The sequence below is a fragment of the Hordeum vulgare genome, chromosome 1H (genome assembly GCF_904849725.1).
Source record: "Hordeum vulgare subsp. vulgare chromosome 1H, MorexV3_pseudomolecules_assembly, whole genome shotgun sequence".
Taxonomy (NCBI): domain Eukaryota; kingdom Viridiplantae; phylum Streptophyta; class Magnoliopsida; order Poales; family Poaceae; genus Hordeum; species Hordeum vulgare.
The window spans coordinates 309,023,607-309,095,695 of NC_058518.1; the positions used below are offsets into that span (position 1 = coordinate 309,023,607).

The 72,089-nt window shown below is 43.6% G+C and overlaps 1 pseudogene; it reads right to left on the minus strand.

Annotated features, from left to right (window-relative positions):
- Positions 1-7,099: 7,099 nt before the first annotated feature.
- LOC123398785 lies at positions 7,100-26,799 on the minus strand (annotated as a pseudogene).
- Positions 26,800-72,089: the final 45,290 nt, after the last annotated feature.

Below are 72,089 nucleotides of genomic sequence, written 5' to 3' on the forward strand. Positions count from 1 at the left end.
CATCAAGTGCTACCACAACTCCAAGGATCCACATCAAGTTGATGTGGGTCCCCAAGAATAAGGACTAGATAAGTTCTTGAGGGGTGACTCTACCAATGAAATTCACTCTTATTCATTTTGGCAAGAACTATATGGAATCAACTCCAACCATATGCATTAGTTCAAGGAGTCACACATTCCCTCAAATGTAAGCAAGGGACAAGGTAATCAATGTATCTTTGGGCATTATCTAACATGCATTTAATTTCATTTACATAGATATCCTCGTGTATGTTCCTTGTGCTTTGGGACTAACCCATGTAGGTGAGAAGAGTAAGAAACAACAAGGATTGCTCCCAACTCAAGATGATCTTCATCAACAATGAGCATCCACCACTACTGCACCTACATGAAGTCTTCTACGACAAAACCCAAGGTTAGTTTATCCCTCTTAGGGGGGATGTCACATCAAGGGGGAGCTTTACTCTAAGACTTGAGTATAAGCATCTCTTAAAGGTGTGAACACATTGAAAGATTATGTAAAGGTGGTAACCCATCTTGTGCTTAGACGATGAGTATGACCTATGATCAAGTATTCTTGCTTGGCTCCTAAGTCAATATACTCATATATAGATGACTTCGTCATTGCCAAAGTGCTTGGTAGGTACTAGAGTGTTTGTGCATGTTTCACCATGTTTTATTTGACATCTTATTATGTGGGCATGTTTGTATGCGTATTTTGCTCATTCGAGGATATCCAATTGTTGTTATTTGGCTTTCTATTTTATTTGGCCAATTGGATAGACAAGAATGTCTAAGTACCCCTCTCTAGCTCTCTACGCTTTCTGATCTCAATTTCTATTCATGCTACATCACAAAAAATTGAGCAAGCACTTTAGGGACACTCCGTGTGAGGAGCACTCAGAGATCCATCTCGACAAGCGGTGACTTCCAAAACCTCCCAAAGTGCATCTCAATGTGACCAACCTCAAAAACTCGATCCCACCAAAGCCTAGGGTCGATCTAGTTTTCCACTCTCGGTACCACTTATTCGTTCTTTTCGGCCTCACTTAGTTTCACTGTCTACTGACAGTTATGAAACTCAGTGGCACCAAAAATTCCAACTCGGTATCACCGACAGCCAGGGGGTATATAGTCTATGGACCAGATGTTTGAAATAACTTCTTCAAATGCATCTCGTCGCACCTCCTCGCAGTCGTGCCCTAGTCCTCAAGACATCTACATTGTCCTCTGTGTGCCCTCGCCATCGGTGTCCTCGCTGTCAGCGGGAATCATCACCGCAGTTGTCGCTGTAGCAGAACCTTCACCGAATTAGGGTAGTTTCCATCTTCACTCCACGGTTGAAACCTCCCATCCAGATGAAAAGTCAACTATATTAGAGAACAAAGATGGATTTATGGTTAACAGTCCACAAAACCGAATCTCGGTGTCACCGAGTTATAAAAATCGGTCCTACCAATTTTGGTTTCTGGGCTAGTGAGAACAATCTCGGTGAAACTGAGTTTCCCTTTTTGGTGAAACTAAATGGGGTTGTCAGGTTTCTGTTAGTGAGAACGTTAGTCTCGCTGGCTCCAAAATTTGTGTCTCGGTGGAAACGATATCCCTTGTAGAATGTTAGACTTCAATTTTCCAGAGTTCAAAATTTGCAAAAACTTCTGAATTTTTGTGATGCTCATCCACTCCAGCTCTTCTAATTCTTTTCACAGAGTCAGCTTGTTTGCTTGGCTGTCTGTCAATATGTCAGGATCAGAGGACAGTCAGAATGACTTTAGAGAGCCCAGTGCTGAGATGGATACATGCACTAGTCCTGAGAGGACAGCTTCTGACCCGGGTACACCTAGTTCACATGATTTGCCAATGGCATCTATCGGTTCTAGGAAGAAGCTTAATTCTGATGAGGAAGATGGTGATTTTATCCCAGAGAAGATTATTCCCGAGAAGTAGAAGGAGAAGACCACAGTCAATAAGACTGTGAGAAAAGAGTATGCGAGACGTGATGATGTGAGAGCCCCAGAGGCTGCTCAGAGAGAGATGAAGCTCACCCCCGAAGGCCCTTCTTCCACGCAAGCTAAGAAGCCACAGATGAAGAGATCCAGGAAGAGGATAGTGCATGTTGTTGGAAGGCCAACTTACATGTATGAAGATCCAAAAGAAGCGGCTGAAAAAGAGGAAAAAGAGGTTGCTGCTAATGCACCTCCACCTAAGAAGAAGAAGCTCACGGTTGATGATATACCAAAGTATTCTGCACCCAAGCCTTCTGCACCTAAGCCTAAGAAGCCAGTATCTCCCAAGAGGACTACTAAGGATATACCTACAACAGAGAAGAACAAAAGCTCTGCATCCAGAGAGTTTGTTGCAGAGAAGGAAGAAGATGCATCTCTGCTGAGGAAATTGAGACCTCACTTGTCATTGCACAATGATGCCCATCCTATTTTTGAAGACATGAAGAAGAGAAGGGATCAAGGTTTGAGGCAGTGGAGGACTGCAGATCCATATGCTATCACGAGGAGAACTATTGTTGATCCTCGCTTTCACACTAAGGAGCAACAAGATTTCTGAGAGGGTGTTGCTTGACAAGAGTCCTGCAGTCAGTGACATGAGATATGTTGACTGGGATTACATCAAGGACAATGAGGACTACTTTCCTCATGTGAGAGAAAATTTCAGGTTGGTTGACATTGAAGATTTAGTTGGGAGAGAGATGAGAGCTTGGAACGATGAGATGATCATGCAATTCTATTCAACTGCTCATTTCTATCCAGATGAAAGGATAGTATGGATGACGGAAGGTCACAAGTATGAGTCTACCGTTGAGGAGTGGGCCACTATCATTGGTGCCCCAAAGGCACAAGAGGGAGATTTGGATGTGTATTCAGAATCCAAGATGAATCACAACTCCATGGCAAACATGTACAATTGAGTGCCTCATGAGTATGTGAAGACACACAAGCTTGGCTCTATCTATTTTCTACAAGCAGGGATACCAACTACCAGCACCATTATGAGATACACCCTAATGCCTAAATCTGGAGATGACAAGACAATCAGAGGGTATTCCATCAACATGCGGCACCACATAGACACCCACACCCGGTTCAGAGTGATGCATTTGATAGTAGAGACTGTCAGGAGGACTGTTGTAGATCAGGAGAAATCTTGTGGGTATGCACCATACATTTAGATGCTCATCAATGCCAAGATTGGCAAGCATGCATATCAACTTGATCATCCACACCTACCACTAGAGCCAGAGTTCAAAGAAAATGAAGTTGTGATGCACCCCAACCATCTGAGCTCAGCTACAGTGCGTCAGGCAGCAGTAGTAGAGGGAGCCAGGGCAGCTCCAGCTCCATATCTTAGAACTAGAGAGGAGCAGATGTCTTTTCTTGTCAGCACCATCCAAGGGATGGATTTTTTTTTTCTTAAATCTTGATGAATTAGAAGAGTCTTGAGAGGATTGTGGAAACAAAGTTCCGTGACCTAGATGTCAAGGTAACTGAGTTGGCTACATCTTTTGAGCAGCTCCAGCATGAAGTTTATGCAGTGCACACACACCTCGCTCTAGCAGTGATGATGATGATGATTCGCCTCTTCCCACAACTACTGAGTTCAGGACCAAGTCTAGGTTAGCAGCTATGCGAGTGACGGAAGCAAGACCATCTTCATCAACCCAAGCTTCAACTCCTTCAGCTTCAACTCTGGCTCCAACACCTCTAGTGTCCACACCTCCACCTCAGAGGACATCCGCACAAGCCTTCGCCGACGCCCTCCTATCCACTCCATCGATAACCAGCGGAGGAGAACGAGCCCAGAGAGACGATTAGTTCTAGACCTTTGAACTTTTTGGTAACTTGTTGCTAAAGGGGAGAAGTGTATAGATCAATTAGGGCTTCAAGTGAGTGAGAGATTTGCATTTTATTTGCTCTCTTTTGGTTTTACAAAACATTTGGTCTTTTGGATGACTTAATCTTTCGTGTTTGATCATACACTTTGATTGTTGATGCTACTACGTTGTACCTTTGAGCTATCTACATGATGATCATTCACTCATTTGTTTGGTGTTATGTGCATTACTATTCATTCATATCATTTATGCGCACCACCAAGATTTATGTTACATGGAAGAGTGACCCATGATCCTAATCGATTGTGCATTTCCATTCAAACGCAAATTTAAAATAATGCACAAATTTAGGGGGAGCTCTTGCTTTTCATGTACTTCTCAAAGCAAGGATTCTAACATTAATTATATCTTTTGTCGAAGCTTTGATATATATGTTATCATCAGTTACCAAAAAGGGGGAGATTGAAAGCACAATTGCTCCCTAAGGTGGTTTTGGTAATTAATAACAACATATGTATCAATTAACTAATGATCTTATCTAAGTATATTTCAGAAAAGTTCAAAGATGAATTGGCTAAAGGACTATGAGGAGAAACCCCTTGATGCAAGGAAAGGAATAAGATTGGCTCAAGCTTCAAGCAAGAGGACTCTACATTTTACATTTGTGAGAAATCACTTTTGAGTCCATAGGAAAGCCAATACTATTAAAAGGGGTTGGGGTATTATGATGAATTGGTTGCTCAAGTGCATAGAGATAGCCGCCAAAAATACTTAACATTTCTCCCATAAATATCTCTGTCCCAAGACAACTCGGCAAAATCGGTGTCACCAAGTTTTTCCATTTGGCCTCGCCGTTTTTTCCTGTGAAAAGTCCTTTGCCAAACCCTAATCTCTCGATACCACCAACTTTCATATTGGTGCCTCCGAAAGCATGTGACCAACTTTCTGTTGGGCAAATTTCAAGAATCGGAATTTTCGAGTTTGGAATCGGTCTCGCCGAGATTTGGAAACTGCCCTAGGTCATTGTGTCGGTACGACCGAGATTTATATATCAGTCTCACCGAGAATTCAAAAGTTGCCACATTTAGTGCAACTCGATACCACCGAGATTCTTTTCGGTGTCACCGAGTTGGGAAATAATGTTGTAACGGTTGGAGTTTGGGAGATGCCTATATATACCCCTCCACCTCCTCTCATTCACAAAGGAAGCACTCAAAACACACATACACTTGCCAAATCCATTTTTCTAAGAGAGAGCCACCTACTCATGTGTTGAGATCAAGATATGCTAATCCATCCATTTGAAACTTGATCTCTACCCTCCCCAAGTTGCTTTCCACAAAATCAATCTTTCCTACCCATGCGAAATCTGTGAGAGGGTGATTGAGTGTTGAGGAGACCATCTTTTGAAGTACAAGATCAATGAGTTCATCATTCTAACACATCTGTTACCTTTTGGAGGGTGGTGCCTCCTAGATTGGTTAGGTGTCGGTTGGGAGCCTCCTACTTCGTGTTGTGGAGTTGAACTAAGAAGTTTGTACGGGCAAGGAGATCACCTACTTTTTGAAGATCTACCCTGAGTGAGGCTAGTCATGTGTGGACGTAAGCCATGGTGGAATAGACAAGGACGCTTCTTCGTGGACCCCTTGTGGGTGGTGCCTTTCGTGGACTCTCGCAGCCATTACCCTCCGTGGGTTAAAGTCTCCACTAATGTGGACGCATGATAGCACCACCTATCGGAACGACGCCAAAAATTGTCGTGTAAACCTTTGCGTTTGATCTTCCTTCCCTACCCTCTACATTACATTTGCATGTCTTTACTTTCCGCTCCTATACTCTTAGATGTGCATGTGTAGGGTGAACTTGACTAGTCATAATTTCTAAAACTGGCCCATAACTAAAATTGAGAAAAGGTTAAGTTTGTATTTGATCAAGTAGTCTAATCACCTCCACCTCTGGACATACTTCGGATCCTACAGTCGCCAAAGGGCATTAGTGAGCAAAGCTCGTACGGCGTCAAGGGATTTCACCGAGGTTTGGGCGGTATGGGGTGCTCGCTCGACACAACCGAGGCATGGTCCACATAAAAAGGAGGACCAACTACTGCTCCGGCTATGGGTGGCGGCGGCAAGGTGGCTCGACTCTCTGGGTATGGAGGCTTCCATTCCCCGAGGCAAGATCACGACAACTCTGCGGGTCGACTGGCTTTCCGGCGTCGACTTGTTTGTAGGCAGCCCGTTTCGACCTTCGATCCCTCTCCTCGTCGCCCGGACACTATCTTCGTTGAAGGGTTGACCCTCTCCCAGCTGCGTTCCATCGCTCGTCTTGTGCCCGGTGCCGCAGCACCGAGCTTGTCTTGCTCACGGCGACAGGCCTGAGCTCGTCTCGCATTTGTCGGCTGGACCGAGCTCGTCTCGCGCCCGGTGCCACAGGACGGGTCGATGGAGGCAAGTTTTTACCGGCCTACTGTGTCTCGGCACTAGGGGACGCCCACGGGTGCGAAAGGCAGGTCATTTCCACTCGTATCTTTGGTTAGGATAGCAGCAGGTCTCGGGTGAGGTGGTGTCAAGGTCTTGGATGTAGCGCGGTGCTTATGGGCAGAGCTCGTGGCTCGGTGTTGCCCGGCGACCATGACCGTGTGGGCGGCGTGGTCGCCGGGGTGCGGCGTTCGGTGGCGGTGAGTGTTGGTCAGGGTGAAAACCTATCCTATCTTTGAATGGACAGGCGGAGGCGAAGCTTGCTCCGGCTCTCGTTGTCCGTTGTGTTTCCCCATGGAAAGTCTGATCCTCGGATTGGGCGGTGGTGGTGCTCAGGTGTCATATCCTTCCTTAAGGCTTCGCTTTGGAGCCCACGGATCGTCATATGTGCCTTCATCTCTTTGCGGTGGCGTGCTCATGGTTAAGGACTTTGGTTGCTCGCATAGTGCTAAGGATGGTGTTGCTGCGCTCAACGTCTGTGTATCCTATCTTGAGTGTGCATGTGTTGTGATGGCATGCATTTGTACTGGGTTGTAGATGATGCTTTATTTTTATATATAAAAAGCGTAACAAGTGTTCTCAACCAAAGGTCCGGTAGATCCACTGAAGTGAAGTTCACTCTCGACGTACGTCGTGCCATATTTGAAAACTAAAACTTTGTAGAGGCATCTATCAAATTTACCCAGACGCTAGCCACACGAATGTGTGGGGGGAGAAGACACAAAACTCTGAAAGACGCATTCTCCAGGTACCATCGGGGCAAAACGCAGGTGTTACATACCATAATACCATTTGTTAAAAAGTTTACGCTTGCATAGTATTACCATGAGCTAGTCCGTCAACCATGCACCATCATGTCAACTGGAAACAACTTTGCACACATGGGAAAAGACACCTACAAATTGTAGAGCTCGCAAAGTAACAAAACAGGCAAAGCAACTTAGTTGGGAGTCGCCACCTCAACGATTGATATTCCGCTACTTGTTTAACCAGAAATACAATCATCATCTCGTGCAGTGTGATCATGTTCCTCCTCTAATTTTTTCCCTCAACCATCTGCTAAAGCTATTTTTCTGGGTGATCATGGCCGCCGTCTTCTTTTTCTCCTCAAACATCCTGGGCTTCTCTCTGCTGAACTCTACTGTTGGTGTGTTGGCGGAGGAGATCAGGCATACTTGCTGTTTGATGGCAGCCTCTGCATACACCACCTCTGGAGCGTTAGTATCTTCACATGCGAGGGTCGCATGGATTCTGTTGAGACTAGAGAGATGCTCAATGCCAAACTCAAAATCTCCATAAAGGTACAGCGTCTCTAGAGTGTTGAAGTGAAGCCGCAGCCCGTGCAGCTGTGGCATGGCTCCTGGATCAAACTGCACCTCATTCCCACCAGCCTTGCATGTGAACCAGAACACCTTAAGACACAGAAAGGCTCCACTCCGAATTATCGCTCTTCTTCTCTGTTTCCGTAAGGATGTGTCCATGACCATCGTGCCAGCAGCAGGTCCTGAAGATGCTAACTTGAGAAGGACAAGCTGGGGCATGGACGCCATCACACTGAGACCTTCCTCTCCCAACTGAGTCACTTCAATATTCAAGTGGGTGATACAGCAAGGAATAACAGATACGGTACTTTCCAAGACTGGACCAGGTATAGACACCTCAAATCTTCGCAGCTGGTATAGTCTCGAGTCCGGTAGGCCAATCCAGTCACCATGAAGACAATGCAGAGATAGGGACCGAAGTTTAGAGTGTCCAACCACCCTCAATAAATCGGTGAATGCACGTGCACTATCCAGAGATGGGCTTAGTCTGTCAAAGCTCATGCCAAGGATGCTCAGCCTCTCCGACCGAGCCAGCAGCTCCACCACCTCATGGAGTGACTTGATGTTGTCGACCCCGATCGTTGATACTTCTTGTAGTCCTTGCATTATAAGCATATCGCTCAGCATCTCCACAGCATCCTCAATCAGTAGGCATACCAACCTTTCCAATCCAACTATAGATGCAGGCAGATTTCTCAGGTTAGTGTGCCTGACATCTAGTGTCTCCAAGTGCTCCAACTTTCCTATTTCGTCTGGTAATTCATGGATAGCAGACCCTCTAAGCCCCAGGTATCTTAGCAGAACCAACCCTCCAATGCCTTTCAGATGGTGGCTTGTCAAATTATCATTATCTTCCAGATCGAGTACCCGTAAAAACTTGAAGGTTGACAAAAGAGGGATTAACAGAAGAGGGATCCCCCCAGTATCCCCCGGAACAGCCTTCCTTTTCATAAACTTAGAATCTGGAGTCTTCCATCGAACAGGCCCAAAGACTTGAAGGGTTCGCATGCTAGAAAGGTGCAGGGTTCTTAAGTCCAATGTGTTCGCTTCATCTTGCATACTGCAGTAATCGACAGAGAAATGGCGAATCGGGAACCATGGACATACTCCAGACCTCAAGTCTGCACCCGTTGTAGCAAACTTGTATTTCCTAGACAAAGATTTGATGAATTCAAGGATCACACCATGCACCGTACACGCCACAGCTCGGTCATCTTCGTAGCCAAACACTGGGTGAATCAGCCCCCTACCGATGAGCTCGTTGAAATAGCTGTCTCCAGTCCTCCACAAGCTTTCTTCACATCTTCCTAGGATAAATCCCTCAGCAATCCACAGCCGTATCAAACGCTCTTTCTTGATGGTATAATATTCTGGAAAAAGACAAAGGTATAGAAGACAAGACTTCAAGGGGGCAGGCAGTTCATCATAACTCATTTGCAATATCATTCTCATCCCATCTGATGTGGAATATTGGTCCGATGTTGAAAGGATACATCGCTCACCGATCTCTGACTCAGCTAGTCCTGCAGGTTTCCTGCCGGCTGCAACAATTATTGCCAATGGCATGCCACCACACATTTTCAACAACTCATTTGCAGCGGGCCTTTTTGCCCCCTCGTGAAATAATGTCTCCGAGTCTTCCTCGCTAAGAGGCTCCATCTGGTGGATGGCATCAACGGGACCCATAGAACAACATTTGGCTACATCGCTGATGCAAGTTGTGATCAATACTCTACTTCCAAGATCATTCTCACGCAAAACACAATTAATAATATCCCATGCCGAGATGCTCCAAATATCATCAATTAAGATGAAATAGCTGACATATAGAAAAGGAAAAAGTTAGCATTATCAGCTAAAAGAAGATCAATTTAAGCAGATGACATTACAGCAAGCTGGTTCTATTTCGTTACTTATCTACTCAATAATTCCAAGTCAGTAGATCCTACCAATGGATCTATTGGTTACCGATACATTAAATGTGTGTCTGTTATGCTGATACTATTAAACAGAAAAGCTGCAAAAAAAAAATGATTGCTTGGTCTGTATGGATAAAAGGGTTGACAAATACAGAGATAAAAACTGCTAAAAGAATAATCTTTTTATCATGACTATCTTGTGAAGCATCAAATAACATTAACCGTCCTTAATTCGATGTGATTTCAGTTTAAAATTAGTAGAAAGAACACAGTGAATACATCTACTCAACAGCCTCAGTCTACATTCCGTGATGCTCTTTTGCATTGTCTTCCTACATGAAAGCCCAATAATATGTCTATCTACAGTATGAAAATGTAAACGAGAAATACCTCTTTGTGACCAGGTATTCCCTGAGCTCGGTTACGACTTGGTTAATTTCAGGAGCTCCCGGGCCATTGCGAGGAACAGTACCCTGTGGCTTTACTTGACGAAGTATATCCAATAGAGTGGTCGTCAGATACGCGTTTTTGCCAACAGTAACAGAAGCTCGGGACTCGAACTTGCTTTGAAGATTTGCATATACCTCCTTCGCAAGAGTGGTCTTACCAAGGCCTTCCTTTCCGACGACAGACACCACCTTAGCCTCGTCTGTGAGGCAGTCAGATGCAGGAGAAGCTCACTAATTGGTCCTTTGAGAGCAATGAGGTTGTGGGTTTTGTCCTCAGAAAGCGGTGGACAGCAAATGGGGGCTGTACTGAGTGTATCACGCATTTGTTGTATCTTGGCCTTGTACTCCTGTATTAGTTTTTCACATGATTCATCCATGTCCTTTGTTGTCTTTTGATGGACCAAAGTTTCCACCTTGCTGACCAGCTCACATGTTTGATCCATCCACACTGACTGCTCAGGAGTCACCGGTGGGCCAAACTTATAGGGGAGATCTTTCTTAAGGCTCTGCAAATCTTTATGCAAATCATAGATAAGCTTCAACTTATCTTCTGTAGGACCGAGAAGGTCACACCACCTGAAATGCTCACACACATTATGGATCCGGCTCTTGAACAGGTCAGTTAACTCTCTCTTTGATGAATTTGTGCCCCCCGGCTTCTCATCAGCCCACTCTTCAATGTCAAAGACCACATCTCTAGCAAACTGCGTCCACAATAGGGCATATGGATCCATCAACCGTCCCCCGCCAAGATTGTCGAAACCTTTCTTTAGTTTCAACACTTCTAGATATAGTTCTTTCGTTACTTTGGCACGCCTCTTCCTCAGTTTGGTGGTGAAGTTGAGCTTACCGAGCAGGGAGTCGATCGATCCTATCACCAATGGTTCATCTACCAAACTGAAGAATCCTCTCTCTATTACTGAGTTCAACCCACTTTCTATCACCGAGTTCAGTCCGCTCTCTGTCACTGAGTTCATCTTGTGTATGTCTCTTGGTCGTCCAGGTGTAGACGCCGCCGACCAAAACCAGACTCGTACAGATAATGTTGCTTGCTCCAACCTTGATTAGGGGAGAAGAACGAACATAACCTTATTGTTTGCAGTGAGGTGGACGCGCACCAATATCAATCTGTCGTTGCTGCCGTTGCTTGCGCTCCTCCCTGGACCCTGATTCCGCCAGCCGCTCACGTCGCAAGCAGCCAATGTGATTCGCGCTGTAAGCCTCTGCGGCGGACTCGCGCTGCCCAGGTGTGGCCGCCGCCGATCAAAACCAGCCTCCTATATTCCCTTGATTGAAGAACGAACAGGACCTTCGCTGCTTGCCGTGACTTGGAAGCGCACCAAGATCAATCCGTCGCTGCTTGCGCTCCTCCCTGGCCCCTGATTCCGCCAGCCGCTCCCGTCGCAAGCAGCCGATGGTTCGCGCTGTAAGCCTCCGCGCAGGAGAAGCGCCACCAGGATTCGATCCGCCGCCGCTGCGCCGCGCGCCGCCGCCGCGCCGCGTGGGAATCAATCAGCCGCCGCCGCTTGCCTGCTCCCGTCCCGATGGTCCCGTGCTCCCATCCGTGATCCCCTTCCACTCATTCTTAATCGAACGGCTGTCCCAGTTTTCTGGTCAAAAGAAAAAGGGCAACGACGTATTTCCGTATATCTCTCGCCCTCACGTATACCCACGACTATACCTGGCCAAAACTCAGGACGGGCCGGGCCTTGGGCCAAGCCTAAAAAAACACCTCATATAGCGATAGAAACTCAAGAAGGACTGTTTAGTTAAAACAACATCAACTCTATTTCTCTTAATATGGAGAGTTATTATTTGTTATATCTATGTTCTCCTTCTCCATTTAAAGTTGCTTAATTCCTTCCTCACCTTATGCTACGACCATCCATGTTAAATAACATTTAATATTATCATGTACCTAAACGGGAGTGAACTAAGTAAGTCAAATATGAAGTTTCGTCAATATGCAACTCATTGCATATTGAGCTTCATTTAATATGTAGTATTTGATTGTTGTGATTGTCATGCCTTGTTTATTTAATTGGACATGCATCATAATTGCTTGCACATCATGTCATGTATATGTTGTGGTGTTTATCGTGTGTTGATTGTTTGTTTTTGGATTGTTTCTTATCGATATAGTTTAGAAACCGCTTCGGGGTGTGGGGATTCGTTCGACTACGTTGACTCGTCTACTTCACGGATTCGTTCTTCTTGCAAGCGGGATCACAAGCAAGATGATCATTTCCCTAGATACCAATACCATCATTGCTATGTTAGTTGTCTTGTTTCTATCGCTATGTCTCGCTGCTTACCACCTATTATGTCAAGCCTCAAAACATTGCCATGAAAAGCTTCTAACCCCTCCACATCCCAACAACCTTTGTTTGAGTATGTTACCGCTTGCTCAGCCTTCTCATAGCGTTGCTAGTTGCAGGTGCAATTGCTTTCATGTGCCAACATGGATATTCTTTTGAATATCACCATATTATTGACATTTAATTTAATGCACATATATACTTGGTAAAAGGTGGAAGGCTTGGCCTTCTAGCTCGATGTTTTGTTCCATCTTTGCCGCCCTAGTTACTTGTGTACCGGTGTTATGTTCCATATTTGAGCGCTCCTAACATGCTTGGGGTTATTATGGGCCCCCCCTTGATTTTCATTTTGGGATAAAACTCTTATAGCAAGGCCTAACTTGGTACTACATTTGCACAACATAATAATAATGAACACCGTTATTAAAACATAGCGCGTCATGAACCCGAGGAGTAATTCAACATAATACAGGGAGGGCCAATGATGATGGTGCTGGTCCTAAATAGAGCACTGTGCGGGGCCAACCCGGGGCAACTCGGGTGATTTCTATGAGGCCGTTATACACTAGCTCATGCGATTGTGCCCTGAGAACGAGATACATGGCTCCTATCGGGTTCGTCGGCATGTCGGACGGACTTGCTGGATTTATTTTACCTTTCTCGAACGTCTTGTGCGCAGGATTCCGAGGATACTTTGGGCTATCTCGAGGTTGATGTCCATCGGAATTTTCGAGGAGACTACGGATTTTCCGTGGTTGAGTTTTATTCCACGCAACTTGTGGTAGTTTGTGATAGACAAGTTGGAGCACCCCTGCAGTGTTAAATCTTTCTGGGAGTTGTGCTCGCAGTTATGTGGCAACTTGGAAACTTTGTTTAACACGCGGTCATAGCAAACTTGAAGTAAACTTAATTAAAATATGCCAACTATGAGTGTAACCATGACTGTCTCTTCTCGTGGCTTCTGCATCCGAAAGAGGACATGGTGGGGTTATGTTTGATGTAAGTAGGTGTTCAGGGCCACTTCGTGATCATGATTAGTTCATATCTGTATGTGTAGATCACCCCCCTTTTACTTCTGATACTCGTAAGTTAGCCACTCACATAAATGCTTAGTGCTTGCTGAAGCCTCACCACTTAACCATACCTAACCCATTAAGCTTTGCTAGTCTTGAAACCTTTGGAAATGAGTTTATTGAGTCCTTGTCGCTCATAGATTACTACGACAATAGTTGGAGGTACACATAAATCGATACTTTCATGTAAGCGTGATGATTGTTCTATTTGGAGTTTATTCTTCTTCATCATCATCAATCATAGGATGGGTTCTAGGCCGGCGGCCTTGGATAGCAAGGATGGACGTCGTTTTTATCATTTGATTTTGTCCATAGTCGGACCCTACTCTTCTGAATGGTGACTAAATGTATGTTTGTACTGAGATGATCATGATTCATGATTAGCTTGTGGCGAGTGTAAGCCAGTTCCATATACTCATATCTTCTTTACATGTACTTGTAATGATGTACATTCTTGCGAAACGACGAGATGTGTTTCGCATCTTGGGCATTACAAGTTGGTATCAGAGCAGTAGCGCCCTAGGAGCCTCCATGATTGATCAAACTTGCCTGAGTCGAGTCTAGTGAAAAACTAGTTTGTGTCTAGTTATATATCGGAGAGTAGGATTCTTTTACTCCTCTTCTATGCTCTAGTTGTTGGGGAACGTCGCATGGGAAACAAAAATTTTCCTACGCGCACGAAGACCTATCATGGTGATGTCCATCTACGAGAGGGGATGTGTGATCTACGTACCCTTGTAGACCGTACACCAGAAGCGTTAGTGAACACGGTTGATGTAGTGGAACGTCCTCACGTCCCTCGATCCGCCCCGCGAACTATCCCGCGATCAGTCCCACGATCTAGTGCCGAACGGACGGCACCTCCGCGTTCAGCACACGTACAGCTCGACGATGATCTCGGCCTTCTTGATCCAGCAAGAGAGACGGAGAGGTAGAAGAGTTCTCCGGCAGCGTGACGGCGCTCCGGAGGTTGGTGGTGATCTTATCTCAGCAGGGCTCCGCCCGAGCTCCGTAGAAACGCGATCTAGAGGTAAAACCGTGGAGATATGTAGTCGGGCTGCCGTGGCAAAAGTTGTCTCAAATCAGCCCTAATACCTCATTATATATAGGAGGGAGGGGGAGGGAAGAGGCAGCCTCAAACCCTCAAGGTTTGGCCGAAATTGGAGGTGGAGGAGTCCTACTCCAATCCTACTTGGAGTAGGATTCCACCTTCCCACTTGGAAACTCTTTCCACCTTGTGTTTTTTCCTTCTCAAACCTTATGGGCCTTAGTGGGAACTTATTCCAGCCCACTAGGGGCTGGTTTATCTCTTCCCATAGCCCATGAGACCCCTTGGGGCGTGACACCCCTCCCGATGGTCCTCGACACCCCTCCCGGCACTCCTGGTACACTATCGATGAGCCGAAAACTTTTCCGGTGACCAAAACAGGACTTCCTATATATCAATCTTTACCTCCGGACCATTCCGGAGCTCCTCGTGACGTCCTGGATCTCATCCGGGACTCCGAACAACATTCGGTAACCAACCATATAACTCAAATACGCATAAAACAACGTCGAACCTTAAGTGTGCAGACCCTGCGGGTTCGAGAACTATGTAGACATGACCCGAGTGACTCCTCGGTCAATATCCAATAGCGGGACCTGGATGCCCATATTGGATCCTACATATTCTCCGAAGATCTTATCGGTTGAACCTCAGTGTTAAGGATTCATATAATCCCGTATGTCATTCCCTTTGTCCTTCGGTATGTTACTTGCCCGAGATTCGATCGTCAGTATCCGTATACCTATTTCAATCTCGTTTACCGGCAAGTCTCTTTACTTGTTCCGTAATACAAGATCCCGCAACTTACACTAAGTCACATTGCTTGCAAGGCTTGTGTGTGATGTTGTATTACCGAGTGGGCCCCGAGATACCTCTCCGTCACACGGAGTGACAAATCCCAGTCTCGATCCATACTAACTCAACGAACACCTTCGGAGATACCTGTAGAGCATCTTTATAGTCACCCAGTTACGTTGCGACGTTTGATACACACAAAGCATTCCTCCGGTGTCCGTGAGTTATATGATCTCATGGTCATAGGAACAAATACTTGACACGCAGAAAACAGTAGCAACAAAATGACACGATCAATATGCTACGTCTATTAGTTTGGGTCTAGTCCATCACATGATTCTCCTAATGATGTGATCTCGTTATCAAGTGACAACACTTGCCTATGGCCAGGAAACCTTGACCATCTTTGATCAACGAGCTAGTCAACTAGAGGCTTACTAGGGACAGTGTTTTGTCTATGTATCCACACAAGTATTGTGTTTCCAATCAATACAATTATAGCATGGATAATAAATGATTATCATGAACTAAGAAATATAATAATAACTAATTTATTATTGCCTCTAGGGCATATTTCCAACAGTCTCCCACTTGCACTAGAGTCAATAATCTAGTTCACATCACCATGTGATTCCAACGAATCCAACACCCATATAGTTATGGGGTCTGATCACGTCTTGCTCGTGAGAGAGGTTTTAGTCAACGGTTCTGAAACTTTCAGATCCGTGCGTTCTTTACAAATCTTTATGTCATCTTATAGATGCTGCTACTACGTGCTATTCGGAAATGCTCCAAATATCTACTCTACTATACGAATCCGTTTCACTACTCATAGTTATTCGGATTAGTGTCAAAGCTTGCATCGACGCAACCCTTTACGATGAACTCTTTAACCACCTCCATAATCGAGAAAAATTCCTTAGTCCATTAGTTACTAGGGATAAATTTTGACTGCTGCTAGTGATTCAATCATGGATCACTCTCTGTACCTCTCAACAGACTTTGAGTCAAGGCACACATCAGGTGCGGTACACAGCATGGCATACTTTAGATTCTACGGCTAAGGCATAGAAGGCGACCTTCGTCTATTCTCTTTATTTTGTCGTGGTCGGGTTTTGAGTCTTACTCAAATTTACACCTTACAACGCAACCAAGAACTCCTTCTTTGCTGTTCTATTTTGAACTCCTTCAAAAACTTGTCAAGGCATGCATCTTATTGAAAATTTCATTAAGCGCTTTTGATCTATCTCCATAGATCTTTGATGCTCAATGTTCAAGTAGCGCAATCCAGGTATTCCTTTGAAAACTCCTTTCAAACAACCTTATATGCTTTACAGAAATTCTACATTACTTCTGATCAACAATATGTCTACCACATACACTTATCAGAAATTCTATAGTGCTCCCACTCACTTCTTTGGAAATACAAGTTTCTCATAAACCTTGTACAAACCCAAAATCTTTGATCATCTCATCAAAGTGTATATTCCAACTCTGAGATGCTTGCACCAGTCCATTGAAGGATCACTGGAGCTTGCATACTTGCTAGTATCTTTAGGATCGACAAAACCTCCTGGTTGTATCACATACAATGTTTGCTCAAGGAAACCGTCGAGGAAACAATGTTTTGACATCCTACGTGCAATATTTCATAAATAATGCATCAACAACTAACATAATTCTAACAGGCCTCTAGCATCGCTACGAGTGAGAAAGTCTCATCATAGTCAACGGTTTGATCTTGTCGAAAACATCTTTGCGACAAGTCGAGCTTTTCTTAATAGTGACTTATCACCATCATCGCCTATCTTCTTTTAAAGATCCAATTTTACTCAATAGTCCTATGACCATCAGGTAATTCTTCCAAAGTCTACACTTTGTTTTCATACATGGATCCTCTCTCGGATTTCATGGCTTCCAGCCATTTGTCGGAATCTGGGCCCACCATCGCTTTCTCCATAACTCGTAGGTTCACTGTTGCTCAACAACATGACCTCCAAGACAGGGTTACCGTACCACTCTGTAGTAGTACGCGACCTTGTCAACCTACGAGGCTTGTAGTAACTTGATCCGATGCTTGATGATCACCATCATCAGCTTCCACTTCAATTGGTGTAGGCGCCACAGGAACAACTTCCTGCGCCCTGCTACACACTGGTTGAAGTGATGGTTCAATAACCTCATCAAGTTCTACTACCCTCCCACTCAATTCTTTCGAGAGAAACCTTTCCTCGAGAAAGGATCCGTTTCTAGAAACAAACATTTTGCTTTCAGATCTGAGATAGGAGATGCACCCAACTGTTTTGGATATCCTATGAAGATGCATTTATCCGCTTTGGGTTCGAGCTTATCAGACTGAAACTTTTTCACATAAGTGTCGAAGCCCCAAACTTTCAAGAAACGACAGTTTAGATTTCTCTAAACCTCAATCTATACTGTGTGATCTCAACGGAAATACGTGGTGCCCTATTTAAAGTGAATGCAGTTGTCTCTAATGCTTAACCCATAAACAACAGTGGTATTTCGATAAGAGACATCATAGCATGCACCATACCAAATAGTGTGTGGCTATGACGTTCAGACACATCATCACACTATGATGTTCCACGTGGCATGAACTGCGAAACAATTTCCACATTGTCTTAACTGCGTACCAAAAATCGTAACTCAGATATTCATTTCTATGATCATATCGTAGACAGTTTATCCTCTTGTTACGACGAACTTCACTCTGAAACGGAATTGAACTATTCAATATTTCAGACTTGTGATTCATTAAGTAAATACTCTTGTATCTACTCAAATTGTCAGTGAAGTAAGAACATAATGATATCCACTGCGTGCCTTAGCACCCATTGGACTGCATACATCAAAATGTATCACTTCCAATAAGTTACTATCTTGTTTCATCTCAATGAAAACAAGGCCTTGCTCATGTGGTATGATTTGCATGTCACTAGTGATTCAAAAACAAGTGAGTATAAAGATCCATCAGTATGGAGCCTCTTCATGCAATTTATACCAACATGACTCAAGCGGCAGTGCCATAAGTACGTGGTACTATCATCATTACCTCGTGTCTTTTGGCACCAATATTATGAACATGTGTAACACTACGATCGAGATTCAATAAACCATTGAAGGTGATTATTCAAGAAAATAGAGTAACCATTATTCTCTTTTAAATGAATAATCGTATTGCAATAAACACGATCCAATCATGTTCATGCTTCACGCAAGCACCAAATAACAGTTATTCAGGTTTAACACCAATCCCGATGGTAGAGGGAGCGTGCGACGTTTGATCATATCAACCTTGGAAACACTTCCAACATGTATCGTCACCTCGCCTTTAGCTAGTCTCCTTTTATGCCGTAGCTTTCATTTCGTGTTACTAATCACTTAGCAACCGAACCGGTATCCAATACCCTCATGCTACTAGGAGTACTAGTAAAGTACACATCAACATCATGTATATCAAATATACTTCTTTCGACTTTTGCCAGCCTTCTTATCTACCAGGTATCTAGAGTTGCTCCATCTCAGTGACTGTTCCCCTCATTACAGAAGCACTTAGTCTCGGGTTTGGGTTTAATCTTGGGTCTCTTCATTAGTGCAGCAACTGTTTTGCCGTTTCACGAAGTATCCCTTCTAGCCCTTGCCTTTCTTGATACTTAGTGGTTTTACAAACCATAAACTATTGATGCTCCTTCTTGATTTCTACTTTCGCAGTGTCAAACATCGCGAATCGCTCAAGGATCATTGTATCTATCCTTGATATGTTATAGTTCATCAGGAAGCTCTCACAGCTTGGTGGCAGTGACTTTGGAGAACCATCACTATCTCATATGGAAGATTAACTCCCACTTGATTCAAGTGATTGTCGTACTCAGACAATCTGAGCACACGCTCAACAATTGAGCTTTTCTCCTTGACCTTGTGGACAAAGAATCTTGTTGGAGGTCTCGTACCTCTTAACAAGGGCACAAGCATGAAATCACAATTTCATTTCTTTAGAACATTACTTATGTTCCGTGACGTTTTAAAACGTTTTCGGCACCTTGCTTCTAAGCCATTAAGTATTTTGCACTCAACTATCGTGTAGTCATCAGAAACGTGTATGTCAGATGTTCACAGCATCCACAGACGATGCTCGAGGTGCAGCACACCGAGTGGTGCATTAAGGACATAAGCCTTCTGCGTAGCAACGAGGACAATCCTCGGTTTTACAGACTTAGTCTGCAAAGTTTGCTACTATCAACTTTCAACTAAATTTTCTCTAGGAACATATAAAAACAGTAGAGCTATAGCGCAAGCTACATCGTAATTTGCAAAGACCATTAGACTATGTTCATGACAATTAGTTCAATTAAACATATTACTTAAGAACTCCCACTCAAAAAGTACATCTCTCTAGTCATTTGAGTGGTACATGATCCAAATCCACTATCTCAAGTCCGATCATCACGTGAGTCGAGAATAGTTTTAGTGGTAAGCATCTCTATGCTAATCATATCAACTATACGATTCATGCTCGACCTTTCGGTCTCATGTGTTCCGAGACCATGTCTGCACATGCTAGGCTCATCAAGCTTAACCCGAGTGTTCCGCGTGTGCAACTGTTTTGCACCCGTTGTATGTGAACGTTGAGTCTATCACACCCGATCATCACGTGGTGTCTCGAAACGAAGAACTGTCGCAACGGTGCACAGTCGGGGAGAACACAATTTCGTCTTGAAATTTTAGTGAGAGATCACCGCATAATGCTACCGTCGTTCTAAGCAAGATAAGGTGCATAAAAGGATTAACATCACATGCAATTCGTAAGTGACATGATATGGCCATCATCATGTGCTTCTTGATCTCCATCACCAAAGCACCGGCACGATCTTCTTGTCACCGGCGCCACACCATGATCTCCATCAACGTGTCGCCATCGGGGTTGTCGTGCTACTCATGCTATTACTACTAAAGCTACATCCTAGCAAAATAGTAAACGCATCTCCAAGCACAAACGTTAGTTATAAAGACAACCCTATGGCTCCTGCCGGTTGCCGTACCATCGACGTGCAAGTCGATATTTTCTATTACAACATGATCATCTCATACATCCAATATATCACATCACATCGTTGGCCATATCACATCACAAGCATACCCTGCAAAAACAAGTTAGACGTCCTCTAATTTTGTTGTTGCATGTTTTACGTGGTGACCATGGGTATCTAGTAGGATCGCATCTTACTTACGCAAACACCACAACGGAGATATATGAGTTGCTATTTAACCTCATCCAAGGACCTCCTCGGTCAAATCTGATTCAACTAAAGTTGGAGAAACTGACACCCGCCAGTCATCTTTGAGCAACGGAGTTACTCATAGCGATGAAACCAGTCTCTCGTAAGCGTACGAGTAATGTCGGTCCGAGCCGCTTCGATCCAACAATACCGCGGAATCAAGAAAAGACTAAGGAGGGCAGCAAAACGCACATCACCGCCCACAAAAACTTTTGTGTTCTACTCGAGAAGACATCTACGCATGAACCTAGCTCATGATGCCACTGTTGGGGAACGTCGCATGGGAAACAAAAATTTTCCTACGCGCACGAAGACCTATCATGGTGATGTCCATCTACGAGAGGGGATGTGTGATCTACGTACCCTTGTAGACCGTACAGCAGAAGCGTTAGTGAACGCGGTTGATGTAGTGGAACATCCTCACGTCCCTCGATCCGCCCCGCGAACTATCCCGCGATCAGTCCCACGATCTAGTGCCGAACGGACGACACCTCCGCGTTCAACACACGTACAGCTCGACGATGATCTCGGCCTTCTTGATCCAGCAAGAGAGACGGAGAGGTAGAAAGTTCTCCGGCAGCGTGACGGCGCTCCGGAGGTTGGTGGTGATCTTATCTCAGCAGGGCTCCGCCCGAGCTCCGCAGAAACGCGATCTAGAGGTAAAACCGTGGAGATATGTAGTCGGGCTGCCGTGGCAAAAGTTGTCTCAAATCAGCCCTAATACCTCATTATATATAGGAGGGAGGGGGAGGGAAGAGGCAGCCTCAAACCCTCAAGGTTTGGCCGAAATTGGAGGTGGAGGAGTCCTACTCCAATCCTACTTGGAGTAGGATTCCACCTTCCCACTTGAAAACTCTTTCCACCTTGTGTTTTTTCCTTCTCAAACCTTATGGGCCTTAGTGGGAACTTATTCCAGCCCACTAGGGGCTGGTTTATCTCTTCCCATAGCCCATGAGACCCCTTGGGGCGTGACACCCCTCCCGATAGTCCCCGACACCCCTCCCGGCACTCCTGGTACACTATCGATGAGCCGGAAACTTTTCCGGTGACCAAAACAGGACTTCCTATATATCAATCTTTACCTCCGGACCATTCCGGAGCTCCTCGTGACGTCCTGGATCTCATCCGGGACTCCGAACAACATTCGGTAACCAACCATATAACTCAAATACGCATAAAACAACGTCGAACCTTAAGTGTGCAGACCCTGCGGGTTCGAGAACTATGTAGACATGACCCGAGTGACTCCTCGGTCAATATCCAATAGCGGGACCTGGATGCCCATATTGGATCCTACATATTCTCCGAAGATCTTATCGGTTGAACCTCAGTGTTAAGGATTCATATAATCCTGTATGTCATTCCCTTTGTCCTTCGGTATGTTACTTGCCCGAGATTCGATCGTCAGTATCCGTATACCTGTTTCAATCTCGTTTACCGGCAAGTCTCTTTACTCGTTCCGTAATACAAGATCCCACAACTTACACTAAGTCACATTGCTTGCAAGGCTTGTGTGTGATGTTGTATTACCGAGTGGGCCCCGAGATACCTCTCCGTCACACGGAGTGACAAATCCCAGTCTCGATCCATACTAACTCAACGAACACCTTCGGAGATACCTATAGAGCATCTTTATAGTCACCCAGTTACGTTGCGACGTTTGATACACACAAAGCATTCCTCCGGTGTCCGTGAGTTATATGATCTCATGGTCATAGGAACAAATACTTGACACGCAGAAAACAGTAGCAACAAAATGACACGATCAACATGCTACGTCTATTAGTTTGGGTCTAGTCCATCACATGATTCTCCTAATGATGTGATCTCGTTATCAAGTGACAACACTTGCCTATGGCCAGGAAACCTTGACCATCTTTGATCAACGAGCTAGTCAACTAGAGGCTTACTAGGGACAGTGTTTTGTCTATGTATCCACACAAGTATTGTGTTTCCAATCAATACAATTATAGCATGGATAATAAATGATTATCATGAAGTAAGAAATATAATAATAACTAATTTATTATTGCCTCTAGGGCATATTTCCAACACTAGTGAGGTATCTTGATGTGGGAATTTTAATTCTACTCCTCTTCTCACTCAAATTTTATTAGGACCATGCAGGTATTTTGGAACCTCTATGATGTCGATGTGATGGAATTCTGTACTTGGTGCTTCCTGTCTGAATTGACTTTATTCTGGGTAGTTGATCTCTAGGGGATTTTTGTCACACTCGTTATCGTTCAGTTTCCTTAGTATCTCAGGACGGACGATGTTCGAAATTGATTCAATACTCTTTGTGGCGAGAGGAGTTTGGCGTCACCCAGTACTGGGGAGAGCATCCAGATGTACTGCCATAATAGGTATCGTTGTGATTACGAGGGTCTTAGGTAGATGAATTTCTGAGATCTCTGGTTATGTGTTGACGGATGTCATACATTTGGAATGTAGTATCATGCTAGGAGTTGAGTGATGGATTTTACTCCTTGTATCCGTGGACCCAATTGCATAAACGGAAAATTTCGGAGGTTCTTAGGTGGCAATTCCAGTAGGTACCTACGCTTATCTTTCAACAAATGCATGATGTGAGGTTGGGGTTCGACATCTAGTGGATTTGTTTGTTTAGAGTCTTTTTTACAGCGGTTCTCGTTGTGTCTTAAAGAGTCCTTGTAGCTTTCTATGACTCGGGGACACTTCATATGTCGTGTGCACTACCTTGTACATGATGGCTACTGTAAGATAGAGCCCATGCGAACCTTACCAGCAAAATATCAAACGAAATCTCTGTTATGAATTTGTTTCTGGCTTGATTTGCAAGCCTCATCCTTTGTTTTGTTGGAGTATGGTAATTTGAGTTGCTTCGATGTCAAGTGGTGATTTCATATCTTTTCTAAGTGGTGTTCTTATATTTCTGTGCGAAATGTTGATCCTGTTGTTCAACCGAAATTGTCATGCCAATTCTTTTCCATCCGGTGTGCTTCTCTTCAAGTTAATTCAATCCTTTTCAATATTTGCAAGGTGCATCCTCATATTATTTCCGGAGTTTGTCTCATTTGTCCCAAGTTGTCTTTGTTTTTCCCCACCCTCCAGCACTTTTCCTTCAAAGATTAAATTCTCATCCAAGTGCCTTTCTTTCATTATTTGCTTCTGTTATCTTCTCTTGCCTATTGTATCTGGTGATCCATTGTGAAGGTGCTCAGGTGCTAACTTCATCATTCTTCATTGTCGTTCTCTCCGATGGATTCAATTCAAGGTTTCGTTGTTCATCATATCCCTTTCATTCGTGCAATGATTTCCCATGTTGGAAATTCTTGTCAAAGCTTCTCTTGTTTATTCATCCCTCTTTATTCTATCCAGAGTGCTGAACATATCTGAAGATTTGTGTTTCATTCAATCCTTTAAAATTATTTCGAGGGTCTCACCTCATCAAGTTCTTAATTTATACCGGTGCAATCTCTCTTGCTAAGATTTTTTTTAAACGGTGTTCTCTTTCAGTGGGCCCATAACCCACATGTTTTCCAAGGATCATACCTAGCTTTTTCTAATCTTTTTTGGGATGTGCTCATGTTCTTTTCAAATAAGACGTAATAATGGATTCCATCAGTCATATTCCTTCTCCAAGATTGCTTCGAATTTATTTCCATCGCTGGGTCAACCTTTCTTTATTCATTATTCTGGAATGCATCAGTAATTCTTGGTGGCGCTTCTTGCCATCATTCTATGCATTGAAAACTGAAGAAGAGCTTCTCTTGAATCTTTGTTCGTTCTTATGAAGATTCGTCATCTCAACTTGTTTCCATCCTCTTGAATTGTACCCAATCATGAGAAATTCCTTCTAAATTTATCTGGTGCATTTCAGTGTTGTGTTCGTTTCTTGATCCTCCGAAGGCCATCATTTCAGAAGATTTCTTCATTCTCAGCTTTTATCTTTCATCCTCAAATTCTTCTCAATTGTTGTCTCTTCCTTATTATATCAATTATTCCGGTACCTTGGTGAAGTTTTTGGTTAGGCGGCTCAAGATCTCTTCGTCCTCGTGTATCTCTATTCATTCTTAGTATCCTCATTCGTTTGTGAATTCTTACCAGTGTTTCGTTGAAGACTCAAATTTGTGCTTTCTCTCTCCAATTTTTTCAAGAATAATAAGTGGTATGCTAAATCCGTTGCTTGTCATCAATTTAACTTGATGAATGATAAGCGTGACATAATTCTTATTCGGGTTTCATCCAAGTGATTTCAATCCTTCTTCCGGAGTTGTTCATAATATCAAATCTCGATTCTAAGTGCTCATCTTTTCTTTTACAGATATCCAAATTTTCTCACTTATATATTTGCTAAGCTCCATCTAAATCTTTACAAGGCCATAATCTTATTCTTCTGCAACCTTCAATTCTTTTCTATCATCCTTCCATTCTGGAGTTCTTCTGAGGGTTCTTCATGGTGGTTCTTCAATGATTTAATTCATTCTCAAGGTGTTCTTCAAGATTGTTGTTGGAAAACCTCAAGTGTTATTTCTATTGAATTTCAAAGAGCAATTATTCTTCCATAAAACTTTGAGGTGGTGTTATAGCATTCTTCACTCGTGAGGAGGCTCGAAGAGAATTTGTCTCAAGAATGAGATATTTAAACACACCAATTTCTTCAGTCATGAGGTTCTTTTCAACTCATGATTTCTTCATTCAAGTTATATTAGATTGGATTTCACCTAAAGCATTTTCCTAAGGATTGCTGCTATTACGGTGCTACCCAATGATCCAAGTATTCTCTTATCCTCTCAGTGAAAGAAGTTTTGCATATCTTGTTGCTCCCAAGCAATCTTTGTTTCCGTTAGTGGCCGGTTGTAACCTCATTATTTGAGATGATTTCCAACAACTATGTTCAATTCTTCTTGTAAGGATGCTTATCAAATTCAATTATGGTGCAAGTTGTCAATTTCTTCTCCGTCAAATGATCTAGCTTCTATTCTTTTGTTTCGGAGGCATTGTGATGTTGCTCTCTTTTATCCACTATCTTATTTTATCAAGATCATGGTATTCCCTTGCTTGTTCATTTAACCAGGGTGGTGTTCCCCCTCTTCAAGTCTTTCCATCATATCAAATTTTCTATCTTTTCGTACCGAAGTGCTGCCCAAATTTCTTTTGAATTCTTGCTTGTTTCTCATATCATTATTCATCTCTTGCATCCTTCAAGTTTCGTTGGTTTCACTTGTTTGTCTAAGAAGCAACTAAGTGTTACCTCTTCCTTTCCTCTTCCTCTTCCCCTTTTCATTCTAAGATCTTGGGTAGAGATCCGTTGTTAGTGGAGGAGAGTTGTAACAACCCCGAACCGACGCTCTAGAAGATCCCTCCTTTATTCCATTGTCGTCGTGTGATTATTTTGTTTGTCGCATTCATCATCACATCATGCGCATCATACACATTGCATCAACACTATGTTGCCGTCGGTTTTCAAAACTTGCATCTGTTATTAGTTGGTGGTGCTCCCTGTTCTTGTCGTTGACCGTTTCGAGACCAACCAGACACACACACGCCTGTGTCAGTGTTTAAATATTGTTTTTAAAAGTGCATATAAACAGTCTTTGATTGGGTTGAAAGTTGGTGTGTGGTCTTATTATAGTGTAGGTAGGCCTCCTGCCAAATTTCATCGCATTCAGAGTCCGTTTAAAAACCGAACCGTTAAATGTATAGCGACACTATAGCCGGTTTAATTGTCGGGTGTTTCAGTGTTTTAAAAATCTTGCCACAGGCCACAAATCTCCCTCTCATCTTAGACCAACACCGCCCTACACATCCCACTAGCCCAGCCTAGCCCCCACCTCTGATTGGAACCATCGGATCACGATCGGAGGGTCAATAACCTCCCCAAACCCCTCATCCCTAGCCCATGTCTATAAATAGACAACCAAACCTGCCTATTTTGGCTAAACCCTAGCCTCCCCTAATCTCCAGATGCCTCCACCTCGAATTCCATTCCTCCCCAGCTCCTGTCCACCACTTGGCGTTGCCGCACAGCTGCCCTCGGCCAACCACAATGTGCCACGTCAGTCCTCACGCCACCCCCAGCAACTGAAGCCCGCCGCGGCCCAAGCCACGCTCGCCCAAGCCGAGCTGGGCCCGACCGCGCCACCGCGAGCCCCAAGCAATCGCTAGCCTCCCGGTCCTCCCGAGTGCCATGTCCTCACAACTGATGCCCCGCCGCGGAGGTCACCAGTCCATGCCGACCACCGAAGCCCCAACCCCGCCGAAGCAGCTGCCATCGCCGGACAAGTCAACTCCGACACACCCCCTACTCCATTTTTTCCCTCTAGCCTCTCCCCTCTCACCTTGTTTCTATATCTACCCATGTCCTTCTCATAGACCCCCCATGGAGGGAGCTCCTCATCAGCACGCCGCCCGCCCCTACTACGCCAGATCCGGAGAGATCTTTCGTGCCCCACCATCGCGTGCTCGCCGGAATCTACAGCGCCGCCTTCACCCTATTCCTGAGGAGCATGAGGAGGGGATGACCCCTAGTGCTACCAGCGTCCGCGTGGGCCAGTTGGGCCTCGCCTCGACCCCCTCGGCCCAGCCGCACTAGCCTCACATCCATCCTAGCTACATGCGCTGACTAGGGCAAGCCCGCTAGGTGATCTTGCCCCGCGAGCCTATCCAACGCCGTGTGCATTATATACCATCCAGCGCCCAAACCCGTGATTTGCTGGGCGAGCCGGTTTCGACCCATTGTATATTTTGTCTGGCTCTACGAATTTTTCTATTTAGCGAGGGAATTACAACTTTGCACAAATGCCCTTGCTCTTCACGCATATAAAAACCTATTAACCGTGCACCGGATTAAAATAATTTATATATGAAAAATTGAAAGGACGTGGATGTCGCCTAGAGGGGGTGAATAGACGCTTTAAGATAATTACGGTTTAGGCTTGAACAAATGCGGAATAAAACTAACGTTTAATCTGTGAAGCACAAAACCTTAAATAACTACGCTTAACTATGTGCACCAACAACTTATGCTAAGCAAGATAAACAACTAAGTGATAGCAAGATATATGACAAGAAACAATATGGCTATCACAAAGTAAAGTGATAAGTAAAGGGTTCTTGTAAGAGATAACCGAGGCACGCGGAGACGATGATGTATCCCGAAGTTCACACCCTTGCGGATGCTAATCTCCGTTCGAGCGGCGTGGAGGCACAATGCTCCCCAAGATGCCACTAAGGCCACCGTAATCTCCTCACGCCCTCGCACAATGCAAGATGACGTGATTCCACTAAGGGGCCCTTGAGGGCGGTCACCGAACCCATACAAACAAGGTTGGGGCAATCTCCACAACTTAATTGGAGGCTCCCAACAACACCATGAAGCTTCACCACAATGGCATATGGCTTCAAGGTGACCACAAATGCTCGGGGCAATCTCCACAACTTAATTGGAGACCCCCGACGCTTGCTCGGAGCTTTACACCACAATGATTGAGCTTCGAGGCACCACCAAGCTTCTAGGGGTACCAAGTACTCAAGGGTAATAAGCTTCTCAACTTCTCACTTCCACGTATCACCGTGGAGAACTCAAATAGATGCACCAGATGCAATGGCAAGGGCACAGGGAGTGCCCAAGTCCTTCTCTCCCAAATCCCACAAAATCAACTAATGCTAGGGAGGAAAATGAGAGGAAGAACGAAGAAGAACACAAAGAACTCCAAGATCTAGACCCAAGGGGTTGCCCTCACTTAGAGGATAAAGTGGTTGGTGGAAATGTGGATCTACATCTCCTCTCTCTTTTCCCTCAAGAACTAGCAAGAATCATTGGAGGGATTGAGAGTTAGCAAGCTCGAAGAAGGTCAACAATGGGGGGCAAACTCGAGCTTAACGGATGGATAACTCCAAGGGGGAAGAAGACCCCCTTTATATAGTGGGGGAAGAAATCAGACCGTTACCCCCACTTACAGGCCGCGCACAAAGGTACTACCGCTGCCTCTAGCAATACTACCGCTGGCGAGAATTGGTACTACCACTGCCTCTAGCGGTACTACCGTTGGCGAGGAGCGATACCACTGCTGCCCCTAGCGGTACTACCGCTGCCCCTAGTGGTACTACCACTGGGTAGGCACACCAACCACGGTAGTAAAAACTTACTATCGGGCCTACCACCACAGGGAAAAGATGCGCAAAAAGTCCGACGAAGTATAGCCGCTCAGAGAGAGAGAGGTACTACCATCCCGAAGCGGTACTACGGTCCATCTGGAGCGGTACTACCGCTTGGCACAAGCGGTACTACCGCTCGCCACTGGAATAGCCATAATTTTCGCATACGAGCTCCGAATCGAGCAAACCCAAGCTTGTTGGATCCAGGACGACACGAGCTATCAAACAACGAGAAATCTTAAGAATCTGCAGATATGAAAAAGCCAATTGTATAGAGATGTGAGACCTCTATGAATGAAGAACCGACAAAAACTCCAACATCGAAAACATCATAGAAGATGCATATGGACTGTGTTTTCAATGAACTCGAGCTTTTCATGAAGATGACCATAAGCTCTAAAACTCATAAAGAGAAACACCAAACAAGAACCAAGAAGTTGATGCAAGGATGCAATTGGTTTGAGCTCTCAACGAACGATACGATCAAGCTACTCACTTGAGAACCCCCCTTGATAGTATGGCAATCTAACCTACAACAGAAAACCTATCAAGGGAAAACCTATACCTTGCACCTCGTCCTCTTGAGCTATATGACGATGATCTTGGCTTCCTCAACATGGACCACCTTTCTTGATTGCGTTGGCTTGATGAAGACTAGTTGATTGCTCCCCCATACACAATATGGGTGAACCGCTCTTCAGCATATCTTCACAAGTCCATTGCCTCCACAATGGACGGCAAGCTCCAAGCATGATATCTTCGTGCTAATCCACTTGAACTTGCACACCGCAATCTTGATGACGATCACCACTTGACGTCATCCTTCATGGATTGTATGAGATCTTCCTCTTGACGCAAGCCCATGAAACACACCTAACCCCACATAGAACTCTCACGAGACCATGGGTTAGTATACAAACACGTAATGGACAATGCTTACCATACCATGCGATCACTTGATCCCTCTCGGCACAACTTGTGCGCTTTGTGTGTTGATCATCTTGATTTAATCTTTGTCTGGCGATCTTGATCAACCTTGTGTCTCTATGACCATTCTTTGGATAATACCTTGAATACCACATTGGTCATCATATAAACTCCTTGAACCCAACAGATGGAGTTCAAGAAGTGCCTATGGACAAATCCTATAAATATAACTTAAGGCAACCATTAGTCCATAGGGATTGTTATCAATTACCAAAAGCACATATGGAGAAATGTGCTCTAACAAAAATGCATAGAATTTCGTGTAGATTCACAATATGTCACTTTCACACGTGTTAAAAATATTTAAACTTGTTGTTTAATTAAATTAATGTAAATCCATGCTAAAATGATTTATATCATATATAACTAATAGTAGCTTTGATTAAAGTGATGCACATATGTAACTTCACTAGAAAAATGTGTAGAATCACATGGTTCGCTTTATTTTGATGTTTACCAAATATAAAATATGTTTAGGACAGATCTGGACCAATTTCGAAAATTACATATGGCCATTTTTCGGAATTGTTATTTGTTGTCTTCGACCTCATTTAAAATGCTAGATGACGTAGTTGTTCATGCTTCACCTCTTGCCATGATTAAAAACACTTAAAAGGATTGTTTAGTTAAAACAACATCAACTGTATTTCTCTTAATATGGAGAGTTATTATTTGTTATATGTATGTTCTCCTTCTCCATTTAAAATTGCTTAATTCCTCACTCACCTTATGCTATGACCACCCATGTTAAACAACATTTAAAATTGTCATGTACGTAAATGGGAGTGAACTAAGTAAGTCAAATATGAAGTTTCATCAATATGCAACTCGTTGCTTATTAAGCTTCATTTAATATGTAGTATTTGATTGTTGTGATTGTCATGCCTTGCATAATTAAATGGACAGGCACCATAATTGCTGGCACATCATGTCATGTATATGATGTGGTGTTTATCGTGTGTTGATTGTGTGTTTCTGGATTGTTTCTTCTCGATAGAGTTATGAAACCGCTTTGGAGTGTGAGGATTCGTTTGACTATGTTGGTTCATCCACTTCACGGATTTGTTATTTTACCAAGCGGGATCACAGGCAAGATGATCAATTACCTAGATACCGCTACTATCATTGATTTTCTAGTTGTCTAGTTTCTTTCGCTATGTCTCGCTGCCTACCACCTGTTATGGCAAGCCTCTCAACATTGCCATGAAAATCCTCTAACCCCTCCACATCCCAACAACCTTTGTTTGGCTATGTTACCGCTTGCTCAGCCTTCTCATAGCATTTCTAGTTGCAAGTGCAGTTGCTTCCATGTGCCAACATGGATATTATTTTGAACATCACCATATTATTACTATTTAATTTAATGCACCCATATACTTGGCAAAAGGTGGAAGGCTTGGCCTTCTAGCCCGATGTTTTGTTCCATCTTTGTCGCCCTAGTTACTTTTGTACCAGTGTTATGTTCCATATTTGGTCTCTCCTAACACGCTTGGCGTTGTTATGGGGACCCCCTTGATTTTCATTTTGGGATGAAACTCTTGTAGCAAGGCCGAACATTGGTACTACATTTGCCCAACATAATAATATTGAACACCGTTATTAAAACATAGGGCGTCATGAACCTGAGGAGTAATTCAACATAATACAGGGATGGCCAGTGCTAATGGTGTTGGTCCTAAATAGAGCATTGTGTAAGGCCAACCCGGGGCAACTCGGGTGATTTTTATGAGGCCACTGTACACTAGCTCATCTGGTTGTGCCCTGAGAATGAGATACACAGATCCTATCAGGATCGTCCGCACGTCGGACGGCCTTGCGGGATTTGATTTACATTTCTTGAATGTCTTGTGCACGGGATTCCAGGGATACTTTGGGCTATCTCGAGGTTGAGGTTTTCCAACGAAATTTTCGAGGAGACTACGAGTTTTCCATGGTCGAGTTTATTCCACGCAGCTTGTGGTAGTTTGTGATGGACTAGTTCGAGCACCCCTGCAGGGTCAAATCTTTCTGAGAGTCATGCCCGAAATTATGTGGCAACTTGGAAACATTGTTTAACACCTAGTCATAGCAAACTTGAAGTAACTTAATTAAAATATGCCAACTGTGTGTAACTATGACTGTCTCTTCTCGTGAGTTCTGCATCCAGAAGAGGACATGGTGGGGTTATGTTTGATGTTAGTAGGTGTTCAGGATCACTTCGTGATCATGATTAGTTCATGTTCGTTATGCGTAGATCCCCCCTTGTAGTTCTGGTACTCACAAGTTAGCTTCTCATATAAATGCTTAGTGCTCACTGCAGCCTCACCACTTAACCATACCTAACCCGTTAAGCTTTGCTAGTCTTGCTACCTTCGGAAATGAGATTGTTGAGTCCGTGTGGCTCACAGATTACTACAACTAAAGTGGGAGGTACACGTAAAGGGATACTTTGACGTGAGTGTGATGATTGTTCTATTTGGAGTTTCTTCTCCTTCTTCTTCATTGATCATAGGATGGATTCCAGGCCGACAACCTGGAATAGCAAGGATGGACGGCGTTTTTATCATTTGATTTCGTCCGTAGTCAGACCCTGCTCTTGTGAATGGTGATTGAATGTATGTTTGTATTGATATGATCATGATTAGCTTGTGGCGAGTGTAAGCCAATTCCGTATACTCATCTCTTCTTTACATGTACTTGTAACGAGATTTATTCTTGTGAAACGACGAGATGCGCTTCTATCCCCGTCGAGGCCCTCGTGCCAAAATAAGGATAGGGTCGCATCTTGGGCGTTACAAGATAGTTTGTACAGAACATACGTATAGGTACATAAAAGCTCGTCGGAGCTCGTCAGAGTTACTGTTGTTGGGAAATGGGGAAACAAAAAATTTCCTACGCACACATAAGATCTATCCATGGTGGTGACCATCTACGAGAGAGAGATCGTATCCACATACTCTTGTAGATCGCTAAGCTGGAAGCGTTAAGAAATGCGGTTGATGTAGTCGAACATGTTCGCGATCCAAATCGCAAGCCGTCCCGCGATCCAATCACGATCTAGCGCCGAACAGATGTCACCTCCACGTTCAGCACACATACAGCTCGATGACGATCTCTGCCTTCTTGATCCAGCAAGAGGGGCAAAGAAGTAGATGAATTCTCCAACATCACGACAGCGTGGTGGGCGATGTTGGATTAGCTGATCCTGTAGGGCTACGCCATGCACTGCCGAGGGAGAGGGGCTACGCCGTGGGTTGTGGTGCGGCTACCTCTCTCCTCTCCACTATATATAGGTGGGAGGGAGGGGTAGCACCCTAGGAAAAAACCCCTAGGGTTGGCCGGTGGCGCACAAGGGGGAGGAGTCCTCCTGCAACTCGATTTGGTGGAGGAGGAGTCCTCCTTTTAGTGGGATTGTCCCACCTCCTCTCTATTTGGTCGAATAGGCCCATGAGGCTGCCCCCAGCCTACCAGGGGCTGGTGCGCCACCTCTAGGCCTATGTGGTTCTCCTACGGGTGGGTGGCCCCTCCTGGTGAACCCCTAGAACCCATTTGTCACTCCCGGTACTTTACCGGTAATGCCCAAAAACTTTCCGGAATCCAAATACATCTTTCCCATATATCAATCTTTGTCTCTAGACCATTCCAGAACTCCTCGTGACATCTGGGATCTCTTCTGGGACTCCAAACAACATTTGGTTACAAACATACATAATTCATCTATACCAAAACGTCATCGAACCTTAAGTGTGTAGACCCTACGGGTTCGAGAACTATCTAGACATGACCAAGACACTCTCCGATTAATAACCAATAGCGGGACTTAGATGTCCATATTAGCTCCTACAAATACTACGAAGATCTTTATCGGTTGAACCTCTGTGTCAAGGATTCAGTTAATCTCGTATATTATTCCCTTTGTCCTTCAATATGTTACTTGCCCGAGAGTCGATCGTTCGTATCTCTATACCTTGTTCAATATCGTTGCTAGCAAGTCTCTTTACTCGTTCCGTAATACAAAATCCCATGACTAACTCTTTGGTCACATTGCTTGCGAGGCTTGTTTTGATGTTGTATTACCGAGTGGGCCTTGAGATACCTCTCCATCACACAGAGTGACAAATACCAGTCTTCATCCAGGCTAACTCAACAAACACCTTCAAAGATACATGTAGAGTACCTTTATAGTCACCTAGTTACGTTGCCACGTTTGATACACACAACAAATTCTTCTAGTGTAAGTGAGTTACATGATCTCATGATCATAGGAATATATACTTGACATCCAGGAAATAGTAGCAATAAACTGACACGATCACATGCTACGTTCATAGGTTGGGTCTTGTCCACCACATCATTCTCCTAATGATGTGATCCCGTTATCAAGTCACAACTCTTGTCTATGGTCAGGAAACCTTGACCATCTTTGATCAACGAGCTAATCCATTAGAGGCTTATTAGGGACAGTGTGTTGTCTATGTATCCACACATGTATTTGAGTTTCCAATCAATACAATTCTAGCATAGATAATAAACGATTATCTTGAACAAGGAAATATAATAATAACTATTTTATTATTGCCTCTAGGGCATATTTCTAATAGTCTCCCTGATACGTCCATTTTGCATCATGCTTTCATGTTGTTATTTATTGCTTTTTGGGCTATTATTACACTTCACGGTACAATACTTATGCCTTTTCTCTCTTATTTTGCAAGGTTTACATGAAGAGGGAGAATGCCGACAGCTGGAATTCTGGCCTGAAAAAGGAGCAAGTTTGAGATACCTATTCTGCGCAACTCCAAAAGCCGTGAAAATCAACGTGGATTTTTTTGGGATTTATAAAAAATACCGGGACGAAGAAGTGCCAAAGGGGCGCTAGCACGAGGCCACAAGCCTGCTAGGCGCGACCCCCTAACCGCGCCTAGGGGGCTTGTGGGCTCTCACTTGGCCCTCTGGCTCCCCCATTTTGCTACAAGAAGGGTTTTGGTCTGAAAAAAAATCAAGAGGAGGCTTTTCGGAGGATTCGCCGCCGCCACGAGGCGGAACTTGAGCAGAACCAATCTAGAGCTCCGACAGGACGATCCTGCCGGGGAAACTTCCCTCCCGGAGGGGGAAATCGTCGCCATAGTCATCACCAACACTCCTGTCATCGTAGGGGACTCGTCACCATCAACATCTTCATCAGCACCATCTCATCTCCAAACCCTAGTTCATCTCTTGTAACCAATCTCCGTCTCGCAACTCCGATTGGTACTAGTAAGGTTGCTAGTAGTGTCAATTACTCTTTGTAGTTGATGCTAGTTGGATTACTTGGTGGAAGAGTTTATGTTCAGATCCTTGATGCTACTCATTACCTCTCTGGTCAAGAATATGATTATGCTTTGTGAGTAGTTACTTTTTTTCCTGAGGAGATGGGATAGTCTTGCTATAAGTAGTCATGTGAATTTGGTATTCGTTTGATAATTTGACGTCTTGTATGTTGTTTTTCCTCTAGTGGTGTTATGTGAACGTCGACTACATAACACTTCACCATTATTTGGGCCTAGAGGAAGACATTGGGAAGTAGTAAGTAGATGATGGGTTGCTAGAGTGACAGAAGCTTAAACCCTAGTTTATGCGTTGCTTCGTAAGGGGCTGATTTGGATCCACTAGTTTAATGCTATGGTTAGACTTTGTCTTAATTCTTCTTTCATAGTTGCGGATGCTTGCGAGAGGGGTTAATCATAAGTGGGATGCTTGTCCAAGTAAGGGCAGTACCCAAGCGCCGGTCCACCCACATATCAAACTATCAAAGTAACGAACGCGAATCATATGAACATGATGAAAACTAGCTTGACAGAAATTCCCATGTGTCCTCGGGAGCGTTTTACCTCCTATAAGAATTTGTCCAGGCTTGTCCCTTTCGACAAAAGGGATTGGGCCACTTTTCTTCACTGTTGTTACTTTTTTTACTTGCTACTTGCTACGAATCATCTCACCACACAACTACTTGTTACCGATAATTTCAGTTCTTGCAGATATTACCTTGCTGAAAACCACTTGTCAGATCCTTCTGCTCCTCGTTGGGTTCGACACTCTTACTTATCGAAAGGACTACGATAGATACCCTATACTTGTGGGTCATCAAGACTCTTTTCTGGCGCCGTTGCCGGGGAGTGAAGCACCTTTGGTAAGTGGAACTTGGTAAGGAAACATTTATATAGTGTGCTGAAATTTATTGTCACTTATCACCATGGAAACTAATCCTTTGAGGGGCTTCTTCAGGGTATCTTCACCTCGAACAGAAGCACAAAGAGTTTCTCCTCAACCTGCTGCACCTACTGAAAATATTTGCTGTGAATTTCCTTCGGGTATGCTTGAGAAACAGCTGGCTAATCCTTTTACACGAGATGGAACATCACATCCAGACTTGCATCTAATCTATGTAGATGAAGTTTGTGGTTTATTTAAGCTTGCAGGTTTTCCTGAGGATGAGGTCAAGAAGAAGGTCTTTCCCTTATCTTTGAGGGATAAGGCGTTGACATGGTATAGTCTATGTGATGATACTGGATCATGGAACTACAATCGGTTGAAATTGGAATTTCATCAATAGTTTTATCTTATGCATTTAGTACATCGTGATCGGAATTATATTTATAATTTTTGGCCTCGTGACAGAGAAATCAATGCTATATTCATGCCCCAACCATGAGCTCTCGAGATAAATTATCATTCAGAACTTCTATGCTCGGCTTTCTCATGATGATCGCACCATGCTTGACACTTCTTGTACCGGTTCTTTTATGAAGAGAGATATTGACTTCAAATGGAATTTATTGGAAAGAATCAAACACAACTCTGAAGATTGGGATCTTGATGAAGGTAAGGAGTCAGGTATGAATTTCAAGTTTGATTGCATTAAATCCTTTGTTGAAATAAATACTTTTTGTGATTTTAGCGCTAAGTATGGACTTGACTCTGAGATAGTAGCTTCATTGTGTGAAACATTTGCTGCTCATATTGATCTCCCCAAAGAGAAGTGGTTCAAATATCATCCTCCCTTAGAATTCAATGTATGTAAACCCAATCCAGTTGAAGAGAAAGTCATTGCCTATAATGATCCTATTGTTCCTAGTGCTTACACTGAGAAACCACCTTTCCCTGTTGGGATAAAGAATCATTCTAAACCTTCAACTGTGATACGTAAGGGCTACATTAGAACACCTACACCCCCTGAGCAAATTAGAGTTGAACCTAGCATTGCTATTATCAAAGATCTCCCGTCCGACAATGTTGATGGCCATAATATTCACTTCTGTGAAGATGCTGCTAGAATTGCTAAACTACACGCTAGAGAGAAACATAGGCGTGTTGTTGGCACGCCTGTTGTTTCTGTTAAGATAGGAGATCATTGTTATCATGGTTTATGTGACGTGGGTGCTAGTGTTAGTGCAATACCTCAATCCTTATATGATGAAATTAAAGACGAGATTGCACCTGTTGATATAGAACCCATTGATGTCACTATTCAGCTTGCCAATAGAGATACTATCTGCCCTGTGGGAATTGTTAGGGATGTTGAAGTCTTGTGTGGTAAAACGAAGTATCCTGCTGTTTTCCTTGTTCTTGCTACCACCCAAGATAGCTTTTGTCCCATCATATTTGGCAGACCCTTCCTCAATACCGTCAATGCTCATATTGACTGTCAGAAGTAAACTGTCACTGTTGGCTTTGAAGGTGTGTCACATGAGTTCAATTTCTCCAAGTTTGGTAGACAACCTCATGAAAAGAGTTGCCTAGTAAGGATGAAACTATTGCCTTAGCTTCTATTGCCGTGCCTCCTACTGATCCTTTAGAGCAATACTTGCTTGAGCATGAAAATGATATGCATATGGATGAGAGGGATGAGATAGATAGAGTTGTCATATTACAATATCCTATCCTTAAGAATAATTTACCTGTTGAACTGCTTGGGGATCCACCCCCACCAAAGGGTGATCCTGTGTTCGAGCTTAAACAGTATCCTGTTATAATTAGTGCTAGCCTCTCAGAGCATGAAGAAAAGAAGTTATTAAAAACTCTGAGGAAGCACCATGCTGCTATTGGATATGCTCTTGATGATATTAAGGGTATTAGTCCCACTCTATGCCAGCACAAGATTAAAACTGATCCTGATTCCAAACCAGTTGCTGATAATCAAAGGAGATTAAATCCTAAGATGAAAGAGGTAGTAAGAAAAGAAATACTAAAGCTCCTGGAAGCAGGTATTATCTATCCTGTTGCTCATAGTGATTGGGTGAGTCCGGTGCATTGCGTCCCTAAGAAGGGAGGTATTACCGTTGTCCCTAATGATAAGGATGAATTGATCCCACAAAGGATTATTACTCGCTATAGGATGGTGATTGATTTTAGGAAACCGAATAAAGCCACTAGGAAAGATCATTACCCTTTGCCTTTTATCGACCAAATGCTAGAAAGACTGTCTAAACACACACACTTCTGCTTTCTAGACGATTATTCTGGTTTCTCCCAAATACTAGTTGCACAATCTGATCAGGAGAAAACCACTTTCACCTGCCCTTTCGGTACCTTTGCTTATAGACGTATGCCTTTTGGATTATGCAATGCACCTGCTACCTTTCAAAGATGTATGATGGCTATATTCTTTGACTTTTGTGAAAAGATTGTTGATGTTTTCATGGATGATTTCTCCGTTTACGGGTCTTCTTTTGATGATTGCCTCAACAACCTTGATTGGGTCTTGCAGAGATGTAAAGACACCAATCTTGTCTTGAATTGGGAGAAGTGCCACTTTATGGTTAATGAAGGCATCGTCTTAGGACATACAATTTCTGAAAGAGGTATTGAAGTCGATAAGGCTAAGCTTGATGCAATCAAGAAAATGCCATACCCCATAGATATCAAAGGTATAAGAAGTTTCCTTGGTCATGCTGGTTTCTATAGAAGGTTCATTAAAGATTTCTCTAAGATTTCTAGGCCTCTTATCAATCTCTTGCAAAAGGATATTCCTTTTGTTTTTGCCGATGATTGTGAGGAAGCCTTCGAAATACTTTAGAAGGCTTTGATAACTGCACCTATTATTCAACCACCTGATTGGAACTTACCTTTTGAGATCATGTGTGATGCTAGTGATTATGTTTTTGGTGCTGTCCTAGGGCAAAGAGTTGATAAGAAGTTGAATGTTATTCACTATGCTAGTAAGACTCTAGACAGTGCCCAAAGAAACTATGCTACTACGGAAAAGGAATTTTTAGCAGTCGTGTTCGCATTTGAGAAGTTTAGGTCTTACATAGTTGATTCCAAAGTCACTATTCACACTGATCACGCTGCTATTAAGTACCTCATGGAGAAGAAAGACGCTAAACCTAGACTTATCAGATGGGTTCTCTTGCTACAAGAGTTTGATTTGCATGTTGTCGACAGAAAGGGTGCTGATAACCCAGTAGCAGATAACTTGTCTAGGTTGGAGAACGTTCTTGATGACCCACAACCTATTGATGATAGCTTTCCCGATGAGCAATTGAATGTCATCAATACTTCAGGTAGTGCACCATGGTATGCTGATTACGCAAACTACATTGTTGCCAAATATATACCACCTAGTTTCACATACCAGCAAAAGAAGAAATTCTTCTTTGATTTGAGACATTACTTTTGGGATGACCCTCACCTTTATAAGGAAGGAGTAGATGGTGTTATTAGACGTTGTGTACCTGAACATGAACAGGGACATATCCTGCAGAGGTGTCACTCTGAGGCCTACGGAGGACACCATGCGGGAGATGGAACTGCACACAAGGTATTGCAATCAGGTTCCAATTGGCCCACTCTCTTCAAGGATGCCCATAAGTTTGTCTTTTCTTGTGACGAATGTCAAAGAATAGGTAATATTGGTAAATGTCAGGAAATGCCTATGAACTATTCACTCATTATTGAACCATTTGATGTTTGGGGCTTTGATTATATGGGACCTTTTCCAAAATCCAACGGGTATACTCATATCCTAGTTGCTGTTGATTACGTCACTAAGTGGGTAGAAGCTATCCCCACTAGTAGTGCTGATCACAACACCTCTATCAGGATGCTTAAAGAAGTTATTTTCCCTAGATATCTAATGACCGACGGTGGTTCACATTTTATTCATGGTGATTTCCGTAAAACGCTTGCTAAGTACGATGTCAACCATAGAATTGCGTCTTCCTATCACCCTCAATCCAGTGCTCAAGTAGAGCTAAGCAATAGAGAGATTAAACTAATTCTGCAAAAGACTATCAACAGGTCTAGAAAGAATTGGTCTAAGAAGCTCGATGATGCACTGTGGGCTTATAGAACTGCCTATAAGAATCCTATGGGCATGTCTTCGTACAAAATGGTATACGGTAAAGCATGTCACTTACCTCTTGAGCTAGAGCATAAATCTTATTGGGCAATCAAAGAGCTCAACTTTGATTTCAAACTTGCTGGTGAGAAGAGATTATTTGATATTAGCTCGCTTGATGAATGGAGAACTCAGGCATATGAAAATGCCAAGTTGTTCAAAGAAAAGGTTAAGAGGTGGCATGATAAAAGGATACAAAAGCGTGAGTTCAATGTAGGTGATTATGTCTTGCTATATAATTCTCGTTCAAGATTTTTTGCAGGCAAGCTTCTTTCTAAATGGGAAGGTCCCTATATTGTTGAGGAAGTATATCGTTCCGGTGCTATCAAGATCAACAACACGGAAGGTAATTGTCCGAGAGTGGTAAATGACAGAGAATCAAGCATTATATCTCAGGTACTCCCATAAATGTTAAAAGCAATATTTTCAATACCATAACTCCAGAGGAATACCTAAGGGATATTTATCAGCCTGTTTTAGACTCCAAAAACGAAGAGGTATGTGATTCGGTAAGTAAACATACTCCAAAACTTTTCCAGTAGGAATTTTTATCCATTTTGGAATATTTAGAAAAATAGAAAAAATTGAAGCAGTCCGGAAAGTGCACGAGGAGGCGACAAGCCTGCCAGGAGCGGGTCCACCCCTGGCCGCGCCTGGGGGGCTTGTGGCCACCTCGTGTGCCTCCCGGACTCCGTTTTCTTGCATAGTACTCCTTCTGGTCGAAAAAAATCAATATATATTCTCCCGAAAGGTCTGATCCTCGTATCACACAAATTTCCTCTGTTTTCGCTTCGAGCCTGTTTGTGCTGCAGATCTAGATCGCTATGGCGTCCCCAAAAGCTCTGAAGGACAAGATCTTCGAGAAGGTCACAAATCCCTACCTCGCGGGAGTGCTGCAACACCCTCAATCTATCGAGATGCGTGAGGGGATGCTGCACATCCGGGATGTTGAGGGGCCCAAGAAGACCAGAAGCGTAGAGGCAAGGCTCGAAGCAATGGAGCAACAAGTCTTCTAGTGCCAAGGGATGGTGGAGCGTGGACTCAACGCCAACCACATGATGATCACGGAGTTCACCAACAAACACAAGATCGATGCCAATGACATCGGGAAGCACCTCTCCAGGCTCTATGACAGAGTTGATCATCTCCAAACCCAGATCTATGACCTATAGAACCAGAACTGTGAGTATGAGTATAGATTTAAATCAGCACGGTTGGCTGCAGATTTGAGGATTCCGGAGACTCGGTCATCTTTCCATGATGGAGCACCTATGCCTTGGAAGACGGAGGATCAAACCCATGTTTCAACAACTCCACCACCATCACCTCCAACGGAAGACAACTGAGCATGGGTATGGGCAATCCCCTTGGCTTGTGCCAAGCTTAGGGGAGTTGCCCTGGTATCGTATCACCATCACATCTTTTGCCTTTACCTTTGTTTTAGTTTGTTCCTTTTTAGTTTTCTTTTTCTCTAGTAGATTAAAGGTCTTAGTGTTTTAGGTTTGAGTTTTGCTTTGTGTCACCCCCGATGTATTCGAGCTCGTGAGCCATATAATAAAGAGTGTCTTAGTTAAGGGCCTTGCCTCATGCCATGATCAAAAGAATGAGAAAAGAACAAAAGCATGAAATATCATGTAATGATCTTATGGGAAGTGATGGCTTAACATATAAAAAGAATGATGATTGAAACTTGTTGAGGGTAGACAAAGGTAGACCTTGGTCATTGTTGCAATTAATAGGAAGTGATAAAGAAGGAGAGGTTCACATATAAATATATCATCTTGGACACTATCTATGATTGTGAACACTCACTAAACTATTACATGCTTAGAAGTAGATGTTGGACAAGGAAGACAACATAATGAATTCTGTTTGCTTGGTTCCGAAGAATCTTATATGACTAGATATCCCTTAGCATGTGACGATTGCTTCCACCTCATATTAGCCAAAACTCCCGCACTAAGTAGAGATACTACTTGTGCATCCATAAACCTTCAACCCTGTTTTGCCATGAGAGTCCACTATACCTACCTAGGGATTGAATAAGATCCCTCAATTAAGTTTTCATCGGTGCAAGCAATAAAAATTGCTCCCTAATATGTATGATCTATTAGTGTGTGGAAAATAAGCTTTGTACGAACCTGTGATGAGGAAGACATAAAAGAGAAAGACTGCGTAATAAAGTTATTTATCACAGGAGGCAATATAAAGTGACGTTCCTCCACACTAAGAGGACACACATACAAACTTCAAAAGTGCATGACAACCTCTGCTTCCCTCTGCGAAGGGCCTATCTTGCACCTTTACTTTTTGCCCTTGAAAGAGTCATGGTGATCTTCACCAATTCCTTGTTTCGCCTTTATCTTGGCTAACATCATATGCTAGGGAAAGATCTATATTCATATGTCAACTTGGAGGTAAGTATTCATGAATTATTATTGTTGACATTACCCTTGAGGTAAATGGTTGGGAGGCGAAACTTTAAGCCCCTATCTTTCTCTGTGTCTAGCTGAAACTTTGATCTCATGAGTACCACGTGAGTTGTAGCAATTGTAGAGAATGAAAAGATGATTGAGTATGTGGATTTGCTTTACAAGCTCTTATTTGACTCTTTCCGATGTTGTGATAAATTGCAATTGCTTCAATGACTAAAGGCTATCGGTTGTTAATTCTCGGTAAGGTTATTGAATCATGCTTTACTTTGTGAAGGAATTGTCACTTTAGCATAAGAGATGATATGATGGTATTGCTATTCTGACAATGATCATGATGCCTGCATGTTCGTATCTTGTTTTGTTGACACCTCTCTCTCTAAACATGTGGGCATATTTCTTGAGCTCGGCTTTCTCTTGAGGATAAGCGAGGTCTAAGCTTGGGGGAATTGATACGTCCATTTTGCATCATGCTTTCATGTTGTTATTTATTGCTTTTTGGGCTATTATTACACTTCACGGTACAATACTTATGCCTTTTCTCTCTTATTTTGCAAGGTTTACATGAAGAGGAGAATGCCGGCAGCTGGAATTCTGGCCTGAAAAAGGAGCAAGTTTGAGATACCTATTCTGCGCAACTCCAGAAGCCGTGAAAATCAACGTTGATTTTTTTTTTGGGATTTATAAAAAATATTGGGCCGAAGAAGCGCCAGAGGGGCGCCAGTAGGAGGCCACAAGCCTGCTAGGCGCGGGGCCCCCTATCCGCGCCTAGGGGGCTTGTGGGCTCTGATACGTCTCCAACGTATCTATAATTTTTGATGGTTTCATGCTTTTATCTTGTCAAACTTTGGATGTTTTGCATGCCTTTTATTTATTTTTTGGGACTAACTTATTAACTCAGTGCCAAGTGCCAGTTCCTGTTTTTTCCATGTTTTTGACCCCTTTCAGAGGAGATTTCGAAACGGAGTACAAACAGAAGAAAATCCCCGAAAAGATTTTTTCTAGAACGGAAGAAGATCGGGGAGCTTGGGAGCCAAGGCAGGGGAGCCCCAGGGGCCCCACAAGCCCCCACCCCGCGGCCAGGGGGGCACACCATCCAGGCTTGTGGGCCCCCTGAGCGTCCCCTGACCTAGGGGTTGCATCTATATATTCCCTAAAAATCCCAAAAAAATCAGGAGATCATCGAAAGTACTTTTCCGCTGCCGCAAGCTTCTGTCTCTGCAAGATCCCATCTGGGGCACGTTCTGGTGCCCTGCCGAAAGGGGGATTCGGACACGGAGGGCTTCTTCATCAACACCATGACCTCTCCATTGATGCGTGAGTAGTTCACCATAGACCTACGGGTCCATAGCTAGTAACTAGATGGCTTCTTCTCTCTCTTGGATCTTCAATACAAAGTTCTCCATGATCTTCATGGAGATCTATCCGATGTAATCTTCTTTTGCGGTGTGTTTGTCGAGATCCGATGAATTGTGGATTTATGATCTGATTATCTATGAATCTTATTTGAGTTTCTTCTGATCTCTCTTATGCATGATTTCATATCCTTGTAATTCTCTTCGAGTTGTGGGTTTTGTCTGGCCAACTAGATCTATGATTCTTGCAATGTGAGAAGTGCTTGGTTTTGGGTTCATACCGTGCGGTGACCTCACCCAGTGATAGAAGGGGTAGCGAGGCATGCATCGTGTTGTTGCCATCAAGGGTAAAAAGATGGGGGTTTCATCATTGGTTTGAGATTGTCCCTCTACATCATGTCATCTTGCTTAAGGCGTTACTCTGTTCGTCATGAACTCAATACACTAGATGCATGCTGGATAGCGGTCGATGTGTGGAGTAATAGTAGTAAATGCAGAAAGTATCGGTCTACTTGTCTCGAACGTGTTGCCTATATGTATGATCATTGCCTTAGATATCGTCATGACTTTGCGCGGTTCTATCAATTGCTCGACAGTAATTTGTTCACCCACCGTAATACTTACTATTTTGAGAGAAGCCTCTAGTGAACACTATGGCCCCCAGGGTCTACTCCACACCATATTTTCAGCCTTACACTTTTTACTTCGTTGCACTTTCCGCCTTCAGATCTCACTTTGCAAACAATCTTGAAGGGATTGACAACCCCTTTGAAGCGTTGGGTGCAAGCTTGTTTGTGTTTGCGCAGGTACTTTGGACTTGACGAGACCCTCCTTCTGGATCGATACCTTGGTTCTCAAACTGAGGGAAATACTTACTGCTCCTGTGCCGCATCATCCTTTCCTCTTCAAGGGAAAAACCGACGCAAACCAGAGAAGTAACAAGAAGAATTCCTAGCGCCAAGGAAGGAATTTTGTTGCCGTAGCAGAAGAATTTATGGTTCCGTTTCCGGGTAGGAGGATCAAGTCAAGAACTCATCGAAGTAAGTGTCGCAAACTCATCTCTTGCATTTACTTTTTTTTTGCAAGTTGCCTCTCGTTTTCCTCTCCCCCACTTCTGAAAAACAAAAATTTACAAAAAGATTTGCCTTTTTCGTTCGCCTTTTCATTCGCCCTTTTTCTTGCCTGCTCTTTGTTTGCTTGTGTGCTTGCTTGCTTGCCGAAGTCACCATGAATGAAAACACCAAACTTTGTGACTTCTCGAATACTAATAATAACAATTTTATTAGTACTCCGATTGCTCCCGCCACTAGTGCGGAGTCATACGAAATCAATGCCGCTTTGTTGAATCTTGTTATGAAAGAGAAATTATCTGGCCTTCCTAGTGAAGATGCCGCATCCCATCTCAATACCTTCATTGAGCTTTGTGATATGCAAAAGAAAAAAAGATGTGGATAATGACGTGATTAAATTGAAGCTTTTTTCCTTTCTCGTTGCGAGATCATGCAAAAACTTGGTTTTCTTCTTTGCCCAAAAATAGTATCGATTCTTGGGATAAGTGCAAAGATGCTTATATATCCAAGTATTTTCCGCCGGCTAAGATCATCTCTCTCCGTAATGATATCATGAATTTCAAGCAACTTGATCTTGAACATGTTGCACTAGCTTGGGAGAGAATGAAGTTAATGATTAGAAATTGTCCCGCTCATGGCTTGAGCCTTTGGATGATTATTCAAATCTTTTACGCTGGCTTGAATTTCGCTTCTAGAAATATCTTGGACTCCGCCTCAGGTGGACCGTTCATGGAAATCACGTTAGGGGAATCCACAAAGCTCTTAGACAACATGATGACAAACTACTCTCAATGGCACACTGAAAGGTCACCTACTAGTAAGAAGGTACATGCTATAGAAGAAATTAATTCGTTGAGTGCTAAGATGGATGAGTTAATGAATTTGGTTGCTATTAGAAGTGCTCCTTTGGATCCTAATGATATGCCTTTGTCTTCTTTGATTGAGAGTAACAACGCTAGCTTGGACATTAATTTTGTTGGTAGGAATAATTTTGGCAACGACAATGCCTTTAGAGGAAACTATGTTCCTAGGCCTTTTCCTAGTAACTCCTCTAATAACTTTGCCAACTCCTACAACAATACTCATGGAAATTACAATAGATTACCCTCTAATCTAGAGAGTAATATCAAAGAGTTCATCAACTCTCAAAAGATTTTCAATGCGTCCACAGAGGAAAAACTACTAAAAATTGACGATTTGGCTAAGAGCGTGGATAGAATTTCTTGGGATGTCGATGCTTTGAAAGTTAGATGTGCTCCTCCCAAAATCAACATGGATGAAACTTTGAAAGCTATGCGTGTTTCCATGATTGAGAGCCAAGAAAGAACCGCCCAAATTCGTGCTAGACATGAATGGCTTAAAAAGGTGTGTTCTCGTGATGAGAATCACGAAGATCTTAAAGTGCTTGGTGTGACTCCCATTGAATCTTTGTTTTCTTGTGTCAAACCTAATTATTATGGGGCTGGAGGTGAATCCACTTTGGTTGAAAAGTGCCCCAATGATTCGGAGTCCATCTATCTTGATGCTAAAAGCATTAAAAGTGGAGTAGAAGACGTTAAAACTTTGAGTAGTAATGAAATTACTACCGTGGATTTCAAGTAATTCAATTATGATAGTTGCTCCTTGATTGAATGCATTTCTTTGATGCAATCCATGTTGAAATCTCCACACACTTATAGGCAAAACAAAGCCTTTACCGATCATATCGTCGAAGCTATGATAAAATCCTTTGAGGAGAAACTTGAATTGGAAGTATCTATCCCTAGAAAGCTTCATGATGAGTGGGAACCTACCATCAAAATAAAAATAAAAAACTATGAGTGCAATGCTTTGTGTGATTTGGGTGCTAGTGTTTCTGCGATTCCAAAGTCTTTATGTGATGTTCTGGGTTTTAATGAGATTGAAGAGTGTTCTCTTAATTTGCATCTTGCTGATTCTACTGTCAAGAAACCCATGGTAAGGATCAATGATGTTCTTATTATTGCAAATAGGAACTATGTACCCGTGGATTTCATTGTGCTTGACATTGATTGCAATCCTACATGCCCTATTATTCTTGGTAGACCTTTCCTAAGGACTATTGGTGTTATCATCGACATGAAGGAAGGGAATATTAGATTTCAATTTCCTTTAAGTAAGGGCATGGAACACTGTCCTAGAAATAAAATAAGATTGTCTTATGAATCCATGACGAGGGCCACTTATGGTTTGAGACCAAAGACGACGATACGTGATTCTATTGCTTTTATGCCTAGCTAAGGGCGTTAAACAATAGCGCTTGTTGGGAGGCAACCCAATGAATTTATCTTTTTCTTTCTGTCTTGTTGCATTCACACTTTCATAATTCTGTTGTGGTTGTGTTTCTTTTTGTGTTTGAGCCAAGCAGAGCCTTTAGGACTAGTCTTGGTAATGGTTGTTTGATCCTGCTGGAAAAAGACAGAAACTTTTCGCTCACGAGATGATTTTTCATTTTTATTCCGAAAGAGATTTTGAGTTGATTCTTTTTGCTACTAATTGATATGCTTTTTTTCCAGGCCGTCGTAATGTTTCAGATTTTTTGAGCTACGAGAAGTATACGAAGTATACATATTGCTACAGACTGGTTTGTTTTTGACATATTCTGTTTTTGTTGAGTTGGTTGCTTGTTTTGATGAAACTATGGTTATATCGGGGGGTACTAGCCATGGAAATGTGAGAATACAGTAGCCCATCATCAATATATATAGAATTCAAGTTTGCTACACTACCGGAAGAAGTGGTAGTTCGTTTTCTTGTAGTAATGTTATCACAAGTTTCTGTTTAAGTTTTGTGTTGTGAAGTTTTCAAATTTTGGGTGATGTTCTCATGGACAAAGAGATAAGGAGTGGAAAGAGCTCAAGCTTGGGGATTCCGAAGGCATCCCAAGCCAAATTGAAGGACACCAAAAAGCCTAAGCTTGGGGATGCTCCGGGAAGGCATCCCCTCTTTCGTCTTCAATCCATTGGTAACATTACTTGGAGCTATATTTTTATTCACCACATGATATATGTTTTGCTTGGAGCGTCTTGTATCATAGGAGTCTTTTATTTTTGTTGTGTCACAATCATCCTTGCTGCACACCTTTTTTAGAGAGAGAGAGACATGCACTCATCGTGATTTTGCTAGAATGCTCATAGTGCTTCACTTATATCTTTTGAGCCAGATACTTTTGCTCTAGTGCTTCACTTATATCTTTTGAGCTAGATACTTTTGCTCTTGTGCTTCACTTACATCTTTTAGAGCACGGTGGTGCGTGATTTGGTAGTTGGCTTATGCTATGAAAGTAGTCCCAAATGTGCTAGGTACCCAAAGAGGATGCAAAAAATTCCATGTTCATGTGCATTGAGTAGAAAGAGAAGTTTCGTTTCCTCTCAATTAGTTTTGGGACTTGGATTCGGTAATATTAAGAGTTATGTTAGTAGGGTGTTGTGAATCTAGAAATACTTGTGTTGGATTTAGTGACTCACGTAGCATGCACGTATGGTGAACCGCTATGTTAGGAAGTCAGAGCATAATTGATCTATTGATTGCCATCCTTTGTGTCGAGGTCGGGAGGTTTAGACCTACCAACCCTTCCCCTCGGAGTATGCATTTAGCACTTTGTTTCGATTACAAATAAAAACTTTTGCAATAAGTATGTGAGTTCTTCATGACTAATGTGAGCCCATGGTATAGATGGACTTTTACCTTCCACCATTGCTAGCCTCTCTAGTGCCGCACAATTCTCGCCGATGCACAAAACCACCAAATTCCTTCCTCAAAAGAGCCACCATATCTACCTACCATGGCATTTTCATAGCCATTCCAAGATATATTGCCATGCAACTACCACCGTTCCGCCTCATGACTTGTGCCGTCACTCTCATATTGCCATTGCATGATCGTAAGATAGCTAGCGAGATGTTTCAACGTCATACGCCATGCTAGATCGTTGCACATCCCGGTACACTGACGGAGGCATTTCCTATGGAGTCATCATCATTGTGATCTTTGAGATGTGAGTAAATAAAAGTGTGATGATCATCATTATTAGAGCATTGTCCCATGTGAGGAAATAAATAAATAAATAAGAGGCCAAAGAGCCCAAAAACAAAAAAAAAGAGAAAACAAAAGAAAAAAAGAGGCCTAAGAGCCCAAATGAAAAGAGAGAGAGAAAAACAGAGAAGAGACAATGCTACTATCTTTTTCCACACTTGTGCGTCATGTTAGCACCATGTTCTTCATGACTGAGAGCTTCTTGCTTTGTCACTACCATATCCTAGTGGGAATCTTCATTTTATAACTTGGCTTGTATATTCCAATGACGGGCTTCCTTAAAATTGCCCTAGGTCTTCGTGAGCAAGCAAGTTGGATGCACACCCACTAGTTTTCCTTTTGAGCTTTCACATACTTATAGCTCCAGTGCATCTCTTGTATGGCAATCCCTACTCATTCACATTGATATCTATTAATGGGCATCTCCATAGCTTATTGATACGCCGAGTCAGTGTGACCATCTCCTCCTTTTTTGTCACATAACCACCACCACACTCTATTCCACCTATAGTGCTATATCCATGGCTCGCACTCATGTATTGCGTGATAGTTATAAAAAGTTGAGAAAGTAAGAGTGCGAAAACAATTACTTGGCCAATTCCGGGGTTGTGCATGATTTACATTAGTTGTGTGAGGATGATGGAGCATAGCCAGACTATATGCTTTTGTAGGGATAACTTTCTTTGGCCTTGTTATTTTGAAAGCTCATGATTACTTTGCTAGTTTTCTTGAAGTATTATTGTTTTCATGTCAATAGCAAACTATTGCTTTGAATCGTACGGATCTGAACATTCATGTCACGTGAAAGAAGTTGCAAAGGACAACTATGCTAGGTAGCATTCCACATCAAAAATTCATTCTTTATCACTTCCCTACTCGAGGACGAGCAGGAGTTAAGCTTGGGGATGCTTGATACGTCTCCAACATATCTATAATTTTTGATGGTTTCATGCTTTTATCTTGTCAAACTTTGTATGTTTTGCATTCCTTTTATTTATTTTTTGGGACAAAATTATTAACTCAGTGCCAAGTGCGAGTTCTTGTTTTTCCATGTTTTTTTACCCCTTTCAGAGGAGATTTTGAAACGGAGTCCAAACGGAAGAAAATCCCCGAAAAGATTTTTTCTGGAAGGGAAGAAGATCGGGGAGCTTGGGAGCCAAGGCAAGGGAGCCCCAAGGGCCCCACAAGCCCCCACCCCGCGGCCAGGGGGCACCATCCAGGCTTGTGGGCTCCCTGAGCGTCTCGTGACCTAGGGGTTGCGCCTATATATTCCCTAAAAATCCCAAAAAAATCAGGAGATCATCGAAAGTACTTTTCCACCGCCGCAAGCTTTTGTCTCCGCAAGATCCCATCTGGGGCACGTTGTGGTGCCCTGCCGGAGGGGGGATTCGGATACGGAGGGCTTCTTCATTGTAACGACCCGACTCAATACGAGTCAAGCCTCTGGTGTTTCCGTACCATCCCAAGATCATGCTGGTACACACTCAGTACATCAATGTATATATCAAGAGTTCAATCACACAACTTTATTAATCGAAAATCTCATAACGAGTACTTTATTACAATAATGAATTACAATAAAGTGGCTGAAGGCCATCTCATGAGATATCTAGCGAAGACTAGCGGAAGCATCAGGTAGACGAATCCATCCGACTCCAGGGCATGTCATTGAGCGTAGATCATAGCCTCACTCCTGGTAGCAAAAGTACTCTGCAACATGATACGTTCAAGCCGTGTAGGTCAGCATATGGAATATGCCGGCAAGTCATCAAAGAGAGGGAAAAAAAATAATAACCAACTATCTCTACATGCATATTTGGCAGGTGGGGCTATAAGTTTTGCATAAAGCCAATTTTCTCCTACAACAAGAGGGGGCTGAAAGCAAAATATTACTACATTGTTTGTTGTTAACGAGATGGTTCCGCCAACCAATTCTCGTACCCGAGTTGTTGTTAATTCCCATATCATTATTAAGTTGTGTCGAGAGTTCAGGGAAATTTCAATGCCTTCGGCTCAAGTTGTCCATGACCGTGGACAAGGCGAATCGATTAGGTTTGGGCACTCTGCAGAGTTTTGCACACGTTCCCCACAATATTTGATCGCCTCCGAGTATGTCCTCGCACTTCAGGGTGTTTGAAGACCAGATGATCAAAACATGGTCTTTCAACGGGTCCGTCTGAATCCCTGTCGGTGCCCATCCATTCCTACCGTTCTTCTACATCTGCTAGCACCGCCTGTCCAGAGTCGCCGCGTTGTCCAACCAAGCCAGAGCCCATAATGACTTGTGGCTGTGCATGTAAGCCTTGGGTCTTGGAGCCTCCGTTCGTCTCTTCGAGCCTGGGTGAAGCTTTCCTCAAGATGTCATGGCCGTCTCCAGCATCCAGGGGTCGTCCACTGATTTCTCCAGGGAGCCCGTCAAACCGTCCTTCACCCAGAGTTGCATTTCTTCACGGGGTCTTGAAAATCTTGTCTTAACCGGTCTTGGTTATTTAATCATCCTCGCATCACTCGTGTTATGCACTCAACCAAAATCCCGTCTACTCAAGCATAGCAATATGAAATTTGTCGTCCCGGGCCAAGTATCGGGGTTGTTGTGTGCCTACCACATGATACTACAACCTATACTAAAATTTCCAAGTACCTACGCAGCATGCAAGTGGGCAAAGAAAGGTGAAACTACCATGCATAGAAAAAACATAGGAGATAGTATGATCAAAATGACTTGCCTTGATGATAGTTGTCTTGATCGAGCGCTTCTAAGTAACAAGCTTTGCGCTCCGGTTGATCTACCAATACAAACAAATACACACCATAAGCACTACAGTCATCAACAAGTAAAATAACATCTCAAGTATAAAGTAGCTATGGCCTAAGTGAAAGAATTCACTTCACCTAACTAAGGCAGAAATTGTTTCTGTTAAAACCCCAAGTAAAAATATTTTTTTAAACTTATACCACATTAAGATATAATCACTAGGAAGCAGTAGCAAAAAGAATCAAATAAAAATCATTTTTAAACTCCTGGAATAAGCAAAACAAGGTTTAAACTAAATCTGATCTAATTCAAATTTGAAAATTTCACACATAGACAAATTATATGTTTTTAAAAACTACAGAAAAATTGTGTTCTACTGGAAAAGGAATCAACCTCATTGGATCTCCAGATCAAAAGTTATGTTCAAAACAATATTGGAACTTTCTCTATTTTTGGGATTAAACAGAAAAAAAAGAATTTGATTTTTAACGGGCAGGGGGTACAGTTGGCGGCCCATGATTAGTTGCGGGGGTGTGTGCTGCGAGAAGAACGAGCAAACGGCCGAAATCTAATAGAAATCGCTTCGGCTAAGTAATGTAAATAGAAAACCGAGCGGTTTTCTTAACTAAACCGAAATGGTATCGGGGCTTCTAATCTACCGCGTTGAACTAGATCGAACGACTCAGGAGAGATGGGGTGGACTCACAGAGGGTTGCGGTGCTCCGGCGAGCTTCTCCGGCGAGCCGAGGCGGAGGGTGGTCGGGGACGCGGCTCCGGTGGCCTCCGGCGGCGGCTGAGAGGTCGGGGAGATGGCGGCGGGGCTCCCGAGTTCTGTGGTGTTTGCGGCGAGGCGAAACGGGGGCCGGGGAGGCAACAGTGGCGGCGGCGAGCTTCGGCTGGAGCTCCTGCTCCGGCGAGCTTGGGCAGGCGGCGAGGCGGAGCTTGGGTAGGGCGGCGGCGGGGTGGAACGGGGCGAGGAGGGGTCCAGGGGCTCGGGTTTTATAGGGGAGAGGAGGGCGCCGAGGAGGGAAGGAGATCGGGGAGGTCCGGCAAACTCGGAAGGCTCGGGCCAGAGAAAGGAAAGAAGGGAGAGAAGAAGGAAAGGAGGAAGAAGAAAGGGGGGGGGGCGCGGGTGGGGCGGAGCTGCGGGTGGGGCCGGCGCGGGCGGGGCCCACGGGTCAGTGGGTGAGGGTAGGGCGGCGTGGGTGCGGTTGGGCGCAGGGAAAATCCCGGGCCAGCGGGATTGGTGAGCCGGCTAAGATGCGCTCGGGTGGGTTTCCCGTTTTAAAAATATTTCCCGTTTTTTTTAGATTTTTAATAAAACAGAAACTAAAACGAATAAAAAGGAAACAAAATCAAATAATTAATATAGGGTATTATATACCAAAATTTAAAAAAAAAATCTCTACACGTTTAACATTTTTCCAAGGCCAAAATAAAAACTTTAAAAAAATGTTTTTTTTCAGAAAAACCCTAAAAGCTTTGTTTTCTGTTTGCAATTATTTTCTCTATAAAACTTTGGTTTTCTTGGCTCAAAATAATTTCAAAAACGCCTCACATTGTGGAGGGTCATTTTCCTCCGATCTTTCTTGCTTGCAAGAAATTATTTCCCGGCACTTCTTGTGTGAAAAAATATAGAAATGCAAAAGCAAAATTTGAGAGAAATCAAATGCAAAATTTTATTGCAAACAAAATGCATAGATGCTTAGCTACATTTTTAAAACATTCCAAATTAGGAAATTTGGGATGTTACAAACCTACCCACCTTAAGATGAATCTCGTCCTCGAGATTCGGGTTGGCTAGAAAATAGGTGCGGGTGGTTTCGACGAAGATCATCTTCTCGCTTCGAGGTGGCTTCTTCCTCGGTGTGGTGGCTCCACAACACCTTGCAGAACTTGATGATCTTGTTGCGGGTAACTCTGTTGGCAGTCTCGAGAATCCTGACGGGTTTCTCCTCAAACGTCAGATCACTGTCAAGCTGTATGGCCTCTAGGGGGACTGTATCTCTCAACGGAACATCAGCCATCTCAGCGTGGCATTTCTTCAACTGGGAAACATGGAAGACATCATGAACTCCGGACAATCCTTCCGGCAGGTCCAGTTTATATGCAACTTCGCCTCTACGTTCAAGAATTTTGTAGGGGCCAATGAATCGGGGTGCTAACTTTCCTTTCACACCAAATCTCTTGATTCCTCGAAGTGGAGACACCCGAAGATAGGCTCGGTCTCCCACTTCGTATGTTACTTCCTTGCGTTTGCTGTCGGCATAACTTTTCTGCCTGGACTGAGCTATCTTGAGTCGGTCACGAATCAGCTTGACCTTCTCTTCAGAATCTCGGATAAGGTCGGGACCAAAAAGTTGTCGGTCTCCAACTCCATCCCACATCAACGGTGTTCTGCACCTCCTTCCGTATAGGGCTTCGAAAGGGGCCATCTTCAGACTGGTCTAATAGCTGTTGTTGTATGAGAACTCGGCATAAGGAAAATTGTCATCCCAACTAGACCCATAGTCTAGTGCGCAAGCTCTCAACATGTCCTCCAGAATCTGATTGACTCTCTCGGTCTGTCCATCTGTCTGTGGGTGAAAAGTTGTACTGAACTCGAATCTCGTTCCCAAGATTTCATGCAGTTGGTGCCAAAATTTTGATGTGAATTGAGTCCCTCTATCTAACACAATACTCTTCGGTACTCCATGCAGACATACGATCCTGGTCATATATATCTTGGCCAGCTTGGCACTCATGTAAGTAGTCTTCACAGGAATGAAGTGAGCTACCTTGGTCAAACGATCGACCACAACCCAAATAGAATCATAGCCAGAACGGGTGCTGGGTAATCCTGTGATGAAGTCCATACCAAGCTTTTCCCATTTCCACTCGGGTATCGGCAGAGGTTGAAGCAAACCTGCTGGCTTTTGATGCTCGACTTTTACTCGCTGACAAACACCGCATATTGCTACAAACTCGGCAATGTCTTCATTCTTGTCCACCAGAAACTTTCTTTCAGGTCCAGATACATCTTGGTGTTGCCAGGGCGTATCGAGTACGGGGAATCATGGGCCTCCTGAAGTATCAACTACCCGAGTTCGGGATCATTGGGCACATAAATGCGATCCTCAAACCATAAAGTTCCGTGTTCATCCTCACGAAAACCTTTAGCCTTCCCGTCTTTCATTTTCTGCTTAATCTCAGCTATCTCCTTGTCTGATTTCTGTGCTTCGCGTATCTTTTCTGTCAAAGTGGACTGAATTTCCAATGTGGCTACAAATCCTCTTGGAACTATTTCCAATTTGAGCTCTCGGAGATCATCGGCTAACTCCTGGGGTAATCCTCCTGCTATGATCGTGTTCACATAGCTCTTGCAGCTCAACGCATCGGCTACAACATTTGCCTTGCCTGGGTGATAATGCAATCTCATGTCATGGTCCTTGATCAATTCTAGCCATCGCCTCTGTCTGAGGTTCAACTCCTTCTGCGTGAAGATATATTTCAGGCTCTTGTGATCAGTGTAAACATCACAACTATTTCCGATCAGGAAATGTCTCCAGGTCTTGAGAGCGTGCACTACAGCTGCTAGCTGCAAGTCATGCGTGGCATAATTCAACTCACGGGGTCTGAGCTGTCTGGATGCATAGGCTGCAACTTTACCTTCTTGCATGTGCACTCCTCCGAGTCCTTGACGAGAAGCGTCACAGTAAACCTGAAAATCCTTCCGAATGTTCGGCAATATCAGCACTGGGCTGTAACCAGACATTTCTTCAACTCTTGAAAACTGGATTCACATTCCTCAGTCCAAACATACTTGGACTCCTTCTTCAACAATTCTGTCATGGGCTTGGCGATCTTTGAGAAATTCTCAATGAACCTCCGGTAATATCCGGCAAGTCTGAGGAAACTGCGGATCTCCTTAACTGAAGTGGGTGCTACCCATTCGGTGACTGCTGCGACCTTGGCAGGGTCCACTGCTATTCCTTCTCCTGAGATGACGTGTCCGAGGAATCCGACTTCCTTCAACCAAAACTCACATTTGCTAAACTTCGCATACAGCTGATGCTCTCGAAGTTTCTCCAAAACTAGACGCAGATGTTCCTTGTGTTCCTCCTTGTTCTTGGAGAATATCAGTATGTCATCGATGAACACCACGACAAACTTGTCCAAGCATTCCATAAATACTTTGTTCATCAGATTCATAAAATATGCCGGAGCATTAGTCAATCCAAATGACATGACCGTGTACTCATACAAGCTGTACCGAGTGGTGAAGGCTGTCTTGGGTATATACTGTTCACGAATCTTCAGCTGATGATACCCAGATCGAAGATCGATCTTGGAGAATATTCGGGCTCCAACTAACTGGTCAAACAGATCATTGATCATCGGCAAGGGGTACTTGTTCTTGATGGTCACCTCGTTCAATGCACGGTAATCGACAACCATTCTCAAGGACTTACCCTTCTTTTCAACCAAGAGCACTGGGGCTTCCCAAGGTGAAGAACTTGGGCGAATATACCCTTTGTCCAACAACTCCTTAATTTGTTTCTTGATTTCTACCAAGTCATTTGCGGGCATCCGATAGGGTCTCTTGGATATCGGGGCTGTTCCGGGTAATAGCTCAATCAGGAACTCAATCTCTCTATCAGGTGGCATGCCCGACAATTCCTCCGGGAATACATCTGGGTATTCTTGTACAATCGGTACTTCCTGCCGGACTACTCCCGTAAGAGAGTTTACTCGTTTACTCCGTGTCGGGCGCTGAGACACGTACTTTATCCGCTTTTGCTCGGGGGTGGTGAGAAAAATAGACTTAAGGGCACAATCAATATTCCTTTCGTACTTGGCCAACCAATCCATGCCTAGGATTACATCCAATCCCTGATACTCTAATACGATGAGGTCGGTGGGAAACTGATGGTTCCCGATGTTGAGACTCAAAGCATGGCATCCTATCCCGGCTGTCATCATGCCTCCTGGGGAACTAACCTTAATAGGCTGGCTGAGGAATCTAGTTGGCAAACTATACTTTTCCACAACTACCCTTGATATGAATGAATGCGTTGCACCAGAATCAAAAAGTACCAATACTGGACGTGAATTTAGCAAAAACTTACCAACCACAGTATCGGGGTGATCATAGACCTCTTCAACCTCAATGTGATTCACCTGAGCTCGAGGAAAATGATTGGGCTTCTTTGCTGCAGAGTTGTCGTTGCCGTTTCCATTTCCCTGCTTGTTCTGGGGACATTCAGTGGCATAGTGTCCCGTCTTCTGACACTTGAAGCAGGTGATGTGATTCAGATCCTTCTGAGCTGGAGCTGAATGATGCTGAGTGCCGGTACCGCCATTCTTGAAGTTGCTGGTGTTGCGGTGATTCCCATTTCCTCCATGGTTGTGGCCTCCATGGTTGTGCACTGGATGGTTATGCTGGACGTGTCCTCCCAACTTACCGGATCCAGTCCCGGTATTCCCTGAATAGGGGGTGTAGCGAGGCTTCTGCTGAGTGCCGGAGTTGAACTTTCCACTGCCATACTTCCGCTTGCGGTTCTCCATCTGCTGATGTTTCCCCTCCAAGATGAGGGCCTTATCTACCAGCTCCTGGTAGTTGTTGAAGTTGGCTACAGTCAGCTGAATGCTCAGCTCATCATTGAGTCCCTCCAAGAACTTTTCCTGCTTGGCCGCATCATCGGCCACATCTCCAGGTGCATAACGGGCGAGCATGCTGAATTCATCGACATACTGAACCACAGAGCGATTTCCCTGGCATAAGTTGCGGAACTCACGCTTCTTCAGACTCATTGCACCAGCTGAGACATGTGCGGTGCGAAAGGCTTGCTTGAACTGCTCCCAAGTGACTCCAGCAATGGGGTATGTGGTGGTGTAGTTCTCCCACCATGCAGCTGCAGGGCCTTCAAGTTGATGCGCGGCAAAGCGCACCTTCTCAGCTTCAGTACAACCAGCAGTGATAAGTTCCCGCTCCATCTTGCGGAGCCAATCATCTGCCACAATGGGCTCAATGCTGCTGGAGAAAGTCGGAGGGTTCAACCTCAGGAAACGGGTGAGATTGTCGGCCTGGGGTGGATGATGGTTGTTGCTATTGTTCTGGTTCTGGATGATCAACTGCATCAGGGTATCCTGTTGCTGAATCAACTGAGTGAGTTTTGGCGGAAAGTTGGAAGCAGGGGCACGTCTCGGAGGCATCTGATGTTTGTAGAGGGGTGAGATTAGCATAGAACAATGGTCTAAAGAGTAATTACACTACCCATATGAAATGCAACAAACAAGTATCACACCACACATTTTATTCAATACCATCACAAAAGGTTCACACACGGGGATACAAAATTCGATAACCTAAACATCGGCCTAAGCGTTTAACGATAAGATAAATTTGGTGGTCTAGTCTAAGTGTCCTCCTCAGAAAAGCATGGTGGTGGGTCCTTCGGTGGAGCTTTCTTCATAGTCTTCCTCATTGCTAATCAAGGGGGCTACGTCACCTTCGGGATGAAGGTTCTCGCCCATGTCCAGTTCCTCCTCCAAGTATGCGACTCGAGTCTTCAGCTTCTCGATTCTCTCCAGAAAGTCCTTCACCTCCAATTCGTGCTCATAGTGGGCTTCCCGGGCTGCTTCTTCGAGTTCGAGTTCGCGGAGCGACAATTGCTTGATCTTCCTGGCGTCCTTGATCACACGATGCTCCAGAGTCCCGCTGTGCTTCTCCAAGGTCTGGGCATAGGACAAGAGAGTGTCCTTGGTCTTTCTTGAGATGATTTCTCCATCTTCTCCTCTCCGGGATACCGTGAACAGGTCCCGTGAAATAGGGCAGCCTCTGTACACTTCCTTGATACGTTCGAGTGCACAATGGACCGCCATGTCCCTTCCGAGAATCCAGTTGGGTGCGATGAACTTGAAGTCCACAGGCTCAGTGCGCGGCTCGAATGTCCTTCTGGGAACATGCACCTCAATCCTGTAGCGCGAATCCTCCGTGTAAGACGAAGTAGGCTTCCGTGTGATAGTCGACAGAGCAATGCTCAAGTCCTTGGTGATCTGTATCAGCTCCTTTCCGAAAGGCATAGTGGCGTCGGGCTGGCAAAACTCCGTGAACTTAACGGGGATGAAGGTGGCCATCTAAAACAACGGAAAATAGGAGAGAAGTCAGAAATGCTCAGAAGAGGAATAGAGGATTTATAGACATAAGAAAATAGTTTTCTTCCTAAGGCTTTTCCATTCCTAGAGGTTACGTCCTACGGTCAGCGTGTGCTCTGATACCATTTCTGTAACGACCCGACTCAATACGAGTCAAGCCTCTGGTGTTTCCGTACCATCCCAAGATCATGCTGGTACACACTCAGTACATCAATGTATATATCAAGAGTTCAATCACACATCTTTATTAATCGAAAATCTCATAAAGAGTACTTTATTACAATAATGAATTACAATAAAGTGGCTGAAGGCCATCTCATGAGATATCTAACGAAGACTAGCGGAAGCATCAGGTAGACGAATCCATCCGACTCCAGGGCATGTCGTTGAGCGTAGATCGTAGCCTCACTCCTGGTCGGAAAAGTACTCTGCAACATGATACGTTGCAGCCTGCAGGTCAGCATATGGAATATGCCGGCAAGTCATCAAAGAGAGGGAAAAAATAATAACCAACTATCTCTACATGCATATTTGGTAGGTGGGGCTATAAGTTTTGCATAAAGCCAATTTTCTCCTACAACAGGAGGGGGCTGAAAGCAAAATATTACTACATTGTTTGTTGTTAACGAGATGGTTCCGCCAACCAATTCTCGTACCCGAGTTGTTGTTAATTCCCACATCATTATTAAGTTGTGTCAAGAGTTCAGGGAAATTTCGATGCCTTCGGCTCAAGTTGTCCATGACCATGGACACGGCTAATCGATTAGGTTTGGGCACTCTGCAGAGTTTTGCACACGTTCCCCAGAAGATTTGATCGCCTCCGAGTATGTCCTCGCACTTCAGGGTGTTAGAAGACCAGATGATCAAAACATGGTCTTTCAACGGGTCCCTCTGAATCCCTGTCGGTGCCCATCCATTCCTACCATTCTTCTACATCTGCTAGCACTGCCTGTCCAGAGTCGCCGGGTTGTCCAACCAAGCCAGAGCCCATAATGACTTGTGGCTGTGCAGGTAAGCCTTGGGTCTTGAAGCCTCCGTCTGTCTCTTCGAGCCTGGGTGAAGCTTTCCGCAAGATGTCATGGCCGTCTCCAGCATCCAGGGGTCGTCCACTGGTTTCTCCAGGGAGCTCGTCAAACCGTCCTTCACCCAGAGTTGCATTTCTTCACGGGGTCTTGAAAATCTTGTCTTAACCGGTCTTGGTTATTTAATCATCCTCGCATCACTCGTGTTATGCACTCAACTAAAATCCCGTCTACTCAAGCATAGCAATATGAAATTTGTCGTCCCGGGCCAAGTATCGGGGTTGTTGTGTGCCTACCACATGATACTACAACCTATACTAAAATTTCCAAGTACCTACACAGCATGCAAGTGGGCAAAGAAAGGTGAAACTACCATGCATAGAAAAAACATAGGAGATAGTATGATCAAAATGACTTGCCTTGATGATAGTTGTCTTGATCGAGCGCTTCTAAGTAACAAGCTTCGCCCTCCGGGTGATCTACCGATACAAACAAATACACACCATAAGCACTACAGTCATCAACAAGTAAAATAACATCTCAAGTATAAAGTAGCTATGGCCTAAGCGAAAGAATTCACTTCACCTAACTGAGCTAGAAATTGTTTCTGTTAAAACCCCAAGTAAAAATATATATTTTTAAACTTATACCACATTAAGATATAATCACTAGGAAGCAGTAGAAAAAAGAATCAAATAAAAATCATTTTTTAAACTCATGGAATAAGAAAAACAAGGTTTAAACTAAATCTAATCTAATTAAAATTTGAAAATTTCAAACATAGACAAATTATATGTTTTTAAAAACTACAGAAAAATTGTGATCTACTGGAAAAGGAATCAACCTCATTGGATCTCCAGATCAAAAGTTATGGTCAAAACAGTATTGGAACTTTATTTGTTTTTGGGATTAAACAGAAAAAAAAGAATTTGATTTTTAACGGGTAGGGGGTACACTTGGCGGCCCATGATTGGGTGCGGGGGTGTGTGCTGCGAGAAGAACGAGCAAACGACCGAAATCTAATAGAAACCGCTTCGGCTAAGTAATGTAAATAGAAAACCGAGCGGTTTTCTTAACTAAACAGAAAGGGTATCGGGGCTTCTAATCTACCGCGTTGAACTAGATCGAACGACTCATGAGAGATGGGGTGGACTCAAAGAGGGTGGCGGTGCTCCGGCGAGCTTCACCGGCGAGCCGAGGCGGAAGGTGGTCGGGGACGCGGCTCCGGTGGCTTCCGGTGGCGGGGCTCCCGAGTTCGGTGGTGTCTCCGGTGAGGCGAAACGGGGGCCGGGGAGGCAATAGTGGCGGCGGCGAGCTTCGGCTGGAGCTCCTTCTCCGACGAGCTTGGGCAGGCGGCGAGGCGGAGCTTGGGCAGGGCGGCGGCGGGGTGGAACGGGGCGAGGAGGGGTCGAGGGCCTCTGGTTTTATAGGGGAGAGGAGGGCGCCGAGGAGGGAAGGAGATCGGGGAGGTCCGACAAACTCGGAAGGGCTCAGGCCAGAGAAAGGAAAGAAGGGAGAGAAGAAGGAAAGGAGGAAGAAGAAAGGGGGGGGGGTGGGGCGGAGCTGCGAGTGGGGCTGGCGCGGGCGGGGCCCAGGGGTCAGTGGGTGAGGGTAGGGCGGCGTGGGTGCGGTTGGGCGCAGGGAAAATCCCGGGCCAGCGGGATTGGTGGGCCGGCTAAGATGCGCTCGAGTGGGTTTCCCATTATAAAAACATTTCCCGTTTTTTTAGATTTTTAATAAAACAGAAACTAAAACGAATAAAAAGGAAACAAAATCAAATAATTAATATAGGGTATTATATACCAAAATTTTTAGAAAGAAAATCTCTACACGTTTAACATATTTCCAAGGCCAAAATAAAAACTTTTAAAAAATGTTTTTTTTCAGAAAAACCCTAAAAGCTTTATTTTTTGTTTGCAATTATTTTCTCTATAAAACTTTGCTTTTCTTGGCTCAAAATAATTTCACAAATGCCTCACATTGTGGAGGGTCATTTTCCTCCGCTCTTTCTTGCTTGCAAGAAATTATTTCCCGGCACTTCTTGTGTGAAAAAATATAGAAATGCAAAAGCAAAATTTGAGAGAAATCAAATGCAAAATTTTATTGCAAACAAAATGCATAGATGCTTAGCTACATTTGTAAAACATTCAAAATTAGGAAATTTGGGATGTTACATTCATCAACACCATGACCTCTCTGATGATGCGTGAGTAGTTCACCATAGACCTACGGGTCCATAGCTAGTAACTAGATGGCTTCTTCTCTCTCTTGGATCTTCAATACAAAGTTCTCCATGATCTTCATGGAGATCTATCCGATATAATATTCTTTTGCGGTGTGTTTGTCGAGATCCGATGAACTGTGTATTTATGATCAGATTATCTATGAATCTTATTTGAGTTTCTTCTGATCTCTCTTATGCATGATTTCATATCCTTGTAATTCTCTTCGAGTTCTGGGTTTTGTCTGGCCAACTAGATCTATGATTCTTGCAATGGGAGAAGTGCTTGGTTTTGGGTTCATACCGTGCGGTGACCTCACCCAGAGACAGAAGGGGTATCGAGGCACGCATCGTGTTGTTCCCATCAAGGGTAAAAAGATGGGGTTTTCATCATTGGTTTGAGATTATCCCTCTACATCATGTCATCTTGCTTAAGGCATTACTCTGTTCGTCATGAACTCAATAGACAATATGCATGCTGGATAGCGGTCGATGTGTGGAGTAATAGTAGTAGATGCAGAAAGTATTGGTCTACTTGTCTCGGACGTGATGCCTATATGTATGATCATTGCCTTAGATATCGTCATGACTTTGCGCGGTTCTATCAATTGCTCGACACTAATTTGTTCACCCACCGTAATACTTGCTATTTTGTGAGAAGCCTCTAGTGAACACTATGCCCCCCAGGGTCTACTCCACACCATATTTTCAGCCTTACACTTTTTACTTCGTTGCACTTTCCGCCTTCAGATCTCACTTTGCAAACAATCTTGAAGGGATTGACAACCCCTTTGAAGCGTTGGGTGCAAGGTTGTTTGTGTTTGCGCAGGTAGTTTGGACTTGATGAGACCCTCCTTGTGGATCGATACCTTGGTTCTCAAACTGAGGGAAATACTTACTGCTCCTGTGCTGCATCACCCTTTCCTCTTCAAGAGAAAAACCGACACAAACCAGAGAAGTAACAAGAAGAATTCCTAGCGCTAAGGAAGGACTTTTGTTGTCGTAGCAGGCTCCCACTTGGCCCTCTGGCTCCCCCATTTTGCTACAAGAAGGGTTTTGGTCTGGAAAAAATCAAGAGGAGGCTTTTCGGAGGATTCGCCGCCACCACGAGGCGGAAAGCAGAACCAATCTAGAGCTCCGGCAGGACGATCCTGCCGGGGAAACTTCCCTCCCGGAGCGGGAAATCGTCGCCATTGTCATCACCAACACTCCTCTCATCGGAGGGGACTAGTCATCATCAACATATTCATCAACACCATCTCATCTCAAACCCTAGTTCATCTCTTGTAACCTATTCCGTCTCGCGACTCCGATTGGTACTAGTAAGGTTGCTAGTAGTGTTAATTACTCTTTGTAGTTGATGCTAGTTGGATTACTTGGTGGAAGAGTCTATGTTCAGATCCTTGATGCTACTCATTACCTCTCTAGTCATGAATATTATTATGCTTTGTGAGTAGTTACTTTTTTTCCTGAGGACATGGGATAAGTTTTGCTATAAGTAGTCATGTGAATTTGGTATTCGTTCGATAATTTGATGTGTTGTATGTTGTTTTTCCTCTAGTGGTGTTATGTGAACATTGACTACATAAAACTTCACCATTATTTGGGCCTAGAGGAAGGCATTGGGAAGTAATAAGTAGATGATGGGTTGCTAGAGTGACAGAAGCTTAAACCCTAGTTTATGCGTTGCTTCGTAAGAGGATTATTTGGATCCACTAGTTTAATGCTATGGTTAGACTTTGTCTTAATTCTTCTTTTGTAGTTGTGGATGCTTGCGAGAGGGGTTAATCATAAGTGGGATGCTTGTCCAAGTGAGGGAAGTACCCAAGCGCCGGTCCACCCACATATCAAACTATCAAAGTAACGAACGCGAATCATATGAACATGATGAAAACTAGCTTGACAGAAATTCCCATGTGTCCTCGGGAGCGTTTTACCTCCTATAAGACTTTGTCCAGGATTGTCCCTTGCTACAAAAGGGATTGGGCCACTTTGCTGCACCGTTGTTACTTTTGTTACTTGCTACTTGCTATGAATCATCTCACCACACAACTACTTGTTACCGATAATTTTAGTGCTTGCAGATATTACCTTGCTGAAAACCACTTGTCAGATCTTTCTGCTCCTCGTTGGGTTAGACACTCTTACTTATCGAAAGGTCTACGGTAGATCCCCTATACTTGTGGGTCATCACTCCCACTTGCACTAGAGTCAATAATCTAGCTCACATCACTATGTGATTTACATTGTAATGAACCTAACACCCATACAGTTCTGGTGTTGATCTTGTTTTGCTCGTGGAAGAGGCTTAGTCAATAGTTTTGCAACATTCAGATGCGTGTGCACTTTGCAAATACTTATGTACTCCTCCTTGATGTAATTGAGGATGGAATTAAAACGTCACTTTATGTGTCTGGTCCTCTTGTGAAACCTTGGTTCCTTGGCTAGAGCAATGGCAGTAGTGTTGTCAGAGAACAGAGTCATTGGATCCAGTGCACTGGGCACAACTCCAAGATTTGTCATGAACTCCTTCATCGAGACACCTTCTTTAGCTGCCTCCGAGACATCTATGTACTCCGCTTCGCATGTAGAATCAGCTACCACGCTTTGCTTGGAACTGCACCAGCTTACCGCACGCCCATTGAGAATAAATACGTATCCGGTTTGAGACTTAGAGTCATATGGATCAGTGTCAAAGCTTGAATCGACGTAGTCCTTTACGACGAGCTCTTTATCACCTCCATACATGAGAACCATTTCCTTAGTCCTTTTAGGTACTTCAAAATATTTTTGACCGTTGTCAAGTGTTCCATTCCTTGATCACTTTGAAACCTTCTTGCCATACTTATGGCAAGGCTAACATCAGTTCTTGTGAACAACATTGCATACATGATAAAGCCTATGGCTGAAGCATAGGGGGCGACACTCATCTTTTCTCTATCTTCTGCAGTCACTCGGCATTGAGTCTTACTCAACTTCATACCTTTTAACACAGACAAGAACCCTTTCTTGGACTGTTCCATTTTTAACTTCTTCAAAACTTTATCAAGGTATGTGCTCTGTGAAAGTCTTATTAAGCGTATTGATCTATCTATATAGATCTTGATGTGTAATATGTAAGCAGCTTCTCCTAGGTCCTTCATTGCAAAACTTTTATTCAAATAATCCTTTACGCTTCCCAAAAATTCGATATCATTTCCAATTAGCAATATGTCATCCATATATAATATTAGAAACACTATAGACCTCCCACTCACTTTCTTGTAAATACAAGCTTCTCCATAAACTTGTATAAACCCAAACGCCTTGATCACCTCATCAAAGCAAGGATTCCAACTCCGAGATGCTTGCACCAGTCCATAAATGGATCGCTGGAGTTTGCATACCTTGTCAGCATTCTCTCAATCGACAAAACCTTCTGGTTGCATCATATACAACTCTTCCTTAAGGAAATAGTTAAGGAACACTATTTTGACATCCATCTGCCAAATTTCATAATCGAAAAATGCAGCTATTGCTAACATGATTCTGACGGACTTAAGCATCGCTACGGGTGAGAAAGTCTCATCGTAGTCAACTCCTTGAACTTGGGAAAACCCCTTTGCCACAAGTCGAGCTTTGTAGACGGTAATATTACCGTGCGCGTCCGTCTTCTTCTTAAAGATCCATTTATTCTGAATGTCCTTTCGCCCTTCGGTTAATACTACCAAAGTCCACACTTTGTTTTCATACATGGATCCTATCTCAGATTTCATGGCCTCTAACCAGTTGTTGGAATCCAGGCCCACCATCGCTTATCCATAGCTTGTAGGTTGATCATTGTCCAACAACATGATTGATAAGACGAGGTTACCATACCACTCAGGAGCAGTACATGCCCTCATCGACCTACGAGGTTCGATAGCAACTTGATCAGAAGCTACATGGTCATCATCAACAGCTTCCTCTTCAACTGATGCAGGCTCCACAGAAACCTCTTTCTGCGCTGCACCACTTGCTGGTTGAAGTAAAGGTTCTATAACCTCATCAAGTTCTATCTTCCTCCCACTCAATTCCTTCGAGAGAAATTCTTTCTCAAGAAAAGCTCTGTTTTTAGCAACAAACACTTTGCCTTCAGATCTGAGATAGAAGGTGTAGCCAACTATTTCTTTTGTGTATCCTATGAAGACGCATTTCTCAGCTTTGGGTTCCAGCTTTTCAGGCTGAAGCTTTTTGACATAAGCATCGCATCCCCAAACTTTGAGAAATGACGACTTTGGTTTCTTGCCAAACCATAGTTCATATGGTGTCGTCTGAACAAATTTTGATGGTGCCCTGTTTAAAGTGAATGGAGCTGTCTCTAATGCATAACCCGAAGATGATAATGGCAAATCGGTAAGTGACATCATAGAACAGACCATATCCAATAAAGTACGATTACGATGTTCGGATACACCATTACACTGTGGTGTTCCAGGCGGAGTCAACTTTGAAACAATTCCACATTGTCTTAAGTGAGTGCCAAACTCATAACTCAGATATTCTCTTCCTCGATCACAGCTAGGAATTTAATCTTCTTGTTACGATGATTCTTAACTTCACTCTAAAATTGCTTGAACTTTTCAAACGTTTCAGACTTATGTTTCATCAAGTAAATATAACCATATCTACTCAAATCATCAGTGAAGTGAGAAAATAACGATAACCACCGCGTGCCTCTATGCTCATTGGTCCGCACACATCAGTATGTATGATACCAATAAGTCACTTGCGCGCTCCATTGTTCCGGAGAATGGAGTCTTAGTCATCTTGCCCATGAGGCATGGTTCACATGTGTCAAGTGACTCAAAATCAATTGACTCTAGAAGTTCATCAACATGGAGTTTCTTCATGCGTTTCATACCAATATGACCTAAGCAACAGTGCCACAAGAAATGGTACTATCATTATTAACTCTACATCTTTTGGCATCAATGTTATGAATGTGTGTGTCATTACTATCGAGATTCAATAAGAACAAACCCTTCACATTGGGTGCATAACCATAAAAGATATTACTCACATAAATAGAACAACCATTATTCTATGATTTAAATGAGTTACCGTCTCTCAATAAACAAGATCCGGATATAATGTTCATGCTTAATGCATGTACTAAATGTTCATCACTAATCCAAATGGTAATTCAAGAGAGAGCGTGCCGACGGTGATCGCATCAACCTTGGAATAATTTCCCACGTGCATCATCACTTCGTCCTTCGCCAACCTTCGTCTATTTTGTAGTTCCTGCTTTGAGTTGCAAATGCGAGCAACCAAACGAGTATCAAATATCCAGGCACTACTACGAGAGTTGGTTTAGTACACATCAATAACATGTATATCATATATACCTTGTTTGGTTAAGATGGCTCTACTAGTTGCCCGGCATAACTCGACGAAGCATCGGGTCGGCGCTGCGCACACACACACACTGCTACCCGTTGTGACCCGAGGAGGAAGCAATGGTCCTACGGTGCTCTAGCGACCCGTGAGTGGAGCCCTGGCCAGAATTGAACCTACGACGCGGCACGAACACGCTGGACGTGCACAAACTACAGAACAGGGTCGATGCACTCGCTCACGGCGAGGTCCGGTGGAGGAACTCTTGGGTTCGTCGAAAACAACATCCCTAGGCCCTAATCGAGAGGGGAAAGACGCTCGGGAGGTACGACGACTCACTTAGGGGGGCTTGATGGGGTCGAACGAGCTCGCAGACGAGGCGGCAGGGCGAATTTAGCTGGCGATGAGCTCTGCTCGAGGAAGAAGACTCATGTTGCACGACGTCTTCTTGGCGTCCCACATGATCGTTGTGGACATCGAGGAAGGAGTCAACCTTGGCGGAGCTCGTGGACACGATCGCCTTGCGGGATCTCACCAGAGAGCACGAGGCAACGATCTCTGCTCTCTAACACGCTCGGCTATGATGGGAGAAGATGGATCTGGGGGTCTATCTCACCTGGCGGTGGCGAGGAGAGGAAGGGGGAAAACCCTAGTGAGGGCTCACACATCGAGGGGACATTTTAGGGACACTGGTCCCGGCTGGCTGCCGTCGTGGCCATGGCATTGCCGCTGTGGCACCTTTCTGCCTCCGCTGTGAGAGGGAGGTGTAAAGGAGGGGAGGACGACGAGGGCGTTGGGAGCGGTCCATCCTGGCAAGGAGGCGTGGCCAGCGCGCGAGGTGGTTGCTGGCTGTAGTGTGCTGCTCGGCTGCGAGGGGCACCTGGGTTGCGGCTCGGAGTTGGGCTGGCTGCTGCTCAGCTCTCTCTCTTAGGAAAAAAATGGTTTTCCTTTATTTTTAAAACATATACTTGCAAAAACCATAGACACAAGAGAGGGAGGTTTTTGGATGGAACAAAAATATATTTGCACTCACAAAATCATGCACTAATTAATACAAATGGTTTGGGCATTTTTGGAGAAAATAAATAAAACCCCTATTTAATTACTATTGAAGTTGTTTTGCAAAATCTACAAAAGGGCGAAATAACACACATGGCCAAGTACTATTTTAAAACACTCTACAGAATATTAGACAAATTTGGAACATTTATATGAGTGGATTAGAGCTAGCAAGATTATCACAAGACATAGAATTTGATTAACACGAAGATGGGGGTGACAAGCAAGAATCTCATGCAAGCACATTAACACCACACACACACCACAACATACCACTTGACACAAGCAAGATGCAAACTTATGAATGATGACATGATGCCATGATGCAAAATGATATGAGGCGAACTTTAGTAAACGAAACCACATTATAACATAATGAAGGGGACACATGGAAAATATATTAAAAATATGGCAAGGGGTGCACTTGGGCTGTTACAACATAAGCCATGGTAAAGTTAGAATAAAGTAGGCATAATGCAAAAAAAAATTGGTTGGGTTTTCAACACTACCTAAAGTAAAGTTTGGTTTTCTTATACTAATGGATCTCACGAAAGTTCTATTGAGTTTTATGTGATTGAAGTTTTCAAGTATATGGTGACATCACGATGGATGAAGGAATATGGAGTGATAAAAAACTAAGCTTGGTGATGCCCCCAAGGTCATATCTAAAGAGTACCAAGCAACTAAGCTTGGGGATGCCCCGGAAGGCATCCCCTCTTTCTTCTAACAACCATCGGTAATTTTACTTGGATCTATATTTTTATTCGTCACATAACATGAGTTTTGCTTGGAGCGTCTTGTATTATATGTGTCTTTATTTTATTTGTCGGTTAGTTCTTCATAATAAACCTTGGTGGACACACATATTTGAGACAGACAAATTATGCTATGATTTGTTAGAATCGCTCTTTGTGCTTCACTTAAATTTTTTAGAGCCATGGAATTGTTGTAGTGCTTCACTTATACCTTTTTTGGCAAGATGGTGTTGTCATTTTGAAGAACTTTTCTCTCATGCCTGCTGCTGGCTACGCCTATATGGATTTCCTTGGCAAGTACGCAAAGGATTCCCCCGCGGCCTTGGAGCCTTGCGTTGGTGTTCCCTTGAAGAGGAAAGGGTGATGTAGCACAGGAGCGGTAAGTATTTCCCTTAGTTTGAGAACCGAGGTATCAATCCAGTAAGAGGATCGCGTCAAGTCACAAGTACCTGCACAAACACAAAGAGCTTGCACCCAACACTATGAAGGGGTTGTCAATTCCTTATAGATTGTTTGCAAAGTGAGAACTGAAAGCAAAAAAGAAACAAAGCAAAGTAAAAGTAAAAGCGGAGATGATAATTGTGAGTAGACCGGGGGGCCATAGTGTTCACTAGTGGCTTCTCTCATGAAAGCAAGTAGACGGTGGGTGAACGAATTGCTGTCGAGAAATTGATAGAACCGCGCAAAGTCATGACGTTATCTATGGCAATGATCATACATATAGGCATCACGTCCAAAACAAGTAGACCGATACTTTCTGCATCTACTACTATTACTCCACACGTCGACCGCTATCCAGCATGCATCTAGTGTATTGAGTTCATAAGAACAGAGTAACGCCTTAAGCAAGATGACATGATGTAGATGGAGAATCTCAAATCTATGATGAAATCCCATCTTTTTACCCTTGATGGCAACAACACGATGAGTGCCTTGCTGCCCCTTCTGTCACTGGGAAAGGTCACCGCATGGTATGAACCCAAAACCAAGCAGTTTTCCCATTGCAAGAATCATAGATCTAGTTGGCCAAACAAAACCCAAGGCCTAGAGAGACTTACAGGGATATCAAATCATGTATATAAGAAATCAGCAAAGAGTCAAATATAATTCATAGATAATCTGATCACAAATCCACAATTCATCGGATCTCGACAAACACACCGCCAAAGAGGATTACATCGGATAGATCTCCATGAAGATCATGGAGAACTTTGTATTGAAGATCCAAGAGAGAGAAGAAGCCATCTAGCTACTAACTACAGACCCGTAGGTCTGAAGTAGACTACTCACAAGTCATTCGAGAGGCAATGATGTTGATGTAGAAGCCCTCCAGCTCCAAAGTCCCCTCCGGCAGGGCACCGGGAAGGGTCTCCAGATGAGATCTCGCGGAAACGGAAGCTTGCAGCGGCGGAAAAGTGGTTTCGTGGACGCCTGTATTTTTTTTTGGGATTTTAGGGAATATATAGGCCAAAGAGCTAGGGCAGGGGAGCTCCAGGGGGCCCACAATCCTGGTAGCCACGCCCCCCCTAGCCGCGGCTACAGGGCTTGTGGGCTCCCTGTGGGCCTCGTGCCTTGGCCCTGAAGTCCCCCGATCTCCTTCCGTTCTGGAAAAATTCATTTCGGGGATTTTATTCCGTTTGGACTCCTTCCAAAATCAGATCTGAAAAGAGTCAAAAACACAGAAAAAATAGGAACTGACACTTGGCACTGAATTAATAAGTTAGTCCCAAAAACGATACAAAAGGTATATAAAACATCCAAAGTTGACAAGATAACAACAAGAAACCATCAAAAATTATAGATACGTTTGAGACGTATCAAGCATCCCCAAGCTTAACTCGTGCTCGTCCTCGAGTAGGGAAGTGATAAACAATGAATTTTTGATGCTTTCATGCTACCTAGCATAGATGTCCTTTGTAACTCCTCTTATGTGACGTGAATATTCAGATCCGTTAGATCCAAAACAATAGTTTGCTATTGACGTGGAGACAATAACACTTCAAGCAAACTAACAAGGTAATCATGAACTTCCAAAATAACAAGGCCAAAAGAAAGTTATCCCTATAAAATCATATAGTCTCGCTATGCTCTATCATCCTTGCACAATGAATTTAAATCATGCACAACCTCGGTATTGGCCAAGTAATTGTTTTCACACCTTTACTTTCTCAAACTTTTCAACTCTCACGCAATACATGAGCGTGAGCCATGGTTTTAGCACCATAAGTGGAATGGAGTGTGGTGGAGGTTGCAAGGCAAACAAGGAGAAGATGGTCACATTGACTAGGCATATCAATGAGCTATGGAGATGCTCATCAATAGATATCAATGTGAATGAGTAGGGATTGCCATACAAATGATGCACTAGAGCTAAGAGTATGTGAAAGCTCTTAAAGAAAACTAGTGGGTGTGCATCCAACTTGCTTGCTCACGAAGACCTAAGGCAATTTTGAGGAAGCCCATCATTGGAATATACAAGCCAAGTTATATAATGAAAATTTCCCACTAGCTATATGGTGGTGACAAAACGAGAGACTCTCAATCATGAAGATCATGGTGCTTAATAAGCACAAGTGTGGAAACATAGTAGCATTGTCCCTTCTCTCTTTTTCTCTCATTTTTTTGGTGGGCTCTTTGGCATCTTTTTTTGTGGGCATCTTTGGCCTCTTTTTGTAGATGGGCTTTGCTGGCCTATTTTATTTCCTCACATGGGAGAATGCTCCATCAATGATGATCATCACACTTACAACTAAAAACATAGAGCAATGATGACTCTATATGAAATGCCTTCGGTAGTGTACCGTGACAATGATCTAGCATGGCATAGACATCAATGGAAACATC